Source organism: Sciurus vulgaris (genome assembly GCF_902686455.1).
Source record: "Sciurus vulgaris genome assembly, chromosome: 16".
Lineage (NCBI taxonomy): Eukaryota > Metazoa > Chordata > Mammalia > Rodentia > Sciuridae > Sciurus > Sciurus vulgaris.
The window spans coordinates 4,608,974-4,672,126 of record NC_136477.1 but is presented as its reverse complement, the minus strand read 5'-3'; the positions used below and the strand labels follow the sequence as shown (position 1 = coordinate 4,672,126).

Sequence of the window (63,153 nt, the reverse complement as noted above, 5' to 3'; positions counted from 1 at the left end):
TTTGATAAAGAGTTGTTTCTCATCAAAACCCCAGTCACTTGCAAGAGTGAGACTTGGCATGTGGACTGGCTGGGAATGTGGTACAGGTGTTCCGCCCTGCAGGTACAGAGTCGAAGAATCGAGCATAGTCCAGCATCGAGTCCTACAGAATGGCAGCCAGAATGGTCCTGTTTAGTGTATCTTCCAAATGTTCTTTCCTGCAGGCTCCTGGGTGGCAATGGAATCTTGCCTGTAGGTTAGATTGTCACCTGTGTTTCACACAGATCTCTCCTGCCAGGTGTGCTTGGTGTCTCGGGTGGTATTAAAACATGGCCACATGCTCTTTGACACTCCTCTCTGTAGCTGAAGTCTATGTCCCTTCTCCTTGAATCTGGGCTCTCTGACTCCTTGGCTAATAGGAAATGATGGAAGATACTCTAAGCAAACTTCCAACTTAAATCTTTCAGATCTTAAGACAGTAGTAGCTTCCACTTCTTCCTTTGGACCTTGTGGTTGGGAGGCAGCCACCATGTTGTGAGGAAGCCAGGCAGCCACATGGAAAGATCATGTGTGGGTGCTGTAGACAGAGGCACCCGCTGAGGCCTCAGCCATCACCAGAATCAACCCCCAGACATATGAACAGCAAACCCTCAGATAACTCCATTGCCCAGTGGCTGCTGTGTGGAGCAGGGACCAGGTGTGCCTGACAGACCAAGCCAACATTTCTGACCTGCTGAGTATAGCCACATCCTAAGAAATTGAGACAGAAAAAGGAAAAGATAAGGATTGGACAAACGTCAAGATAATTCAAGGTGTTGCATGAAGCATCTTTATTCAGTGCTCGCTATGTGCCTTGGCACTGTTCAGTGGACCTTGCATACTAACTCGTTTCACTCTTAACAATGTTAGAAACTCATTTTTCAGGTACAGGAACTGAGATACAGAGAGGTAAGGGGTTTCCCAAAGTCATCCAGCAAGCTGGAGTTAGGATGCAAAAGTGTTGGTCATTTCTTTTTTCCACTTTGTAGAAAACTCTCGGAAGGAGCTGGCAAACCTTGCTATATCTACCCTTTCACATCCCATTCTCTCCTCAAATTCACTCTGCTCAGGATTTAGCCTGCACCACTGCAAAGAAACTGTCCTCATCAAGGTCACTGTCAAGGTCAACACTGAAGGTCCACTTCCATTTGCCTTCTATGTATAAATTGTATGCCAATGGTTTTCTAATGCACTTCTCCCACCGTGGTCTCCTGAGCTACAAATGCACACACTTGTTTGTTTACTGGATATTTCCAAAAATAGGCATCTCCAGCTTCACTTTAACCAACTCTGGGTTGTCCTCCCCAAAGCTCCTCCCCCACCATGGTCTCCCACATGTCAGGATTATGTGAACCCCTTCCATGTCATGGGACCCTCTCAGGAGGCACGTCCTCCACCTAGATGAAGGTATCCACTCAACACTCAGCCTGAGTCTCTGACATCAGCACGTTTCAGGAAGAGAGTGACCCCCAGTGGTCAAGTGTGTAAGGTTGCTATGGGGCACGGGCGGGCGGAAGTGGAAATGGTGGCCCTTCTGCTGCTCTGGGTGTGTGCCCAAGGTGCTACAGTCCCTGGAGTGAAATGGCGTGGTGGGTGCCTGCACCCAGGCACGGGCTCCCTCCACCCAAGTCATCACAAGGAGCTGTTAATGCCTGATGAAGTGCTGTCTGAGTAGTTGCTGTGCTGCACTTATAGGCCTTTCAGGACCACCGTCGTATCCATGGCCAAACGTTATATACCCGTGACTGTAGAAGTGTTATTAACAAAATTGATGTAGAGTCACTGTTTTTTTGGAAACTTAAGCCAAAGGGCCCCATCTGGATGGCCTCGTGACTCATACCATTACCTCTAACAACAAAGGTGGCCACCCAGGAGGCAGAGTAGCAGAACCACGTCTCGTTGCCACACAGCAGATCCTCGTTCTCTTTCCTGGGTGTCCTCAGCCCACAAACATTACTAGCCCGATCAGTGACCTCCGTCTGCTGCAGGCAACAGAGCCACAGAGACCAGTCAGGCAAGGATCCCAGCGGGAGACACAATAAAGCAACACCTGAGGGCAATCTTCTAATCTGAAAATAGAAGATCCCTGACTTCAAGCAGGATCGGCGGAAATGTCAAGTCAGGAAGGCAACCGGAGGGCTCGGAGCTGATAACAGAAAGCTTTTCTGTGAGCCGGGGAAAGCTTTCTTTATGCAGTCAGCAGGTGATGGACACGCGGGTCACTTCCAGTTCTTGCTGTTGTGGACATGGAGATGTCCAATATTCTGGATGTGGGAGTGTAGGTGTCTCTTGGAGATCCCGATTTCAGTTCCTTAAGTAAACTCAAATTACCACGTTTCTAACAGCCTGCTGTTTGCACTTCGAGGAAGTTTCGGCAGCTTGTGCAGAGCTATAAATGTCTCTCTTTAATCAGTCACTGAGGGATGCACATCAGCTTCCTCTCCGGTGACCCTATTAGGAAGGTCTTCAAATTTTAACCCAATGATGCCCTTTGCAGTGTTGTTTATGGCTCTGAAAAATCGGACAGTGGTGAACTACATAGTGGTGTTTGGACTGATGACCCTGCAGCCATCCAAAAAGTAGCGTCCTCAAAGTCCTGAGGAGTTGAGAAGGTGTTCACAAGGTGTCAAGGGGGAAAGGGACTCCAGACCAACCCGGCCCAGCTGCTTGAGCCAACCACCACGACTGCTGCTCAGACACCAGGGATTCCCTCTGCCCGTCCTGCACATCCTTGCTCATGGGCAGGTGGACAGAAACTAGCAGCAGGTGGTGTTCAGTAAGAACGCCAAGAATGCTGTGTGTTTTCTGGAAAACAGACTGCAAATCTGCCTGGAAACATACTGTGGGGCAGAACAGGGCACCAGGGTCCTCAGCCACAAAGTTTAAGGGGCACCAAAAATAAATACTCAGAACAGATTCTCTGCCAAGGCAATATTCTAAAATACCAAAATCAATGCAGGAAAGTCTATCCAAATCCAAGACCTGACAGTGACCTTGCAGGTCACTACAGAACCTGAGGCAAAACCACTGCATTTCAACGTGTCTGTTTCTATTCTTTATACCTAAAATGTATATGATGATGGGTTTAAATTTATTTTAATCAATAGAAACATTAAAGTGCACATATTTATGGGGCACCCTGAGGTGGTCCAACACACGTCCACATCGTGTGGGGTGTTAATCCAGATGAACAACTATCTCCTCAAACATTTGTCTTTCTGGAGTCTTCCACTGCTGGTGCTCCTGACTCTGGGGGCCTGGAATACCGTGAATAAGGGAGTGTAGCAAATCTCAGTTCCTTTGGCTACATACGTGGTAGTGGGATTGCCAGATCAGGCAGTTGCTCCATTTTTAACTTTTTGAGGTCCCTCGAAAAATTAAAACTAGAACTTTATTTGGAGGGTCCTCAAAAAATAGAAAGTAGCGCTGTCCCGTGATGTTTGGATACGCCAGGCCAGACAGTCAGGAGAGCTGATGCAGCCGGCTTGCTCGTGGCTGTCTTGTGCGGTGCCTTTGGCAAACCCCTGAAATCCTCTCCCGGCGAATTTCCAGCCTGCACGATGGTGACCTGCAGTCCCCGAGCTGTGTGGGGAGGCTGGGCCCCTCACCCTGACTCCGCCCTCTGCCCTCTGACCACAGGCCCCCCCGGGGTTGGCCCCCACCCACTCTGCGGTCAGCTCTGCCCCTATTTCTGTGACCTCCACAAGGTTTGAGGTTCCACAGGCAGGTGAGCCCACTCAGCATTTGCCTCTCTGTGCAGCTTCTTTCACTCAGCAGAGCGTCCTCTAGGTTCGTCTGTGTTCCCGCAAATAGCAGGATTTCTTTCGTTTTTAAGGCTGCTTAGCATATTTTATTTGGGGGAACTGGGGCTGGAACCCAGCTAAGTGAGTGCTCTGCTGAACGGTATTTTTAACGGTTACTTTTTTCCTCCAGTTGATTTTCAGAATATTATTGGTGAGTTTAACTTCTATTAAAACCAGGAAAGTACAATTTTAATAATTCTGGTTTGGGGATTAATGAAATATTAATGCTTTGAGTCCTAAAACCCTATCTTTTCAATTTTTCGATACTTTCAGCTACTTTAATGTTCTGAGAGATAAAAGCACAGGGTAGACATTCAGCAAATATTTCTCCAGTGAATGGAACCTGTATTTGGCGGGATCTAAGTTTTAACAGCAGCTCTGTCCCATTGAATTTGGGAGGGGAGAAACCTTCCGTTCTGTTGTCTCTTCCCCCCTCTAGTGGCGACAATTGAGATCACAGGGGCGAAGGAAGCCACCAGTCTCTCACCCACCCACTACTGATGAGAACTGCTGACCCCAACCCAACGTGGTGCAGATACACAGTGGGGTGCCATTCAGCCATAAAGCAGGACAGAATCCCGCCATCTGCAGCAACACGGACGGAACTGGAGGACATCATGGTTAGTGAAATAAGCCAGACTCAGAAAGATAGACAGCATGTTCTCGCTTACACGTGGCTGTTAAGAAGAACCTGGGATTCACAGTGGTGAGTACCAGGGACTGAGCGGGGATGGAAGGTGGTCCTGGGTAGAAGAACGCAGTCAGCAGGGGTAAGTCCTGGAGTTCTGCGGCATGGGGTGTATATGCTTCCTGAATAACCGCACTAGGGGAGCTCAAAGACTCCAAGCACACAATCGTGGTGAGAAGATGAAAACACTGATTACCCTGATTTGGTCAGTACATATTGTACTCATGTACTGAAATATCAAAGCTCAAGAAATAAAACCTAGAATCAGTAAGTGGGACAACATCAAACCAAAAGCTTGCTGAGCAAGGAAACAAGGCGTGAAGAGAGCCTACAGAATGGGAGAAGATCTTTGCCAGCTGCTTCTCTGGCAGGGGATTAATATGCAGAATACATAAAGAACTCCAAAAACTTAGCACAAAACAACCCAATCAGTAAATGGGCAAATGAACTAAACAGATATTTCTCAACAGAAAAAAAAAAAAAAAAAGGCAACTTGCTAACAAATATATGAAAAAATTTTCAACATATTTAGCAATCAGAGAAGTGCAAATCAAAATAGACTGAGATTTCATCTCCCCTGGTTAGAATGGCAACCATCAAGAATGCAAATAATAAATTCTGGTGAGGATGTGGGGAAGAGGTTTACTCAGACATGGCTGGTGGGGCTGACTGCAAATTAGTGCAACCACTCTGAAAAGCAGTATGGAGAGTCCTCGAAAAACTAGGACTGGAATCACCATATGACCCAATATTGATCCCAATATTGATCAATCCTCTCCTCAATATTGATCCCAAATAACTAAAAATGAGAACACTACAGTGAGAGCTGCATTTCAATGTTTACAGCAGCACAATTCACAATAGCCAAGTTATGCAACCAGCCTCGGTGCCCATCAACAGATGAATGGATAAAGAAAATGTGGTATATGTACACAACAGAATATTACTCAGTCATAAGGAAGAATGAAAGTACAGCATTTGCCAGTCAATGGACGGAACTGGAGAACATCAGGCTAAGTGAAAAAAACCAGACCCAGAAAATCAAGGATCAAATTTTTCTCTCAAGTGCAGAAGCTAGAGAGAGAGAAGGAATTTTAAAACGGGGATCTCTTGAAAATAGGAGAACAGCCACAGGGAGGAAGTGGAAGGGGGAGCAGGCGAGGGGAGGAGCTTGGCACCGACTGACCACACTGCTCCCTGCATGTGTGAGTGTCACCACCAACCCTGCGTTAGGGTATAATAGTGATGCACTGATTTAAAAAGAAAGGCCCCATAAGCATGTACAATCATTACGTAACTTTCTAAAGGTTTCTTTAAAAATGTTTAAGGAAGAGGAAATGTTAGCCACCTGATTTGATACATTACCGTCTGATAATTGTACGAATTGATACGGCACCGTGTGATATCTCAATAGGCTGCATACGTGTATTGAAATATCGCGCTGTGCGGTATCAAGGTGCACAATCATCAGCCGGTAGTGAAATGTTACGTTTCATGAAGAGGAACATCCACTGCCCTGAGATGATCACTGCACACAGTGCGCACGTACGGAGTTGTCACTCGGTACCCCAGACATTTGTACTATTAAACTTTTTAAAACAAGATTTCTTGTGGTTGCGGTCACGGCTTGCCTTGGAAACCCACAGTTCCTGAAGGCGACAGCATTTTGGACCAACATGTGAAAGCGGAGAGGCGCCAGACCCTTGGTTAATGGAAGGACTGTCGCTCCTGCCGGTTCCCAGGAAACGAAGCCAGACCCCGCCTCTCAGTTCCAAGCGCCTCTGCCAAAGGCAGGACGCCGCAGTCGCAGTCGGTTGGCCGCCTGCTGTGTCCTTCGCAGTTGCTGCAAATACTGCCTCGCAGCGAACCACTGGAGGCTGAGCGTCCCCAAGAAGGACCCCGCGACTCGGTGGCCCCGCGGGGCTGCCAAGCTGCTGACTGCGCTGGGCTTGAGTAACCGGAATGCCCGGCTCTCCGGCGCGCCCACAGGTGAGCTTGGGCGCGCTCTCACCCCCAGGTGAGGATGCAGAGGGGACAAGGCGGCAGGGAAGCGCGCGCGGTGTGGAAACTTCTGCCTGAGCCACACTTGCTCACAGTCTGTTGGCCAAGGCCAGCCGCAGGTGCAAGCCCAGGCTCCAGGCAGGAGGAAGGGGTGTGGGCGGCAGAGACCACACTCGGAGCCCAGGACACGCTCGGCCTACCACCACTGGCCATGAGTGACTGCCATCAACTGCGCCCGTGTCCCTTATCTCTGTCACCTCTGCCTTGAGCGCTCTGAACACAAGCCAACATGGTTTGCAGGAAGCCCTGTTTATAAACAGCCATCAGACCAGACTCCCGCATGGTAACCACTGAGAATAGCAGAGGCTCCACCTGCTGAGTTTCCTGTGATCACACGGTCCAACATCCAATGTCACTCAGCACAATCTCCATCCTGCTGGTGACACATTTGAAGTTGGAAATGCCCAATAAAGGGAAAATTACAATATAGGGTGAGAAAACATGATGTTCAAAGGGGCATACAAAGACGATTCCTGCCTCAGCAGATGCAGAGAATTCTTCCTCGTAGAAGTGTGATTAAAGCAAGACTCAGGAGGTGGAAATTAGCAGTTTGAGGGGGTCAGTTTCCAAGGAAGAGAAGGCAGGTGCAAAGGCTCGAATTCAAGAAGGCTTTCCTCTGGCTTCCAGGATAAGCCCTGCTATCAGCATGAGCAGAGGAATGTCCTGGCCCACTTTACCCACGTCTCCTGTGCCGGAGTCCAGCCCTAGCAGGAGTCCATGGGCTCCACACTGGTAAACCGGGCGCGGGGAGACAGCGTCGGCGATGGATGGAGAATGAAAGACACAGACTCTAGTTCTGGTGCAATCAATCCCACTTTATTCTGGGGAAGGCTGGGTTTATATACATTTTTCATCAGGCTATGATGACAGGCTTATGATTAATAAAATCAAAGAAGTTTCCAAAGTATAGGCAGAAATTTTTTTACCGAAAGATTATGAGAAAACAGTAACCTTACAGATCATCCTTACCTAATCACAATTGTTTTAAGCATATCTAACTACGTCAATGAGCTAATACAATGTTTATTTCCTTAATATCTAAACTCTATGTGACCTAAGATTATTCTTATTACTTTTGTGGTAAAGTGATAAAATAATGTCATGTGACCATCTCTACTAGGTCCTTCTGGTTAATATCTAAATTGCTGAGTTAAGGGCTACAGGAGGGCAGCGGTCCCAATGGTTATTATGTACCAATGTTTATTATAGGGGTGACATATTCTTTGTAGGAAGGAAGGAATGTTGTGAAACCTTATTCATTTACCTTACCACCACACATAAACAAAACCATCATCTGGATTAAACCACCCTGTAGGAGACAGGGGGAGATCTATATCTACCTTCTCTAAGGGCTTGCCTTTAGGGGGGTACCAGGGCTTGCCATTGATAAAATAAGCTGGTCCATATCTAGTACCTACTGTGGGAGGTGCTTTGTGCTTAGAACTTGGGGAAATGTTGTTATCTATAAGTTTCTGTGCCCCAACAGGTTCTGGCTGTGCCAATAAATGCAGTGTTTGATTTTTAACATAATAAAAACATTCTCCTGTAGTGAGGTTAACATCACAGGGTTTCAACATGTGTTTTGTCTCCATGATGTTTTTCTGGAAATTTGTAGAATTATTTCCATCACCTCTAGCAAGATCCCCAGACGGAAGTGAGTAATATATCATTAGGAAAACTGCACAGAATAACATCCAAGCTAGGGAGGCATACAGCTGGCATGCAATGCTTTTAGGATGAGTCTCTGCAATCATCCTTCAGTGGAACTCTGTCAAGCACTGCAAGGAGAGCCAGGCGCCCCCCCCCCCCCCCCCCCCCCCGCACTCCTGGGATCGCATTGGCAGGTGATCCCAGGAGGCGTGGCTCTGAGCTAGTAGATCTGGGGTGGAGTCTGACGTGGGCCTTGATTTGCCAGCAAGCTCTCCAGTGCTGTGATGTTGCTGGTCTGTGGACCACACTTTCAGTAGGAGGGTTTCCCAGTGCCCATTGAAGGAAGGATGTCTACAATCTAAATTCTCACCCCCTTCTTCTCTCCCCTGAGCACCCAAGATTTGAAGAACAGGTGCTGGTAACTTTCTGAGCAGAGAATCCTACCCAAGCCCTAAGAAAGTTTCTGTAAAAAACAAGGGAACTGTCTGTTACCTGGACACCCTGGAAACCAGGGCACTTTACAAAGGGTGTTTTCAGCCAGTGCTTCTCTCCAGGAAGCCCTGGAACTCTGTTCCACCAACAGCTCCCACTTACCAGTTTAATCCTGTTAAGTGTCTGTGTGAAAGAAGCCTCTGCCTAAGCACGGTGGGGTTCCAGAGAACTGTCATTAGATTTTATTGATCATTTCTTTAAAAGCAGGAAGAACATTTGTCTTATGGTAACTCACTCACACAACCAGTCATTTCTTAAAAGCCGCTCTGTGCCAGGCACGTGACAGGGGCAGAGGGGCAGGCTGGGAGCCCTGCACCAACTGGCATAGGGAAAAACAAGGCAGCCACGTGTTCTCGGTCGTGCCTTGCACCGCGATCCGTTATCTTCAACAACTCTGGGGATACAGAGAGTTGCCAGTCGCAGAGGATGAGACAGTGATTTGGAGCAGAAACTCTTGATTCTCACCAGAGCATGAGACCCCAGCCCCCACCCCACCCAGAGAGTTCACAGCCGGTGAGATCCTGCATGTCTACAGGAGGCAGTGAAGGGCATGCAGCCCAGGCTCCTGCAGGCACTTGGAATCCTCAAAGCCTGTTCCGTGACGGTGTATTCGAAAGCAGGAAAGGACGTCAACCCTGGTAGAGAGAAAAGAAAACTTTCTCAGAGTTTGAAGGATGATTAATAAGAAAATGAGTACAAAGGTCATATCTACAGCCATGGGTCTTACCAAAATGCCCCCGAAGATAAATATAGTGGCAGAGACTACCAGGATAAACATTGGAATGTTGAGAAGTGATTGTCCTCAGTGTAGCAGGCACCCAAAGCTAGTAGTTTAGGCACTAGCTAACCCAAAAGCCATTCCCAGCCTCTCCGCCATAGCTTGCTCCCATTCTAGAAGCTACAAAACCAAATACTTGTTTTTTTTTTGTTTGTTTGTTTGGTTTTTTGTTGTTGTTTTTCAGATTCCTTTGCAAGTAGGAGTGGTCCCAACCAATTAGGTGAAGAAAACTCTTCTAAGAGTATTTTGGGAGAGCTTTTACTCCCTGCTAAAGAGAGAAGCATGAAAGGAGAGTTGCTTCTGCCCCATTCCTCTTCTTGCCTGAATGTAGTTGTGATGTCAGGCTATGGACATCAAAATGGCTATGATAGCCATTTTGCAACAAGGAAAATAGTATGATAAAAAGTCAGCATGATGATAGTTAAGCTGAAAACTATGGAGAGCCTACATCTCCCCTGTGCCCTGCATGGTACTGGATATAGAACCTCACACAGACAGAGCATTCGCTCTGTCCCTGAACTACCTCCCCAGTGCAGAGAGCCTAGATCTTTTACAGCATCACCAAAAAATAGCAGCAATACAGCAACACTCTTTTCTTCAAGAAAAATAATTCGTGTATAATTAAGCCACTGGATCTTGGTGACATCCTGCCAAAACTAACTGGCACCTCCTGTGGTGTGGTAAGAGGTAACTCCAGTTCTCTTTGTGGTATCGTTCTCACAACTGCTTTCTGGACATTTCTAACCCATTGTGCCTTCAGATCATTGCAGGTATTATGTTCTTGGCTTTTTTTTTTTTTTTTAGAGCAGTTATAACATCGACCTGGTCCCCTCGTTGATTAGTGAATAGAATAAAACCCTTCACATGTGCTCACCTTGCGTCTGTGTGAGGTGCAATTCCACCTCTCCCAGGTTGCTCAGACAGTGAGCGGCGGAGCCTGGCTCTGTACCCACACAGCCTGGCTCCCGCCCCGGCCTCCCACCCCAGCCTCCGGCCCCACGCTTCACTCAGCCCGCCAACAAGTGCGCAGGCTTAGCTCCCGGGGCTGCCTGGCCTCGGCACTCCTCTACCAGAGCCCAGGAGCACAGCCCTCACCATCTTGGACACAGAGGACAGCAGGATCCCTGAGGTCTGGGACTGGGAGCCGGGCTTGGTCCTCCCGGTGAGCCACCTCCTGTATTCTTCCCGTACCTACAGAGACACAGCACAGGAGGACGGGCGCGCTGGGGTGCAGCAAAGGATTCTGCTGCAGGCGGGCGGAGGTGGGTGGAGGTGTCGAGTGGAGGTGGAGTGGGGGTGGAGGTAGGGAGTCTGGTGGATGCACAGGGTGGAAGTGGGGATCTGGTGGGTAGAGGTGGTGGGGCGCAGGGGGCTTCCGTGGGTGGATGGGGTGGAGGTTGGGGCTGCAGCCACATACCTGGCGGCTAAGCAGACAGTGGATGAGGAAGATGAAGGCTCCCTGCAGGCTGTTGATGATGGTGAACAGGTACGCCATGATGCTTGCCACGGGTCCAAACTGGAAGATGCCCAACACCCAGGAGCAGCCCAGGATGAAGACCTGGGCAAAAGCTTTGAAGGTCAGCAACCTGGGGGGAGAGTTGCAGGAGTGGGGGTCAGAGCTGGCACTGTCCTTGGGCCGCACTCCCAGGGGCTGTCTGAGGCTGCCACTTGGTGGGGACAAAGGTGGCCTGGAATCCCCACGCTCAGATGTGGGGAAATCAAACCCTAGAGGCAGTTAAAAGGCAGCAGGCCTAAGACTCACCTGGTACACACTGCACACGTGCATAGTTAGCAAAGTCGTATTGCAGAATCAAAGACCTAAAGGACCCACATTGTAAATGGCACCTGTACAAGACACCATGAAGCATTTCTTCTCTTGAGGTAAAAGTCGTCTAGGATACGGTTCACCATTTTGGCTACTTAGGGCTTGCAATTTAGCGGCATTGGGTCCCTTGACAACTTCATGCACACGTCCCCACTGTATAGCTCCAGGCTGATTTTACCATCTCAAAAGGAAACTCTGTATCTAGTGAACAGTCATTCCCCATGCCCAGTGCCCCAGGAGGAAACAACCCCAATACTCATTAACCGATGAGTGGATTGAAAACTGTGGCACATCCATCCGTGGAGTAGTATTCCCCCAGGAAAAGGGAGGAGCTTTGACCCACGCTAGCAGGTGCGTGGGCCCTGCCAGGGAGAAGCGGACTCAGGAGCCCAGCCACTGTGCCAGTTCATTAATGCAAAATGTCTAGAATCGCAAACCGGTACAGACAGCCGATCATAAGGCCATTTTTTTTAAAAAAGACCCATGTAACTGGGTGATTGGGGTAAAGATCCAGGCTCTGGATCAGACGGCTGCGTTCCCGTTCCGACTGATCCCGAGTCATTGAACCTCACTGGCCTGGGATTCCTGGCTTTGATAAAGTGATAAAGTAAAAGCTGTGCACCGTGGTCTTGTTCTGGGGGCAGGAAGGTGCTTGGAACTGAGGCGGGCACAACATGCATATTTCGGTGGCTGCTGTTAGCACGCGTCTACCTGCCACAGCTGAGTGCCTGCCTCAAAGCCAGCTTCAGGGCAGGGGCCCCTCCCCTGCGGAGGGAGGACACTTGACGCTTCACGTGGGACAGGCCTGGAGGCACAGGGGCTCCCAAGGAAAGAAAGAAACGCTAGCCGGGAGGGAGCTGCCCGGGCGCCGCGGCTGTGAAAACACCTCGGAAGCAGGCGGTCGCCATGGGTGCCCAACCCAGAACATACCCAGGGCCACTTTCAAATGGTTGAAGTGGGGAATTTCATCTTGTGTGGAGGTAACTGTTTAAATTTTTGTTATCTGTATGTTCTACCTTTTCTATTGCCTTTTTGAAAACATTTGCCATAGGTAAGGAGTTAGACATTGACAAGGAGAGAGGCACAAACTATCCTAAGATTACTGACGATGAAATCTAGATAATGGGGGAAAAAAAGAAAAGAAAATCTAGATAATGTCGGGTTGTGGTCAGATCTGAAGATGAACCTAGCTGAGCAAAGAAGTCAAGGAACACAGATGATTTCAGGAAGGTGAAAACGTGAATAATAACGTGAGATGATAAATGGAACCCAAATAGCGAGATGGTGTGTTTCACCTAATGAGTCAGCAGAAACACAGAAATGACCATAAGTCCCAGGGCTGGCAATGCTGCGGTAAACGGGCTCTCTGGTATCTGGAAGAGAACTTCCTGGAAGCCGATCTGCAGCCTGTATTTAAAGCATTTCAATTCAACTTACTCTGATTCAGGTAGTTTCACACTTACTGCTGAAATTTAAAAACCACAATGTGCAAAGATTTACACTTAAGGGTATTCAGGTAGTATTATTTATAATAGCAAAAAATGCAGAAATAACTTGTGTCCATGAATAAGGAATAATTTAAATAAATTCTGCTTCTTCCTTACACCAAAATGCCAAGCAGAAAATATATGTATCGTAGAAGAATCTCTAGTTAAGTGGGAAAGTATTCATGACCTCATTAACAAAAAAATCTATATAAAAAATAAAATAATACAAATCTGTTTCTTATATGCACAAAGGAGTATTCCCAGAGATGTAGTAATTGTTGCGATCTATGAAACACTCACTGTTCCTAAAACTGTGGTTAATACTTTATAAGTCACATAAAGCCAGAAGGGTTAATATCCCCATTCTACAGACGAGGACAGTGGGCTTCCGAGAGGTCGTGGAACCGCACCTGGTGTCCTTGAGTGTGGAGACCTCAGCGTTGACACTGGAAAGTTTCTGCCTCAGGATGCACAGCGTCCAAGTTAGGAGGACGGAGTTGATCTACAGGGTCAAGCAGAGGGGTCAAGGGATGGGCACATAAATGGTCAGCAGCCAGCATCCTTGGAACCAGAACTCTGACCACAGCCTCTAGCAGGCAATAGAGGAAGCAGGTGACCCTTGGAACAGCCAACCCCAGGCCACCAGGGCTTAATAGCTGACAGCTTCCCTGCCTCCAATTCAGGAAAGGCAGAAAGTGCCCCTGTGCTGGCCTTCAGGAACCCTGTCCCCATCAGCCCGCCCCCAGCCTCCCGGGCCAGCCGCTGGCCAGGGGCGTCTTCCTGCCTTCTGGCCTTCGGCTGCAGCCCCTCCATGCCCCCGCCAGCCCCTCGGAAGGAATTCCTGCGAGGGTCTCCTGTGGACTCAGTTTACTTCCACGGGGTGCACCTCATAGAAAGGGTGAGCTAGAAAAAAATTCTGGAAAACAGAGGAAGCAAAGTGGTATTTTCTGTTGCCAGAGAGGGAAAATGGAAAAGAAGATAGGAGCAGAAGGAGGGAGGCAAGAGAGAGGAAGAGAAGGGCAGACAAAACTGGACTCCCATGAGTTAGTTCAAATTCGTACTGACATCTCCGCCCGGGAAGCCGAGAGGAGAGGTTTATTTAAAGGCGTCTCCCACGTTAGCACTCCCCTGTGGGTTGAATTATCACTCCTCCCAAAAAAAAAAAGACGTCGAAACCCTACCTCCCAGGACCTCAGAAGGAGGCCTTATTTGAAGGCAGGGCCATCACAGGAGGCCATTGGGGTAGGTCCCAATCTACATCGCCTGTGTCCTTATCCACTGGGGGAGATTTAGAGATGGAGACAAACACCAACAGAGAAAAGACAGTGTGGGAGACCCGGGGAGAAGATGGCCACCCACACCAAGGACGAGGCCACCAGAAGAGGAGAAAGAGCTGCTGTCAGGGGGTGTGGCCTCTGTTTCAAGTCTCCAAAACCATGAGACAATAAAGTCATGTTGCTCCGTGTTACAGCAGCCCTAGAAAACTAGGACATGTCCCCCCAAATCTACTGGACATCAGAGCGAAACCTCCCTGGAGGAATATCCTCAAGCATTCCCAAGATTTAGATCCTTCAAAACTGAGTTCACAATCAAAAATACATAGGACACAAGGAATCCAGCCACCACGAGGGACAACCAGAAGAAATGTCCTCTGGAAACACGGTGGAGGCTGGATGGAGGCAGAGACGGGGTTCAGCACCTCCGGCCTCCCCTTGCTTCTACCCACCATCTCTCAGCTCGGCTCACTCCCTGCCCCACCACGACACCACCACTGCCCTTAATGTCCTTCCTCCTTCCCCGTCGCTGTGTCTGTACCTCAGAGACCCTGATAGAGCCATTCCTCCTGAAGCACAGAGAATGGATAAGATTGTGGTTGCTCCAAAGGCTTTTGCATTTCAGCAACAAAGGAAAGCCATAAGTCAAAGAAGTTACTCTCTAACTTGGAAATCTCAAGACTCAAGGAAAACAAGAAAGCTTCTGGGAGCAGCAAGGAACTTGGCTTTGCACCTTCTGGCACTTCCTGAATGCCCGGGTCTCCTGGCTCTTCCTCCAAAGCATTCTTTCCCAAATAACTTGCTTACCATTATGATCACACACACTGGCCCCAGAAAACTCCAGATGAAGCCTGCCTCTGTGCTGAGCCAGCAGCTGTGGAGAGAAAGGGGAGGTGTGAGCACTTGCCTCAGAGTCTTGGCTGTCCAGCTATGCCTGTCCCTACTAATGCGTGGATGGAGGACGTTGGGAGGGAGGTTCAGGCAAAGACTCTCACGATGGGGCAGGTTGCATTGCGGTTTCCTCTGGATCCAGTGCATGCTTTGCAGACCTTCTTCTTGCACAAACGTTCCTGAAACGTTGACCCAGTGCTGGCCGCTAAGCTCATCCTCGGTTCAGAATATCCACAGCCCCTTTTCCCTCCAAGCACAGCTCCCCAGCCACACAACACACCATTCAAATCTCAGCTCAAATGTCCCTTCCATGCAGTAGCCACTCCTGACCCCTCTTAGCTAAGAATCCCCACCTAGACCCTCCCTATCTGCACCTCTGCACTGCCGAACAGCAGCTGTTGTATCAAAACTCGTCTTGTTCAGATGTTTGGGTCATTGCAAACTTTCTGCCCCTGCTCAGTGGTGAACCGCATGAGACTTCAGAACTTGAACGTTCTGTTCTTCTCTTTAATAAACCAGCACCCAGCAGAAAGCCCGGCATGGACCAGGGCACTCCATAATCTTTTCTTAATGGGAAGGAACAGCAGGAAGGAAGAAGGAAGCTGGAGGAGGTGGAACCTAGTTGAAGGGAGTGGGTCCTGGAGGACTATGTATTATCCCAGGGTGGTCCCCTCCTCTTTCTGTCTCTCTCCCTCATGCCATGAGGTTAGCATCCTCTCTCTACCATGCCCTCCTGCCATGATGTCTCCACCTCACTGCAGGCCTGAAAACAAAGGCGCCAGCTCATCACAGACTGAAACCAAAATAAACCTTTTCTCCCTTAAGTTGATTTTCTCAGGTATTTTGTCACAGCAACAGAAAGCTGGCTACACACACACACACACACACACACACACACACACACGTGCAAGAAGGAAAATAATCATGTTAGGCCAACTAACTGTCCTCTCCCTGGAATAGGACACTCAGGTAGCAGTGACTCCTGGATTTGTAAAATGCACAACCCGTACTACCATACACAACAGCTCTGACCTCAACAGTCCTCCTGCTGTAGTTATTGCTCTTCTTGCTCACATAATTATCATCTTGAACCATGGCAGTAGAATCTTCAGGAGGAGAGATCTCGCCACTTACCGATTATGCATCCCATAGCCCCGTGGGTACACACTGGCAGAGACGGCCACCACCAGCCCTGGGAGCCCATAGCCAAAAGCACAGAGGTGCAGCGTGTTGATGCTGTGGGAGCTGAAGTAATTCACCACCTTCAGGTTCCTGACCATCAGGAAGAGCATTGCAGCCTCCACCAACATCCAGGAGAAGCAGGCCAGGAAGAGGTAGTGCAGACACCCAGCGATGATGGCACAGCCCACCTGCAGAGGAAGCAGGCGCGTCGGGCTCCTCCTTGGGGAGGCTAAGGAGGCAGGGAGGGGAGGCCCTGAGAGCCCATCTGGGGCAGGAAGCTCAGCACCCCACAGAGACAGACTGCACTCCTCCAGAGTGCAGCACCTACTGTGCATGGGAGGGGGGCCTGGCATTGGCACCCTGGGGCTCTCTGTCCAGTGAGAGAGGTGGACCCAAGGAATGAGCCGGGAAGGAAGCAGCCCAGCGTGACACAGGAGGACCAATCCTCAGCCACCATGCTATTCATCTGTGCGACACTGTTGTCGCCTTTCTCTTGGGGAAAAAGGGGCTGTCCCATGCCATGCAAGACCTTGTGTACTACCTAGAATTACCTCCTCCCGGGATGACAGTCAGAAACATCCCTGGACATCACCGGGTCTCCTGAGGGGCAAAACCCCACAGGTGAAGACCACTGGCCAAGAAAGGAATGGGAGGGACCACCTCCCAACATGGTGGGGGAAGTGACCTTAAGCTGACTTCTAGCACAGGAAGCCATCAGCTAGACCAGCAGCTGGGGAGCAGGTGCACAGGCACGTGCAAAGGCCCTGAGGGAGGGAGCTAGGAAGGGCTGAGCAGAGGCAGACAGGGAGCGGATGGGGCTGAAAGGGGACACAGCCCAGGGGTTTGACCTGGTTGTCGGTCTTGTCTATACCAGTGAGGAAGAGAATCTTGGCCAGGAAGAGACACACGCAGAGGTGCAGGTGGAGGAAGGTGTTGCGGCTGCGAATGGTGCGGCACAGCAGGAAGGTGGCGATGGCCAAGGCGAGGCACACCAGGGAGATGCTCAGGCCCACGTGGCTAATGATGTACAGGGAGAACTCCATCTGTCAGAAAGGAGAGCCGCCGCTGGCCTCAGCATGGAATCAGGCCGGAAAGAAGAACCATCCAGCTCTCTGGATCGGGAGAGAGGGCTCAGGTCTTTCCTCCCTCGACACTCAGGACGACTAGATGCTGTCCACTTTGAACTCTGCCATCCTCCAGCGACCCTCAGCGTCACTGCTCTCCTGGCCTGGGCTCACCCTGTGCGTGACTGGGCTGGATGGCCACAAACTACATTTCCCAGAATCCCACAGGGCTGAGGTCCTGGACCAAACTTAGGTCCCCCAGTGAGATGCACTCATAAAGTTCTGGAAGGCAAAAAGGAGGGAGAGGCCAGCTTTCTGAAGATAGGAGTGAGCTGTGGCTAGACACCACATTTCAACTTTCCAGTCCCCAAATGCACGGGGACAGAACAGACATGAGGACAGCAACTTCTGACCTGTGGAATAAGCTGTGGGGGAGGGGTGACCTTGAAGCTAAAGTCCAGGTATCGGCCTCCTGACTTCAACTCCTCCTGCGCTGTGATCCTGTGGGCATTCTACACCCTGTGTTAAACCCCTTTCTGCTTGAAATGCCTAAAGGGGTTTCTGCTGCCTTCGCTGACCCCCGACAGACCCACAGACACTCGAGGATGCCGCGACCACAGGGAGTGGAAATGACAAGCCACGTCCTCCTCTGCTATCTGTTCATGACTCATTTTAACGTTAGTCATAAGTCCATGACTTTCTCTGGGTTGAAGATAGGCCAGGCACTCTCTCATGAGCTCTTTGGTATGAGATTGTCACACAGTGGCTAAGAAAACTGACCACAATTCTGCTGGTTTCTCATTGTATAAGTTTTCACAAAACACCTAAATCCTCTATGCCTCTGTTTACTCCTGTGTAAAAAGGAGGATATCAATAGGAACTGCTTGTAGGGCTGTTTGGGGAGGGTTAAAAGAAAGCTTATAAATGTGCCAGTGACATTTTATACTTCAGGTAAGTGTTAGTTATTACTTTTTTCTCATTCTCCGTCTTGAGAGGAGAAAGCTGGATTCAGCTTGGAGGTTGACTTGTCCAAGCAAACGCAGCTCTGAAGTGGCAGAGTTGGGACTTGACAGGAGGCCAGTCTCGCTCTGGACCAGTTCCCTTCAGTCCCAAGCCACACGATCCTCCACACGGAGCTTCGGGCCTCGCTGGCAGGGAATTGACCCTCAGCTCTAGCAGGATTGGCAGGGACACCCCAACACAGTGGGCGGCTCTTTCCTCTACCCCATGTCCACATTCACCACAGCGCCCTCATACCTCGCCTCCTCCCGCACCCGTCACCGGCTCCCACCGAAAGGCCTCTCAAATCCTGAAGCCCAGCCTCTGCTCCATGTGTAGAGTTAGTAGTGAAAGGAGAAGTCTGGAGCCAGACTTCCTCCCCCCACCCCATTCAGATCCCAACTCTGTCAGTAACTAGCCTCATGGGTAGGCAGGCTAGTGAGCCTCAACCTCCAAGCCTGTGAAATGGGTCTAAGAATGAATAACCAAAGACTAAAAGTCAACCCATGACAGAGGCCCACTAAACAAGACCTGTGGTTACCACGGAACCTGACCTGTGTGGGTCACTATTTCTGATTCCACAGTTGAGCAACATGTTTCCCAGCCAGATCACGAACTCCCAGATCACGGCGCACGGCACTCACCTTTCTGTCCCCCCGGCTACCTCCCACTACACCCAACACCACAGGGGAACCCCCAGAAGACATTCAGTCAATGTTTTCCCATTGGATTTGAAACCAGATACTCAGGGAGCCAGAGAACAAATCATCAGCACTGACCGTGAGCTCCCCAGAAGCCATGATGATGGCCAAGTTCGCCAGCTGGTTACAGCTGCAGACCGTGTGCATCTCCGAAGCTTCCAGGACCTCACAGCCGGATGGCGTCCATCCCCCATTCCCCACATCTGTGCTCCAGGAAACACAGATGGGCCTCTCCGACTTGTGCTTTGGCTGAAAAAGCAAAGGGCTGGTCACCTGAGAGATCCTCTCTACAGGCCTCAGTGCGACCGACTTCAAGAGTCATTTGGGGTCCCAGGTGCTGGGTGTGTTCCCTAGGGAGTGGAGGAAGATGAGAGGGATGACTCCAGAGCAGAGTTAGGGCTGCTGTAAACACTGCCCGCACATGCTTCCTACCCATGCTCCTTACTGCGCCAAAACCCTGCCTGCTGCAGAATGGAAGAAAGCCACCTATAGAGAAGAGGTGGTTTCTCCAACAGTGGTGTTGGGGCATTGATTTGCGTTGCAAGAAACTGGGGGTGTTTGTTGCCCTGCCGTATCCCACTAAAAATGAGGTAAGTCTGCAACAATTTACTACATGTCTCAAAATAACAGAAGAGTCCAACGTCTTCCAACACTTAGCAATGATAGATGGGAGAGATGTAGATGCTAATTATGGGCACCCTGATTTGATCATTACACATCGTACACACGTCAAATTATCACACTTGTGGAAGCTAGAGAGGGAACAGGACAAGGAAGGTCAAGGGGCAGAGGTTCACCTGAAAAGCAAAGGGAAATGAGAGGACGGGATGGGGAGGAGCCGCTGGGGGGACAGTGGTCAAGTGATATGGTATATTGTGTGCATGTAAAATAAGTGACAATGAATCCCACCATTATGCACAACTATAATGCAACAATTAAAAGTGTGAAGGAAAAATTTATCAAACCGTATCCCATAAATATAGGTAATATTATATGTCAATTAAAATTTTAAAACCTGATTCAAACATTACAGAATGTTTACTTGTATTGAAACATCGGGTGGTACCCCATTATTTTATACAATTATGTTTTAATGTATCAATTAAAGATTAAGTTTTTAAAGGCCCTCAAGGGAAGATCAATGTGCCAACGGACACTACGGCATCTCGTCTGTATCAATGCCGATATCCTGGCCTGATACTGTGATCTGGTTTTCAAGATGTCACCACAGAGGGAACTCAGCAAAGGGTGCATGGGAATCCTCTGTACTATTTCTTACAACTGAATCTACAATTTCTTCAAAATAAAAAGTTGGAGTCTAAAAACTGAGAGCTAAGGTATCTGGGGAAACAGGAAGTCCTCAGTGGATAGACAGAGGTCTCAGGAAAGAACCTCTTCACAACCTGAAGATTCTCCAGGATGTAGATGACTGGATCTGAGAGGTTGTCCTTCTTCTTCCCAGTCATAATGCCCCCAACAACACGAGAATTCATCTTCAGCCTCTGCTTGGAGTGGATCCAGGGCCTCTGAGGGTCCTGGAAGAAGCGCTCATCTAAGACAGACTCCATGTTTGCGAAGGAGACAAAAGCCACCCCAGCAGACCCTGCAGGTTCCCCCAAAAGAGAAAGAAAAAAACATTTGCTAGTTAGTTGTTAAAGCTGGTCCAACACACGTGCACACACACACTCTGATGTTCCATGCCCCTCACTGAAGTGTGAATGAACTTCCAGATCAGTGTCCCTCACCAGAACCACATTAACAACAGAAAGATCCTGAGGGACTGTGACCTGGAGAAATCTTGCCTACATTTATGCCTAAACCTGAATTTGTGTTTTTAAGGGACAGTGCTTTCACGTCTTTGATGGGAAATAAGTTCTCCTCCCACCTTTACAGTCTCTTTGGTGGGCTCCTGTCTGAATATGGGTGGTCTCCAGAGATGCTATTCTAGGGTGGCTCCCTGTCCTGACCTGGATGCACAATCACTGAAACTTCATCTGCCACCTCTGAGCTGCAGGAGGGATTCAGTTGTGCTCCCAGACATCATAACCTGCTTCTTCTCTTCCATCTTCATCCCCTGCCCTCAATGAGTGACGTCACCAGACCTGGAACTTGGGAGTCCTCCCTAATTTCTTCTCTGTCCAAAACAGATTCCTCCTTTTCGTGTGTGGTGACCTCCTCCTCTGTGCTCCTCACAGTGAAACCTTGACCCAGCCTGACATGTCCCTCCCAGACGACTGGCTTTCTCATGAACGTCCTTGCCTGCCCAGCCTTTCCCTCTACAAAGGTCCCTGTACTGCACAGAGGATTGCTTTGCATACCAACTTCCACCTGGAAGACACAGTCTGTCATCCTCCTGCTGCAAGCAGAACCTTCCAGGCTTTCTCCCCCCTTGGGAGGAGGTCTACCTGGATGGGGACGGAACTCCCTCTATCCACTTCCCACCCCCTCATTCCCTCATTATGCTTTGAATTTTGTGAACAGTTCAAGCTCGTTCTCCATGTGGAGCTGTGACATCCTCTTCTGCTTTCTCTGTTAACCCCCAGGACTTAGTTTAAGCCTCTCTTCCACATTTCACCCTGTGCTTCTACCCTGAAGCATCCATCCCAACATTGACTATTCAGACCAAGGGTCAACCCCCCTAGCCTACATGCCAATCCATCTATTGCTTGGTTTTTGTAAGGTTTGCTGCAACACATCCAAGCCCACTGTTATGGTTTGTATATGAGTTATCTCCCAAGCCTCCTCTATTAATGCAGAATTGTCCAGAGGGGAAATGATTGGACTGCAAGAGCTGTAATCTAATCAGCCCATCCGCAATCTAATCAGCCCATCCGAGTTGGAAAGGACTAACTGGGTGGTAACTGTGTGCAGGTGGGGTGTGGCTGGGGGAGGTGGGTCACTGGGGGCATGCCCTGCAAGGGTGCAGCTTTCCTGTGCCCCTTCCTCTTTCTCTGCTTCCTGACTCAACCATGAATGGAGCAGTTCCTCTGTACCACACTCTTCCACCATGATGTTCTGCCTCATCTCAGGCCCACAGCAATGGAGTCAGCTGACCATGGACTAAACCTCTGGAACCATGAGCCCCAAATAAACTTCCCCTCCTCTAATCTGCTCTTGTCAAGTACTTGGTCACAGCATGGAAAGGAGACTAACAGGCCTACTCACATACATGTCATCAATACATGCACTATGATGATAGAGATAAGTAGTTGTGGCAGAGACTGTTGCTCACAATGCTGAAAATACTTAACAACAACCCGTATGGAAAGGCCTGCCAACCCCAACACAGACTAGTACTGCACAACAGAAATGTAGCCACATAGGTGACTTTAAATTTTCTAGTATCCACAATTTTAAAAGTAAAAATCAGGGAAAATTAATTGCAATAATATATAAACTCAAATTCAGCAAAAATATGACCATGTCTACATGTAATTTGAAATTTTTAAAAGTAAAAATATATTTTAGACTGGTCATGGGCACCTCTAAGCCTGCTACTCAGGAGATGGAGGCAGGAGGATCATGAGTCTGAGATCAGCCTGGACAACATAATGAGATCTTGCTCAAAAAATATATATATTTTAATGTATGTTCTCCTTTTTATGGCTGAATCATCTTTCACTGTGTATCTACCACATTTCCAAACTCCTGTCATTTGCAGCAACAGGGACAAGCCTGGAAGACACTGTGTTGACTGAAATGAGCCAGGCATGAAATGACAAAGAGCACATGAGCTCCTATTTAGACTCTCATCTGTAGACTCTAAGAAACGTTGACCTCACGTAGAAAGTAGAATGTGATAGCAGTTGTCAGGGGCTGGGGGTGCAGGGGGTGCTGGTACAGAGTACAATGTTCAAGTCAGACAGGAAGGATGAGTCCAAGAGCTCTGTCCTGCAGCATGGTGACTACCACTAGTGACAAGGTAGAGTATTCTAGAAATACGTCAAGAGTGGGTGTGGGGAAAAGTGTCTTCACCAACAAATCGGTGACTCTGTGAGGGTGCACCATGAATCAGCAAGAGTGTGACTTCCTCAAGGCACATGTGCTGCAAAAACATCAGGCCACGTGCAACAAATGCTCACCACTCTCTGTCCATTTTTAAATAAAAGGTTGAAAATACATAAGGATTACACTTTATTTTTAAAGTCCATAGGAAAGCTTACAAGTGAAATATTTTGCATCCTTATTTTTTCTTCCAAGTCTTTGAAATACAGTCTGTAGCTTCCACTTAGAGCATATTTCAGTTCAGCCCTGTCACCTTTCAGGTGCCCAGTAGCCAAAGGTGGCCAGTGGCTACCATATGGGGCAGAGAAGGTCTCAACACCCCAATATTGTGAGATTATCTTTTTAATATTCAACTTTCCTAGCAGACGGAAAACTCTGACAGCACAGGTCACTCTGCCTAACTGCTATTGATTTTTGATAGTCATTGAAATGACACCTGGGAGGTGATTCACACGTATTTGTAGATTGAATGTGCTGTGGTTTGAATCTGGAATACCCCCAGAGGCTCATATGTTGAAAGTGTGGTCGCCAATGCAGCAAGGTCCAGAGGTGGAACTTTAGGCAATGACTGAAACGTAAGTCAGTGGATGAATTCACTTCTACTTAATTGATAGCAGATTGGACTACTGGGAGGTAGAACCTAGTCAGAGAAAATGAGCTTCTGTGGGTCTGCCCTGGAAGGGCTCATCTTGTCCCCAGCTCCTCTTGCACACTGCCCACTGATTCCCAACTGCCATGAGCTGAACCATCACCCCCTTCCACTACGTTTCTGCCTTGGAGTCAGCTGACGATAGACTGAACCTCTGAAACCAAGAGCCAAGATAAACCTCTCCTCTTCTAAGTTGTTCTCATCAGGTCTTTTGGTCACAGTGCCATAAAGTTCACTCACACAGAATGCAGCACCACCTGGATTCTCAGGAGTGGGTCTGTACCTGTGGATTCTGATTCCTCGATTACAGAACACCTGATCTTCATCTCATCTCCTTTGGCTTTCAAGTGAAAGGACACATTCTCCACAAGACATTCTTCAGTGATAACTTTGCTTTCAATATCTAAAAAGAGAAAGGGAGGGAGCACAAATGGTCACCCAGAAAGTGGGTCAGATTTTGGTTTCTGACCAAGAAAGGTACACATTCAGAGTTGTGTGCAAATGAAAGAACAGAAAGGCCAGTTCATTGTGGGAAGGGTCTTGAGCCCCTTGATAAATGATAGAGGACAGTAGCACCAAAGAAATGAGTCATCTAAGTGGAGTCTTTGAAGTAAGAATTTACATCTTGGGGATGCATCAGAGAGATTGTCGGCAGCTAAGTTTGCTCCTGTAAGGTCCTGCAGGGGGCCATGTGTGGAAGGCTTGGCCCCAGCCAGAGGTGCTATTGGGTAAAACCTTTAGGGGGTGGGACTCAGTGGGAAGGTCATTAGGGCTGCCCTGGAGGGAGATATTGGGATCCCATCCCTGGGGCTTCCCTCTCACTTTGCTTCCCAGCTGCCATGAGCTGAGCAGCTTATTACATGGCACGTCCTACCATGATGTGCTGCCTCACCACAGACCCAAAAGCCAGGGGGCCACCTGACCCTGGGCTGAAACCACCAAGACTACAGGACAAAAGAAGCCTTCCTCTTTAGAAGCTGGTGTATCTCAGCTAATTGTTACACCGGTGATAAGCTGACTAACACGGCAACCCTGGTGGAAGGCATCAGAGGGTGATCTTCTGGCTACTCCAAGTTTAGACAAGTTCTCCAAAGCCAAGGGAGACCAGACAGGACTGGGCCAACCCAGCATGCTATGTGGGTTTTGGCTCGGTATTTGGATGGCAACAACTGCTGGAGTCCCGCTCAGTGGCACAGCACTTGCCAGGGGCACGGGAGGCCCTGGGTTCCATCCCCAGCACAACAGACAAAAAGAAGATGGAGGTAACTGGAGGTGCCCCTCTGCCACTTGCTGGCTGTGCAAACTTGAGCAATAGTCTCACTGCCTGGGCCTCCAGCTGCAGGGTGTATCCCACTGGCTCGTTATGAAAATAAGAAAATGAAATCAGAGTATCTTTTTAAAACATAAACCAGATAACGCCATGACCACTCCCAAATTCTCCAATGCCTGTCCTAACATCTACTTCAAATAAAATCCTTAAGTTCCTACATTTATCTACAAAAGCTGCCTCCCCCTTTCTTTCTGGCCTCTTTCCCCACAGATCCACCCTCTTCTAGGCAATGTTGCCTTTTCATTGTTCCTTGGAATCACCAGACACTTGTTCTTCCTCCAGACCTTTACATTATTCCTTTCCCCAAGGTCCCTGACCCAAGAAGACTTCCCCTCTCCACACTACATGAACAGCAACTCTTTCTAACCCTCTTGAACTTCCTCAGCCTGCTGTATTTTTTCAATAATGCCATGCCTGGTTGGTATACCAGATGTCTCTTTGCTTATCATCTCTCTCATCTCACCAAAATAGAAGACTCAGGAAGCTGGTCCTTTCCACTACTGGTGGAGATCTCTACTTCCACTCATGGCCTTCTGGGGATCCATCAGTATGATATTCTTGGGTTTAAGTGACTGACACAGAAACTATGACCAGAAGTGGGGACAGCTGCAAAAGATCTACAGCACTGTGTTCCAGAGTGATCCCCAGCAAGCATGTGTCAGTCAGAAAAGGATCAGTCCTGCAGCAGTAACAAACAGTCCCAAGTCTTTGTGGTTAAAAATAATAGTTATTTGTCATTAATGCTTTGTGTCCGCTGAAAATGGACTTGAGGCCCCAGGTTTTTCATTATCCTATCTCTGGGACCCACACTGTTGGAGAAGCTGTGAGAGGAAACACTTTCCAGTCATTAAGGCAGAGGAAAAGAACATTCTGGAAGGTCTCACACCAGCAACCATGGCCTGAATTAGTCACAAAATTCCACCTAACCCCATGTCAGGAAGCACAGTCCTATGGTGGGCCCCACGGGAAAAACGGCAAAAATTTACACACAGCAAATGACTGTTGTTCCATAAACCCATACGTAGTAGGCAGTCACAATTGTTTGCTGAATGAGTTAATGGCCCCTGAGTTGTTCACCCTGGCACAGTGCCTGGCCCTTGCAAACACTCAGCACATGGGAAGGTCACCTATACAATTAGGCTTGCTTTGCTGTGAGTTCAGGAATTTGGGTCAGTTGAGGAAATGGTGGGTGGGAGACCTATGGGTGACCCATTGCCACAGTCACCCCTCAAAATCAGCACCAGCACCACTTGCCAGGAGGGGTATGTACCTAAGTGCTCCGTCTGGACCGTCTGACTGGCATTCTCTGAGGGCTTCAGAAGAGCCGCCAGCGTGGTGCTCTCCACGCTCTCCAGCAGCACTGTGGCCAGGGCTGATGTCTCTTCCCGGCTGAACTTGGTCCAGGTGGACTTCTGCTCCAGCACAGAGGTGAAGCTCTCAGCTGTTCTCTGCCAGGGAAGATGCTCTTGTTCATTCTGGTGCTTTCCTTCCTCCCTCCTCCTCCCTTCCCTCTTCCCCTTCCTCCCCTCCCTCTTCCTCTTGCTCCCCCTCATTTCTCACTAATAAGTTTTCTTGGCTAGAACGGTGGTTTCCAGAAATTGGAAGGGCAGAGTCAGGGGAAGGATGAGGAAATATTGGTCGTGGGGACTGAGTTACAGTTAGACAGGATTGAGGAGCTGGGCTTACAGTTTCCAGGCGCTCATGTATCAGTTAACATACATTTTAAAGGCTAACATCACTCTCTGTCATTAAGAGAGGTAAGTGGACAGCACCGCGGAGTCAAAGAACCCGGCCGCTTCCGGGCCCGCCTGCGTCGCCCTCACAGGACGCGGCGGGTCAGCACCTGGGACAGCGCCCGCCAAGCCCGCTCTGCGCAGGCACCTTTCCTTCCAGGAATCGACCTCTCCAGAGGTTCTTTAAAACTGTGCCAGGATCTTGTCCAATGACGTTCAATTCTAGCGGATTTGTAGAAATCTTAAATGCCCAACAGGCTATTGAATAATAAAGATGAGGTCCTGTCCCGTGACAGCATGCAGCTGCTAAAAAAGAACGTGGCAGTGCATCTGCGCACGTGACAAGCATGGCACGTGTCTGCCACCGCATGTGCTTCAAAAGCAACCACTGCCATTGAAAACTTTGTGCTCTTGGTATTCATGCTTCTGACACATGCAAATAAAAATGACACACTTGTCACGATTCAGGTGTTATTTTAAGTAATATAATTATGATATAGCCTATATACACAATTATAGTGTAAAATTATAATATATTAATATAAGTGATGTATTTTAAGTGGCCCAAGCCAAAAAAGTATGGAATTTGTACTTTAATAAATGCAGGGGCAGGAGAAATTAATCTAATCCAGTAAGATGGTGAGGAAAATTCAACAGAAATCTGACTACAGACTCTGTGACTGTGGACACAAATTACAGGCTAAAAATGACGTAAAGAATTTCAGCTCCAACTGGGCATGGGTGGGACTTGAGAAGCAGGGTCCTCAAGCCCCACCACTCACCCTGCCCTGTCCCACCACACGGCAGGACAGCCTGCACCAGAGGCCTAAGCTCCCAATTTCTTGGCTGATGAGAGCCCACAAGCCCCACCAAAACGTTAGACCTGCTGTTCTTAGCTGTGGCGGTTATTTTATACACTCAGGAAAGAAAACAGATTTAGGCAAACTACAAATCCTCAGGGGGAATTCTTGTGTGTTAAATTCAGAAGATTTCCAGTTCTTCAGCAAAATCTGAAAACTATGGTTATGTCAAGGGTTTGGAAGAAGTTGTCATGTTAGAGAAGCTAACCAACTAGCCATGTGATTTCACAGCAAAACATAACTTGGGGTTTTAATATGAGCAACTTCAGAGAACAGGCTGGTTGGGAGAATCTGAATTTTCATAGATTCCATTGATTGTTTCCTGAGTCATGAAAGGGTCCTAGTGACCTTGCCTGTCCAATTTCTAAATCTCCCCGGTAGGTACTTGAAATGGGGAGATAAGATTATCTGTAAATGCTTGAGGGAATCTAACTAAGTTAGTAAATAAGGTTAATTGTTTGTGGAAATTCAATCTGAAAACTCTATGAATGAATATTCACTTAATGAATAAAATATGCTAAATTAATTTTCAGTGAATCAAATTACAAATGAAAATGTCATTCTCATTTGCATACAAAAATCGCCAGATTTATAAATAAAATAACAACACCCCCAGTCCGGCTTGGAGGTGAAGAAAAATGAGGTTTTGATACCCACACCTGTGGTGGTCTAGGCCTCACCCCTGAAGGAAGGAAAATCCACAGTGTCTACAGCAGTTCTACCCACAGTCCCCAGAAGACAGAAACAGCCCAGATGTCTTCCAAATGTGAGTGGACGAGCAAAGTGTGGTTCCTTCATGTAGAGGGACCTCAGTCAGCAGAGCGGAGGGAGGAAGAGCTGGCACCCATGCCACATGGGCGCACTCGAGGACACGGAGCTCAGAGAGACGGGCCAGATGCAGGACACACTGCAGGGTCCACTCTCAGGAGGTCCCTGAGCACGGACGGATCTGAAGTGCATAATGCTTAGTGGGGGAAAGTCAGTGTCCAAGTGTCCTTACTGCACAATACAATTTATACAATGTCCCTGAGAAGACAAAGCCACCGAGAGAGAGAACAGATGGGGATCACAGGGGTTCACCAAGGAGGAAGTACCTAGCTAGAAAAGGAAGACAGAAGGGGACTTCTGGAGGAAATGAAGCTGGGCTACACCCGTTTAGTGGCTAAACTCACAGGCGCGTACACCTAAAAAAATAAAGAGGTAAGTTGGCTATGTTCTACTTTTCAAATGCCCGTATGTTACTCTTTAACAAAATCTTAACTCACAATCCAGTAAGGAGGAGGAGGCCCTTCTCCAGGCAAAGCATCCCCCAGATACTGGAAACTCAGGCACCGTTACAAAGACCCCATTGTTACCTGCAGGGACACAGCCGCGGTTTTGTTCTCGCAGACCTTGTCCAGCACTTGGAAGGTGGCATTCATCATTGCACAAAAGGGGACCTGTGTCCACAGAAGGACAAGTTCGTGTGAGCGTTCCAGCCCCTCCTCAGATCAGAGGAACCAGCTGGGGTTCTGCAGCTCCATGGGGGGCCATGGCCCCCAACAGCCTGTTCGAGGTTATGAGCAGCATGAAGAGACAGACAAGCCTCCACACACAAGTGACCAGGAGAGGGAAATCGAAATTGCCCCAATTTGATCTGTGCACACCCTGAGCCTGCATTGAAATATCCCACAGTACCCCATTAACAGGCCCAATAATCCCCTACTGACAAAAAGTTAAATTAAATTCACAAGTTTCATGGGCACTTTGATGGTATCCTCCCTCCCTATGGACCCCCTCTTAAGCCCCCTTTCTTAATTTCCTTCCCCTTCCCTAGCAGTCACGAGGCATGCTCTTAAGGGAAGTACTTCACCTTTCACTTCCCCTTTTCCCTTATCATCTGGAAGCACACGTGATGGCAAGAGCCAGAACAGCCATCTTGGGCCACAAAGTGAGACTCGTGTGATGGTGACAGAGCATGGTGGACATTGTATCAGCTCTCCACAGCTGACGCTCACATCGTCACAGAGGAGAAAAAGGAACTGCTACTGGCTTTAGGCCACTTGAATTTGCGCCTCTGTTACGCTGCTAAAACAACATCCTACCTGAGAGGCTTCTTGAGAACATCAAGAGCTAGAACTTCAGCAACACTTACATACCCAGCTCCCCGGCTGCCCTGCGTGGCACTGCTGGAGCCGCTCTTGTGGGGTATCAGTCTTCCTTACACTTGAAGGGAATCCCTGGGATGAAAACAAGAGCAACCGAGTCAAACTGCGACCACAGCAAGACAGGAGTAGAAGCAGGTCCGATCTCACTACCTCCCTCTTTAAAATCTACCGCGGGACACATGGCAGGAGAATGAGCAGAGGGCAGCCACTCTGCAGCACAAGGACTCCCGGATGCTTGAAGCGAGGCACAGAGGACGGCGCGGAGTGTGGCACCGTTTTCACAAAACTCCAAACCAGGCAAAGCGGAGGAAGATCTTGGTGGGTGGTAGACGCCCAGAGGGGGAGAAATTGACTCAGAATTCCAAGGGGTCCGAGGAGGAGATGGAAAGACAGTGCGGGGCAGGAGCCCTACAGGGACACGGTGGAATCAATGAGATTCCCTTTCTTACCCTGGAGGGGCTCGGCCCTGTTGCTTGGTTACTGTGCTTCACTGCAGACTTTCAAGTTCATGTATTCAGGGCTGGGGCGAAGCGCAGCGGCAGCACTAACTGGCATGCTTGCAGCCCAGGTTCAGCCCCAAGCACCACACACACCAAAGGGTATGGATGCTGTTAATGTCTCCAAATATCCATCCTTTCCTAATTCCCTATTGTTCTTCGGGGTGGAAAGTCTCCAGACTGTTTTGCAAAGCCCACAAGAATCAGGCTTCTGCCCACCTTGTCAGGTGCACCAATGCCACCCCTGCCCACTCTCAGTCTGCCTGAGCCTAGGAGGTATGCCCCAGCCCCTGCCTGAAACACAGGGGCCTCCACTCCTCCTCTGGACGTCTCTGCTCCTCCTCCAGGTTGCTGTTAGGTCCCCTGGCTCACAGCACACTAAGGATGCCCTCAGTCACTTCCAAGCCCACTACGTTACTCAGTTGCATTTGTCATCGTTACCATTAGTCCCTAGCTGTGTGACCCCTGGACCCTTCTCTAGACTATAAACCACAAAAGATCAGGGATCAGCCCAGCATATGCAGGATCAAACGCTCAGCACCTAGCGCAGAGTCCTGGTAAGTTCTTTAAATAGTAGTTCATCCAAAAATAATGTATGAATAGCGAACTCATGACTGAGTGAATGAATTAATACAAAGAAAAGAACAAAGGCTGACAGTGGAGGAAGGGTCTCCAGGTTGGGCAGAGTGAGGATTTTACAACCAAGCAACAACAAACACAGATGCATCGCCATCACACACAAGGAAGTTCATTACGTTTGCAGCTGAAGTGCCATAGCTGAGAAGCTTCTGGAAGGGGACGAAAGCCCGCAGTGCAGCTGCAGCTGTAGGAGCCTGGGGTGTTGGTGCAGAATGAATTGGGGCCACATGCCGATGGGTCCTGGAAGCATTCGTCAACATCTGCAAGAGTTCAGGGCTATCAGGAACCTTCGAGAAACAAGGAGGAAGTCGACTCCTAGGCTGTCAAGTGAGCCCTCTGCTGAACCCTCCACTCCAACTCCTCCACCTCTGAAATTGGTTCACCATTGCTTGTGCAAAGCCAGGGAGGCAGTGGCAAATATAGCTCCTGGGAGTGTTGGTGCAGTTGCAATTGAAGGGACACATGTCAACACACTCTTTAAGGGAGAGCAGGGGTGAATCAGAGGTGAGCAAGGATCCAACAAAGAACAGTGGGTCACCTAGTAATGGGGACACATCCCCACACAGGCATCACTAGGTGGCTTTGTCCTGTGTGGAAATCACAGAATGTACCGGCCACTTGGTGTGGCTTCTTCACACAATCAAGAGACACAGGAAGCACAAGACGTGTGAGGCCAACACGCCTTGCTATCTTACAATCAACTTTTTTAATAAGTAGGAGTACCCTCCAAAATAAAGATAAAAGGTATCACAAGGTGAATACACCAACCAGCTACACTGTCGTTCATTATCATTATTGAGTATTCCATACTGTGCACAACCATGTGAGCTACGCTAGTGTTGATGGACTGCACAGGTGTGGCACGCCAACGTCACCACACACAGGTGTCACACTAATGTGTTGAACTGTGACAACTACAACACTGCCAGGCAGGAAGAATTTGGGGACCTCTTTACAATCTCAGGAACCTCCATCATGTATACAATCCACTCTTGACAAAACATCCTACAGTCCACAGGGTTGTATAGAGTGTTCCTGGACAGTGGCAACCCAGGCAGGAACTACATTTCCCAAAAGGCCCAGGGTGAAGCCATGTGACTAGTCCTCACTCCTGGAATGTGAGAGAGGACTCACATGCCACTTCTGAGACACGGTACTTAAGAAGTGAGTGTAAATGCTGCTCTCTGTCCTTCATGGGTTGGAACCCCAATGGCCTAAGGATAGAAAGACCAAAAGTGGAGGAGACCGACCCTTTATCATCACGTGACAGAGAGCTGCCTGCTAGCTAGGTGTACCCATATTGGCCTTTGAAGGTGAGTGTGGGAAGCCATCCTTATTTAGCAGAATCAGACTAGGTTCAGCCATTGCACACAGAGGCCTGGCTTCTAGGAACTTCCGGGAATCATGTGGGGCACATGGGAGTGGTTCTCTGTCTCCTTCTGGATTTTTCCCCCTAAGAAAATGGCTTCGCACACTCCTCCCTATCCTGTCCATCACAGAAAAAGCTCCTCCTGGTCATGGCCCCCTTTACTTGTCTATATATAAAGGAGAGCTGAGCGAGTTGCTGTAAGAGGCCAAAGCAGGTATGGCCAGACCCTTCACGCCCCCTCTCACAGAAAAAGAGTACTGGCTTTTGTGTGTTTATTGAGTAGATAAGTTTTTTGGGTAATAGATAGAAAAGCCGTCAACATCCTCCCCCAGCAGTAACCCTTTTGTGCTCCAGGCAGAATGTGGCAGAGAGGACCTCCAGAGGTGAGAAATTTCTACTAAGTTTAGCCACTGCTACCCAATGGAACCAATGGCCCCTTACTCAGGGAATGCTGGGCAAAGGCTGGAGACATCTGTGGCCTGTGGTGACAGGAGGGTGGGAGAGTGCTACTGGAATCCAGCAAGTAGAAGCCAAAGATGCTGGCAAATACCCAACCATGCATGAGTCAACCCCCACAACAACAAAATATCCACCCAAAGGGGCAGCAGTGCTGGGGTGGCCACACACACACCTGAACACACTGAGGTGGAAACTAGCCAGAACAGCCCAACCTAAACTGCCAGCCCAGAATAGCTCAAGAACCAAATGAAGGGTCATCTCTGGTGGTCACCAACTAAAGGGAAATTTGTTACACAGCTATAACTAACTGCCACAGAGGGACTATGAAGGCAGATGTGCTGCCAACACCTCCTAAACTAAGCCGGGGTTCTGCTGCAGGCTGCTTGGTGCCACGGACACATGGAAACAGCAGCGTCGCCCTACACACTGGAAGGTACAGCCATTATCTCCTGGTGAGGACACTCCAGCAGGAAGGTGGATTCCAGCGGAAAAACTGGAGAGACGGGGAGAATCACCGGGAGGCTGCTGCAGCGATGAGGAAGCCTGATCCAGGGCAGAGGGGCAGAACCCCAGGTGCACGCACCAGGCGGATTCCCCGAGCTGTGTGACCGGCAGCGTGGAGGCAAAGGGAGGACAAGCGTGACCCGAGGCCTGACCTCCAGTGCCTCTGGGGAAAGCTCTGCAGTTCAGGTCTGAGCGCTCCCTGGGGAGGGCCTCTTTGGGCCCTGGCACCCTTGATGGTGGGACTGCTCTGTGCATGGCAGGATGCATGGCAGCTCCTCTGTCCCCTACCTGTGAGACGCTGCCAATAACACACACCTCCACTGTCAATCCAGCGTGCCTCTGAATTTCCCAGCATCTCCTTTGGGGAAACAGTCACTCTAGTGACAAGAGCTCCTCCCTAACATCAAGCATGACCCACTCATGGCTTGATCCATGTTGGCCCTCGACACGAGTTCAGATCCCAGCTCATCCACCTCGAGGCTGTGCACCCTTAGAAAAGTCGCTCCACCTGTCTGAGCCCCAGGGCTCTCACCCCCGTGATGAGGGCCATCACACCATCCTCGTGTGGTCTTCCAGTGAGGCCACCCCTCCTTAATCAGGTAGGCAAATGATGCAGACCAGGTCGTCTATACCTTCACAAGTGGAGCCCTTGGACACGAATCCAGCTTGGCAGCTGCAACTGTAGCTCCCCACAGAGTTGGCACAGTTGGAATGCTCAGGGCAGAGCCCGCCAAGGAGGCACTCGTCGATGTCTGAAAGGCAGAGGGGACGGGCACGGGGCCAGAGAGTCGCCTTGTGAGTCTAGAGATGCACACACTCACCCCAGTGCTAGACGCCCACCCTGGGCCCGTGCCAAAGGGCCCAGAGGACTTACCTGTGCAGGAGAAGGTGCCTGGCTTCCCCGGGACCCAGTCTCCAGTGGGAGAGGAGAAGCCAGGAAGACAGCTGCACTGGTACCTCCCAAGCAGGTTCTTGCAGGCTGAGTTAGGGCCACAGGGCGGGGGGCTCTCAGAACATTCATCAACATCTGGACAGAGAAAGAACCAGTGTGACAAATTTGCCCATCCAACCCGGCATAATGGCACATGCCCGTAATTCCAGCAGCTTGGGAGGCTGAGGCAGAAGGATTGCAAGTTCAAATCCACCCTCAGCAAAAAGTGAGGCACTAAGCACTGAGACCCTATCTCTAAATAAAATACAAAATAGGGTAGGGATGTGGCTCAGTGTTTAAGTGACCCTGGGTTCAATTCCCGGTACACATACACCAAAAAAAAATTGAAAACTGCCCAATCCTGAATAGTAGATGCCATTTTCCAAGATGGCTGAATGAAACCTCCTTCCCACATGCTCCTCCTTCACTGTGATGTGACATCCTTCAAGGAAGGGTGTGAATGTGTTCCCTCCCACACTTGTCATGAGGTGGCAGAGCTGCCAGGTCACAACAATGTGAAGCTAGGTCCTAGGAACACCAAGCACTTCCACCTTCTTCCTGAGGTGGAATGTGCCACCATGCTGTGAGGAAGCCCAACCAGCCCTCACACCCAAAGTGATCAGGTCAGAACAAGAGAGAGCAGGGAAGGGAGGGGTGAAGAGGGGACGAGGGAGGGAGGGAAATGGGAAGGAGGGAGGGGGAGAGGGAGGGAGGAAGTCCTCTTGCATCTTTGATGAGCGAAGTCCTTGTGTCCACTGTCCAGCACCTTCTGAGAGATTTTCCTACCAGATCCTGGAGGGTTTGTGGGTGTGAACTCACCTTTGCATTGCACTTCTGGGTCCGTGAATTGACTTTGTCCATTGCTGGACAGGAAGCCTCGTTTGCAAGTGCAGTAGTAGCTCCCCAAGGTGTTGGTGCAGGTTGCATAAGCTGGGCACACGGTGGTGTCCGCACACTCATTCACGTCTGGGCAGCATGGAGGGAAGGGTTTGAAAAAGATTAGAGTGCAGGGTGGAACCACCAGGGACCCCAGCACAAAAGGGGGATTGACCGTTGTGGGTTCAACGAGTCTTGAAGAGGTGCACGAAGCCCTGAACCCTGGTGCCTGTGAACGTGATCTTACTTAAAGGGATCTTCCTGGATGCAATTGGAAATATAAATGAAGATGCAGTCGCAGTGAGTGGGGCAGATCTTCAATCCAGCCTAAGTGGTGCCTTCTAAGGAGGGAAGAGACTCCAAGACAGGCTCAGGGAGAACACACGGGACAATGGAGGCAGACTGGGGAAACGTGTCTAGAAGCCAAGGAGCACCAAGGACTGCCAGCAACCTCAGAAGCTAAGACAAAGGAGCAGCGCAGACTCCACATGACAGAGAACAGCCCCCACACACCGGGGCTCCAGCCTCAGCCCCAGAAATGCAAGAGAAAAAAATGTTGCTGCTTTAAGTCCCCCAGCTTGTGCCCTACGCACCTGAGATAGCAACCTACAATGCTAACTCGAGTACCTTCAAGACCCAAAGACCTACCTACTCAATATGCGGTCCATGGGACAGCAGCATGAGCATCATCTTGAATTTCTACGGAAATGCTAAGACCTCAAGTCATGAGCCAGGTCTACCAAATCAGAATCTGCATTTGAACACAGTCTTCAGTGGTCTGTGTGCACAGGGAACTTTGAGAAGGCCTGATATGGACTTCGGGTACTCCAAGTGTGGTCCACAGACAAGTAGGATCTACCTCACCTTCAACTCAGGGGACATCTTGGAAAATCAGATTCCAACTCAGTGGGTCTGAAGAAGGGGACCTGAGACTCTGCATTATACCAAGCTCCTTGAGGATGCTGACATTGTTGGCCACGTACCACACTATGAACCCAAGGACTGAGCAGATAGGAAGACTCTGGCTCCTTCTCTAAAACATTAACCACATAAGATCAGGGATCAAGTCCAGAATATCCAGGATCAAACACTCAGCACCCAGCGCAGAGTACTGGTAAGTTCTTTAAATAGTACTTGATTCAAAAATAACATATTGAATAAGTGAACCAATGAATGAGTGAATGAATTAATACAAAGGAAAAGAACACAGGGAGCTGAAGATATAGCTCCTGTTGGAGAGCACTCACCTAGCATGCGCAAAGGCCATGGTTTGAATCCCTGGCCCTCAAGGGGAAAGAAAAAAAAATCTCTTGGAGCTGAATAAAAGAGCACAGGGTGAAAGCGAAAGGAGGGTCTCTAGGTTGGGCAGAGTGAGGATTTTACAACCAAATTGACAACACAGATCCATTGCCATCACACATGAGGTCAATACCTTTGCAGTGGAAGATGCCATGTGTCTGGGAAGCTTTGGGACGAAAGCCCACAGTGCACCTGCAGCTGTAGGAGCCTGGGGTGTTGGTGCAGAATGAATTGGGGCCACATGCCGATGGGTCCTGGAAGCATTCGTCAACATCTGCAAGAGTTCAGGGCTATCAGGAACCTTCGAGAAACAAGGAGGAAATCGACTCCTAGGCTGTCAAGTGAGCCCTCTGCTGAACCCTGCACTCCACTCCTCCACCTCTGAAATTTGGTTCACCATTGCTTGGTGCAAAGCCAGGGAGGCAGGTGCAAATATAGCTCCTGGGAGTGTTGGTGCAGTTGCAATTGAAGGGACACATGTCAACACACTCCTTTAAGGGAGAGCAGGGGTGAATCAGAGGTGAGCAAGGATCCAACAAAGCACAGTGGGTCACCTAGTAATGGGGACACATCCCCACACAGGCATCACTAGGTGGCTTTGTCCTGTGTGGAAATCACAGAATGTACTGGCCACTTGGTTTGGCTTCTCCACACAATCAAGAGACACAGGAAGCACAAGACGTGTGAGGCCAACACGCCTTGCTATCTTACAATCAACTTTTTTTAATAAGTAGGAGTACCCTCCAAAATAAAGATAAAAGGTATCACAAGGTGAATACACCAACCAGCTACACTGTCGTTCTTTATCATTATTGAGTATTTCATACTGTGCACAACCATGTGAGCTACGCTAGTGTTGATGGACTGCACAGGTGTGGCATGCCAACGTCACCACACACAGGTGTCACACTAATGTGTTGAACTGTGACAACTACAACACTGCCAGGCAGGAAGAATTTGGGGACCTCTTTACAATCTCAGGAACCTCCATCATGTATACAATCCACTCTTGACAAAAACATCCCTACAGTCCACGGGGTTGTATAGAGTGTTCCTGAACAGTGGCGACCCAGGCAGGAACTACATTTCCCAAAAGGCCCAGAGTGAAGCCATGTGACTAGTCCTCACTCTTGGAATGTGAGAGGGGACTCACATGCCACTTCTGAGACACGGTACTTAAGAAGTGAGTGTAAATTCTGCTCTCTGTCCTTCATGGGTTGGAACCCCAAGGGCCTAAGGATAGAAAGACCAAAAGATGGAAGAGACCGACCCTTTATCATCACGTGACAGAAAGCTGCCCGCCACCTAGGCGTACCCGTATTGGCTGTTGAGGGTGAGTGTGGGAAGTCATCCTTATTTAGCAGAATCAGACTAGGTTCAACCATGGGATGCAGAGGCCTGGCTTCTAGGAAATGCCGGGAAGCATGTGGCGCTGTGTGAGAGTGGTTCTCTGTCTCCTTCTGGAATTTTCCCCCTAAGAGAATGGCTTCCCACACTCCTCCCTATCCTGTCCATCACAGAAGAAGCTCCTCCCAGTCCTTGCCCCCTTTAGCTCTATGTTATAAATAGAGGAGAGTTGGGGAACTCCATTAAGAGGCCAGAGCTGGCATGGTCAGACCTGTCACGCCCCTCTCAGAGAAAAAGAGTATTGGCTTTTGTGTGTTCATTGAGTAGATAAATTTTGGGGGTAATAGATAGAAAAACTGCCAACATCCTCCTCCAGCAGTTAACTCTTTTTTACTCCACGTGGGACGTGTCAGAGAGGACCCCAACATTTGGCACCTGATCCGGAACTGTTCAAGAGGACTTTAGAAGAAAGAATAAAGGTATGGATGTCTGTCCCTTTCCGGTGAGAGACACGTGTGTATGAATAAGTTTAGTAGTAAGGTAGGAAAGGGAATTAATTGTGCGACCCTAAGCCTGGGAATTCGCTCTCTACAGAGAGAGAAATCAAAATAAATTCATTCAGTTATATTCAGTACTTAGAGTGAAAATTCAGTGGAAAGATTGCAACTCCTACGGTCCTTGAAATGTAAATGGAGACCTGGTCACTTTGAATACTGCAGACTCAATCAGGCAGGTCTGCCTGCATCTCTGTGACTGTATGAGACTGAGATCTACCTTGTCTGAGATAAATGCAAAAGTCTAGAATCCTGGGAAGAAAACATCCTAATCAGGAATTCGGAGAATATTTCTAAGTTAGAAGGGGAAATTCCTCAGTGAGTCTCCCAGTTTAAATATGTCTGTTCCCACCTTGACTTCCAGCCCTCCAGACACAGCATGGTTTCTGCTCCCTGGGGGAAGGATAGGAGACTGCAGATCATGGCTGCTCTCTGCTCAGCAGAGTCCCTCAGGGCCACGCTTCTTGCTGAGAGGAGAAATAGCATGGGAATTGAAAGTGTAATGACAGGCTATGGGAGTTTAGTTTGAACTGTAATAGAAACTTGCTTTTATTTGGACCAAGATGTTGATTTGTGGACTTGGGGAGATTTAATCCCTGTCTGAAATGCTGTGAAGAGCTTTAGATCTAAGAGTCAGAAATATTCATCCTCCAGGAACTCTGTCTCCTGGGGAACTGTTGGTCGATAGAAAAGAAAAAGATTGAGAAACTAGCCCCAAACATGAAGGACACCTGAGAGTGAGGGCAAAGTTTCTATTCAGAGGACTGGAAGGCCTTCAGATGCAGAGGAGGACTTAGAATGGGACCTCTGTAATTTACATTTGAATGGTCCTGCTTCAGTGCTTCGCCTTGCCTCTAGAGAAATCAGGAGACCAAAAATTCCTACCACCGTTAATATGGCAGAGAAGAAATTAACGAAATTCAGGTTATACCCTATTTTTGAGCAGAATGATTCTCAAACTTCTAAAGGGACAAAGACAACTCATGTGCCTATTCCTTTTACAACATTAAGGAAATTAAAATCTGTATGCTCTGTGTATGGTGTGAACATGCCATTCATACTAAGTGTCTTACAATTCATATGTAATGAGGATTTGCCACCTAAGGATTGGCTCTTATTAGCTAGCTCCTGCCTTCTGGAAGGCAAGTATTTAATATGGAAATGCAATTGGATATTGTTCAGATCAGGCGGAAATTAATAAATTGAATGGAGTTCAGATTACCTTGAATATGCTTACCAGATCAAGACAATTTGCTGATTTGAGACAACTGACCTATGATTTACAAACTTATGCTCCAATAAGTACAAAGAGCATGGAGAGAATTACCTGCCCAGAGGGGGCGGTTGGAACTCTAGACCCCAGCCAAATTCAGCAGGAGCCAGAGGAAAATTTTCCAGACTTTGTAACAACTAACCTGGACAGTGTTGCCTCAAGAATTTGGAGAAAGCCCTCACCTGTTCAGACAAACCCTAGCTGAAGACTTAAACAAAATCCAGAGATAAAATATTTGTAATTGTTCTCCAATGTGTAAATGACATCCTTTATGTGCTACCACACCAGAAATATCAAGGCATTACAGAGGCTTCCTACGGATAACTGGGTACTGCAGGCCTTGGATTCCTGGGTATGGGGAATTAGCTAAGCCTCTTTACAGCCTCCAGGAAAAAAACAAAAAAAACTCTACACCAAGAAACATAGTAGCTTCATTCTCAAAAGTAACAGAAAATAAGGTCTCATAATTTTTTTTTGACATCCAAACCTGTTCTAAAAATAAGAAATCGTTAAAATACCCTCACATTTTTTGCTGGAACCACTAATCTTTCTTTTAGTTCCTTACAGGTCTTAGTGATAGTTTATATTGAAATGTAAATGGAGAAGCCTGCATGCTGACTAGGAAACCATTCGGACCAAGGGAAAAAAAATAAAAGGGAAAGAAAAGATTTTCTGAATTTGATAAAAGATGTTCTGATTGTGCTTTCTGTTGGATTAATCTTTTGCTTTTTAGGGATGGTTTTGAATAACAATCATCAGGACAAAAGCCAACAACCTGAAATATTTTGGAGTTTTTCTTTTTATATCCTAAATTCTCAAGCAAATTAAATCAATGTTTGATGCATGCTTGTTCATTGCTATGTATCTTCACTTACAATAGATTATAAAAATTTCCTTTTTTTAACTGATCTATAAATATTACAAATTTACTTACAATTCAACGAGCATGCTCACATTTTAAAATTAAAATAAAAATGGATCCATATAATTTTAAGTTATGTGAATTAATGAGACTTAATTTATATTGGGTAAACAACTAAAAATAAAAAAGGCTTCTTTATACTTATTAACTCACATTTTTCCAGGTAAAAAGGCTTCTTAATTAATTCACAATTTTCCAGGTGGTCAAATAAATAATAAAATTACTAAATTCCATAATATTTAAGATCTATATTCCTTGTTTCTAATAATTTTTAAACAGGAAAGAAATCATTAAAGTTATTATTTACGTTTGATGTCTTGAATTTTGCATTTAAGAATAAATAAATTTAATATGAGGTAAATAAAATTAATTATCTAAGCTTTTGTTACAGGAGATACTTAATTGGTTTACAAGGATGGGATGCTAAGAGATCATCAACTGGAGCATCATATGCTACATATGAAAACATCAGATACTCTTAACTAAAATATATTTAAACATTAGACATATTTGTAATTTGGTTAATATAAAGAAGGTCTAAAATTCCTTTACTCTCTGTTCTCATTGAGAATCAAGATACTAGCACTTAAACTATCAGGTGTGATATGTAAATGTCTAAAAACATTTTTTCACCTGATAAGATAGAAGACTATAATGGTAAGGAATTCCAGCTTCCCCCACCACCTGTCAATCTGCGTTAGCCCGCCTCTCACGTTACAGGAATTTCCGGCTTAAGTTGCTGTAATCTTCCTGCCTCCAGCATTACGTCCTAATATGTCATTGGTCCGTCTGTCAGTCAGTCCCTAAGAATTCTCCGTGATTGGTTCCTCTCAGCCCGGGAAATTGCTATGTCTGAGAGGAACCGTGCGCCATCTTTCTTTTTTTCTTTTCCCCCTTCTCCCGTGCAGATGTGAATTCGTCTGCGCAAAATAAAGGGTTCCTTGTATGAGACCTGTATCTGTGGAGCGTTTCTGGGAGCTAGCGACGAACCATGACTGTGCCTCTTTTTTACAACCTAACAATAACATGTTGAGTAAATTAAAACAAAATTTGTATAAAATCATTTTCAAAGGCTTTACATATAATTAAATAGGCTATATATAATTGACTATATATAATCAAATTGGTTATATATAATCAACACAATAAGCTAAGGTTATTGAAAGTTTTTTATTCTTTAAATTCTATTGTTTCTATCATAAAGGCTGTTTGCAAATATAGATGAGACCTTTTCACAAACACTTATTAATTGAACCTTCTAACTAAAGGACAGAAAAAAAAAATATACTTAAGACATTAATTTCTCATTCTAATAAAATAATTTCTTATGCTTGTTGAATTTCTATTATTATTTTTAAAAAGCTAATTTCAAAGACATTATGGCTTATACATGTGGTTTAATAACTTATCTTAAAATACCACCTTGTATTCCAAATTTCAAATTTCTCTTTAAAAACCAAATTTGATTAATATAAAAACATCAATGGCTATATTTTAATTAACCATGGTAATTAGTACTGACTTATTATGTTAATTATATTCTTGTTTTCCAGTTAAAGAAGTCTTTAAAATATTAGATTTAAAGAAACATTTTATTAAGCTGATGTTCCCCAAAATAAAGTTTTTTCAATAATGGTCTCTTGCAAACTTATGTAATAATAACAAATTCATTAAAAATTTAATTATATCATTTAATATTTTTAAATTAAATAAGTGTTATACACTTTTTATATCACAGGCTACATTAAGAAGTAAACTTAGCTATATTTTTAGAAGACATTCAGGAAATACTGGCTTAAAGTCTGACAATATGGGATCTGGAAGTATCTGACACCTTCTCTTGGCTTGCCTGTTTCAAGTTTCAGATGTGATATTAGATTATGCTACTTAATCTATATTAACCCAAAGAATTTTAGATGGAAGTTCTATAAAATGATATTCAGATAAACAGGTTAAAGATGGTTTCAGGATTAAGATTCCTTCCCCAGATTTTGTCAAGAGACTCACTTAGGAAAAATTAAGTAGGCATTAAAAGTTTTTTTCTTTTGAGGTTCTGACAACTATTATAAGCATTTACTAAATCTTCTGAACTGCTTTCCGTACATAAGCTCAGAGATATACATATTTTGTACATACAGAATTATATTGTTCATTTTAAAGTTTATAACACTGTTTTAGATTGCACATAATTATTATTCTTTTACAACATTACTTTTCATGCCAGATTTTTGTCATTTAGTTCATTTATCCAAAACCCTATGTTGGGCATTTGGATTCTTTTTACTACTTTAAAAACAAGATTACTAAAGATATTCATATAACTGTATCTTTATACATAAAGATTATCTTTCCATAGATTCCTTAAAATACAATTGCTAGATCAATAATAACATAAATTCTAAGATTTGTAAATGATTTATTGAATCACTATCTTGACAGATACTACCAAGTCTAATGTAATAGCTTATGTTAATTTAGAATAATAAGGCCATTACCTATAAAACACACACGTCATGGACTAATTTTCAATGTCTGTACTGACTGCATTTTATAGCTTTGTAACTCAGTACACTATTAGAGGCAAAATCAAATCCTATATTTGGTGAACACTGGGCCATCTTTTATTGTAATACCCTTTTCAACGCAACAACACTGACTTTAATAATAGGTAACTTTTATTAATCTTCCTGGCCCAATAGAAATATTTCTTAAGTCACTTCTTAGGGTTTAAATATTTGTACAATGCTAGGTCATTGTCTACAATTCAAGGCTAATAATGCTCCAGTTTATAGCAATCTTTTTCTACAATTTAAAATAAATAAAAAGGGGAAAACAGATCCCTATGTAAATCTACTTAATTTAAAAAACTATTGTCTGAACATTACGATATTGGGAGTTTCACCACTGCTAAGTGACACGTGGGGCAATAGAATGCACCAGGTTCTACAATAAGGTCTTAAATCTCCAGCCACAATATCTATATGCAGCTCTTTGAGTTCTCTGGTAAGTGAAATATATGGGAACTCTGTTGGGCCCATTTTCCAGATCCACCTTCAATACATCCAACGATTTGGACTGGAGAATCAAACGCAGAATTTACTGATGATATTCATATGATGGAGGTTTTGCAGATGCTCACATTACGCCCATCCATGTGACTGGATTTGACTATACTGGCTGCAATGGAGACTTATCTGTATGCTGCTCCCATGATAGACTCTGGCTGTCTAGATGTAACCTTAAGAAAAAGACAGCATGAGGAATACCTAGGCCAGCTAATTGGCCCTTGAACCTTAGAATTGTATGTTCAAACACTTTTTAGAATGGGACTTTCTCATATAAACTCTATGAAATATCCACCAATATCTTATTGCTTTAATTGTTCTGTGATAGAATCTGGCGCCTTTCCGAAATGAATAAAATATACAATGTCTTACCGATACATATCTCTAAAGGTGGTGGATATGTTTTTGGAAGGACCTTAAAAAAGTTGATGAAAGGCAGGTATATCAAAATATTTTCCTCTAGAAGATTGAAGATTCAAAGTCTAACGTGGCAACATCGCCACTAAATGTTTTAATTTCCTTCTTAAAAAGAATTTACAAGCAACCATGTTTAATCTAAATCTTTAATGCTATGAAAGATCTAAGGGGAAAAAAAAGAAACATCTAAGGAACTAGGCAAATAATTGCATTGTTCAAAAATATTTTCAGTGTACAAAATAAAATTAAATATACAATCATTCTGATTTTTGAAATTCCATGTAATTGGGACTATTCCCTATTATTTGAAGGTTACTTTACACTGCTAGTAACCAAGTAATAAAGATCAAATTAGAATCTAACAAACAAATTGATATTACACTAGAAAGATGAATAACTCACATTGATATTCTAACAGTGATTTCCTTGATGATAATTTGGTTCCTATATATTTTAATGTATTCTTTTAGGTTTCTATCTATTCCCACATTCATTATATCTAGGGCCGTGGTTCCTTCTGTTAAGATGGTACGGCCCCTGAAAGTCAAGTATTAATAGAATGATTGAGTTCAAATTAAATGCTTTAACAGCTACTATTTCAAATATCAATAATGAGTCTTTTGCTCTCAAATTTAAACAAAGGCTTAAATAACATAATGATTGTAAGCATGTATGTTGTTACAACTCAATATCATATTTCCCAATGAAACTAAGAGATAATTAAGAATCACCTAATGGACATTTGACACAGCAGTAATAATAGCCTGGATCTTGTGAAATTGCATCACTATATCCAGGATATTCAAAAGATAGAATTTATCTCCTGAATTCTACATTCCTGGTGATCAGATATTTCCTAAATCAAATGGTATTGGAATATGTTTGCTACTAATTCTTTCTGTACTGTGACAATAGCTTACCATACACTCAGAACCAAGAGCCAGGACTTTGGAGTAGCACTCCAACAAGCAGCCGGTACCTCGGAATGCTCTCAGAACGAAGATCCGGAGCCTCAATGTAACTGCCTATTATTTGTACTTGAAACTATTAAAAGCAGGGAGATGTGGGAAGCCATCCTTATTTAGCAGAAGCAGACTAGGTTGAGCCCTGGGACTCAGAGGCCTGGCATCTAGGAACTGCTGGGAATCATGAGATGCTGCATGGAAGTGGTTCCCTGTCTTATGGAATTTTCCCCCTAAAGAATGACTTCTCTGACTCCTCCCTATCCTGTCCATCACAGAAGGAGCTCCTCCCACTCCTGGCCCCCATGACCCGTCTGTCTATAAATAAGGAGAGCAGGGTGAGTTGCTGTAAAAGGCCACAGCTGTTGTGGCCAGACCCGTCACACCCTTCTCACAGTAAAAGAGTATTGGCTTTTGTGTGTTTATTAAGAAGATGAGTTCTTTGGGTAATAGATAGAAAAACCATCAACATCCTCCTCTGGCAGTTAACCATTTTCTCCTCCATGTGAGATATGGCAGAGAAGACCCCAAGAGGTGAGAAATTTCTACTAAATTTAGCCACTGCTACCCAATGGAACCAATGGCCCCTTACTCAGGGAATGCTGGGCAAAGGCTGGAGACATCTGTGGCCTGTGGTGACAGGAGGGTGGGAGAGTGCTACTGGAATCCAGCAAGTAGAAGCCAAAGATGCTGGCAAATACCCAACCATGCATGAGTCAACCCCCACAACAACAAAATATCCACCCAAAGGGGCAGCAGTGCTGGGGTGGCCACACACACACCTGAACACACTGAGGTGGAAACTAGCCAGAACAGCCCAACCTAAACTGCCAGCCCAGAATAGGTCAAGAACCAAATGAAGGGTCATCCCTGGTGGTCACTAACTTTAGGGCAATGTGTTATTTAGCTATCACTAACTGCCACAGAGGGACTATGAAGGCAGATGTGCTGCCAACACCTCCTAAACTAAGCCGGGGTTCTGCTGCAGGCTGCTTGGTGCCACGGACATATGGAAACAGCGGTATCGCCCTACACACTGGAAGGTACAGCCATTATCTCCTGGTGAGGACACTCCAGCAGGAAGGTGGATTCCAGCGGAAAAACTGGAGAGACGGGGAGAATCACCGGGAGGCTGCTGCAGCGATGAGGAAGCCTGATCCAGGGCAGAGGGGCAGAACCCCAGGTGCACGCACCAGGCGGATTCCGCGAGCTGTGTGACCGGCAGCGTGGAGGCAAAGGGAGGACAAGCGTGACCCGAGGCCTGTCCTCCAGTGCCTCTGGGGAAAGCTCTGCAGTTCAGGTCTGAGCGCTCCCTGGGGAGGGCCTCTTTGGGCCCTGGCACCCTTGATGGTGGGACTGCTCTGTGCATGGCAGGATGCATGGCAGCTCCTCTGTCCCCTACCTGTGAGACGCTGCCAATAACACACACCTCCACCTGTCAATCCAGCGTGCCTCTGAATTTCCCAGCATCTCCTTTGGGGAAAACAGTCACTCTAGTGACAAGAGCTCCTCCCTAACATCAAGCATGACCCACTCATGGCTTGATCCATGTTGGCCCTCGACACGAGTTCAGATCCCAGCTCATCCACCTCGAGGCTGTGCACCCTTAGAAAAGTCGCTCCACCTGTCTGAGCCCCAGGGCTCTCATCCCCGTGATGAGGGCCATCACACCATCCTCGTGTGGTCTTCCAGTGAGGCCACCCCTCCTTAATCAGGCAGGCAAATGATGCAGACCAGGTCGTCTATACCTTCACAAGTGGAGCCCTTGGACACGAATCCAGCTTGGCAGCTGCAACTGTAGCTCCCCACAGAGTTGGCACAGTTGGAATGCTCAGGGCAGAGCCCGCCAAGGAGGCACTCGTCGATGTCTGAAAGGCAGAGGGGACGGGCACGGGGGCCAGAGAGTCGCCTTGTGAGTCTAGAGATGCACACACTCACCCCAGTGCTAGACGCCCACCCTGGGCCCGTGCCAAAGGGCCCAGAGGACTTACCTGTGCAGGAGAAGGTGCCTGGCTTCCCCGGGACCCAGTCTCCAGTGGGAGAGGAGAAGCCAGGAAGACAGCTGCACTGGTACCTCCCAAGCAGGTTCTTGCAGGCTGAGTTAGGGCCACAGGGCGGGGGGCTCTCAGAACATTCATCAACATCTGGACAGAGAAAGAACCAGTGTGACAAATTTGCCCATCCAACCCGGCATAATGGCACATGCCCGTAATTCCAGCAGCTTGGGAGGCTGAGGCAGAAGGATTGCAAGTTCAAATCCACCCTCAGCAAAAAATGAGGCACTAAGCACTGAGACCCTATCTCTAAATAAAATACAAAATAGGGTAGGGATGTGGCTCAGTGTTTAAGTGACCCTGGGTTCAATCCCCGGTACACATACACCAAAAAAAAAAAATTGAAAACTGCCCAATCCTGAATAGTAGATGCCATTTTCCAAGATGGCTGAATGAAACCTCCTTCCCACATGCTCCTCCTTCACTGTGATGTGACATCCTTCAAGGAAGGGTGTGAATGTGTTCCCTCCCACACTTGTCATGAGGTGGCAGAGCTGCCAGGTCACAACAATGTGAAGCTAGGTCCTAGGAACACCAAGCACTTCCACCTTCTTCCTGAGGTGGAATGTGCCGCCATGCTGTGAGGAAGCCCAACCAGCCCTCACACCCAAAGTGATCAGGTCAGAACAAGAGAGAGCAGGGAAGGGAGGGGTGAAGAGGGGATGAGGGAGGGAGGGAAATGGGAAGGAGGGAGGGGGAGAGGGAGGGAGGAAGTCCTCTTGCATCTTTGATGAGCGAAGTCCTTGTGTCCACTGTCCAGCACCTTCTGAGAGATTTTCCTACCAGATCCTGGAGGGTTTGTGGGTGTGAACTCACCTTTGCATTGCACTTCTGGGTCCGTGAATTGACTTTGTCCATTGCTGGACAGGAAGCCTCGTTTGCAAGTGCAGTAGTAGCTCCCCAAGGTGTTGGTGCAGGTTGCATAAGCTGGGCACACGGTGGTGTCCGCACACTCATTCACGTCTGGGCAGCATGGAGGGAAGGGTTTGGAAAAGATTAGAGTGCAGGGTGGAACCACTAGGGACCCCAGCACAAAAGGGGGATTGACCGTTGTGGGTTCAACGAGTCTTGAAGAGGTGAACGAAGCCCTGAACCCTGGTGCCTGTGAACGTGATCTTACTTAAAGGGGATCTTCCTGGATGCAATTGGAAATGTAAATGAAGTTGCAGTCGCAGTGAGTGGGGCAGACCTTCAATCCAGCCTAAGTGGTGCCTTCTAAGGAGGGAAGAGACTCCAAGACAGGCTCAGGGAGAACGCGCGGGACAATGGAGGCAGACTGGGGAAACATGTCTAGAAGCCAAGGAGCACCAAGGACTGCCAGCAACCTCAGAAGCTAAGACAAAGGAGCAGTGCAGACTCCACATGACAGAGAACAGCCCACACACACCGGGGCTCCAGCCTCAGCCCCAGAAATGCAAGAGAAAAAATTGTTGCTGCTTTAAGCCCCCCAGCTTGTGCCCTACGCACCTGAGATAGTTACCAAGAATGCTGAGTCGAGTACCTTCAAGAACCAAAGACCTACCTACTCAATATGTGGTCCATGGGACAGCAGCATGAGCATCCTCTTGGAGACAATGTCAGAGGGTCCTTACACGCCGCTTCTGAGCCACAATAGTTAAGTAGTGTGACTTCTGCTCTCTCTGCCCTTTGTGGGCTAGGACCCCAAGGTCCAAGGACAGGAAGACCAAAAAATGGAAGGGGACTGTCCCTTTATCATCATGTGACAGAAAGCTGCCTGCTAGCCAGGCATACCCATATTGGCTTTTGAAGGTGAGAAGTTTCTACTAAGTTCAGCCAGTGCTACGCCACTGGGACCAACTGCCCCTACTTGGAATGCTGGGCAAAGGCTGGAGACATGTTTGGCCTGTGGTGACAGGAGGGTGGGAGAGTGCTACTGGAATCCAGCAAGTAGAAGCCAAAGATGCTGGCAAATACCCAACCATGCATGAGTCAACCCCCACAACAACAAAATATCCACCCAAAGGGGCAGCAGTGCTGGGGTGGCCACACACACACCTGAACACACTGAGGTGGAAACTAGCCAGAACAGCCCAACCTAAACCGCCAGCCCAGAATAGGTCAAGAAACAAATGAAAGGTCATCCCTGGTGGTCACCAAGTAAAGGGCGATTTGTTACACAGCTATCACTAACGGCTACAGAAGGACTATGAAGCAGATGTGCTGGCAACACCTCCTAAACTAAGCTGGGGTTCTGCTGCAGGCTGCATGGTGCCACGGCCTGCTCCACAGAATCATGGAAACCCTGAAGGAACTACAAAGCTATTTGAGGTCAAAGGAACCATGAGTGCCAAGGTCCTGGGGCAGACCACTCCTGTGATTTTGTAGAAGAACCCAAAGGCCAGTGGGAAGAGGAGCAGAAAGTTGGGGAGAGTGGGAGGAGGTGAGGACAGCGAGGAGACAAGTTCAGCTCCCCCACAACGCACTGGAACACTGTCAGTCTGTGACTGTCAGTGGGGCCATGGGAGGGTTTTGAGTGGAGGAGGATCACAGCCTGACTTAGTTTTAACATGATGCTTCTGGCCACTGATTGGAAGATGAACCAGAGGCACCAAAGCAAAGTGATCAGGGAGGAGGTGACTGTCCTTGTCCAGGCGAACGATGCTGATGGGTACACCCCAGGTGGGGCAGTGAGAAGCTGGGCATCCTGGGGGTGACGACGGTGGTGCTAAGGAGGCTGGTCCCTGGACGGAGAGGGCTCAAGCGCCCACAGGCGCCCACCTCCGCGGCTGGGCAACTCTGCCAGGAGCCCTCAGGCTGAGGCACAGGGCCTTTCTGCCGTGACCCCACCCTCCTGGATTATCACACAGGCCTGGAGAGCTCAGCCCACGCCCTGCCCTGTTTACTCCGCTCCCAGAAGGCGCCTCAGATGATATCTCTCTTCTCCTTTCCAGCTTCCTCTTTCATCTGCAACCACGCTTCTCGCCGCAGACTTCCGGCAAGTTCCCACTGGTGCTCGCTGGAGCCTGAGCTTCCCTCTTCCTCTGGCTCCATCTCTCCCAACCCAGATCTCCGGAAAGCAGAAGGACAGCCTGGTCCTGGGTCGCTGGGCCCCTGCCCACCTGCCCAGCTCATCCGCAGCCCATCCCCACGGCCTTGCTCATCTTCACTCAGTCCCCCAACTCTGGCCAGCTCAGACCTCTGCCCCGCCTCCGGCTGCCAGGAGGTCCCGTCCTCCCCACCTCCTTGCCTGGGCGGCTCCAATGCACCCACCCATGCGAGAGCCAAGGTCCTGGGGCAGACCACTCCGGTGATTTTGTAGAATAACCCAAAGGCCAGTGGAAAGAGGAGCAGAAAGTCGGGGAAAGTGGGAGGAGGTGAGGACAGTGAGGAGACACAGAGACAAAGTCACTCCCTTAGGAAAGCTTCCCAACCACCTCAGGGGACCCCTTTAAAAAAAATCATACAAGAAACAACTCACTCCTTTTTAAAAAATTAAAGCATAAATAACTTTGATTAGAAAAATGAGTTTGGATAAGTCTGAAATTTATCCTGAGAAAGAAGAACAGGAGCTCTTGGTTCCAATGCAAGTTCCAGAGGGCAAAGGAACAAAGGTGCACATCAGGATGTTGTTTAAATGGCCCAACTCTTTTCTGCACCTTGCTTTACTGTAAGGCATGCGTTCGCTCTTCCTGCCAGATGAAAAGAGCATAGGGATTTTTCTCATAAAAAACGCAGGTTTTCAGATCCCTGCCCTGTTTAGGTTGGTCTTATTCCCACATCCACAACCTACCTTAAAGACCCTAAAGAGGTTGTTTAACTCATTTTCTCTCTCTTGCATTAAACACAAGCCACATGAGGGCACAGAGGGCTCAGGAAGGTCGACCTGGCCCAAAACCCTGCACCTCAGCTGGGCACACAGGAGCCACACAGCAAATGCTTTGAAGTGAATCAATCGAAAGATCTCCCAGCCCAACACAGGTACACACACACACACACACACACACGCACACACACACAACTACTTTAAGGCACTTGCCACATTGAGACTGGACACAAAGGGACCCAGGTTTCCAGTGCACAGATCCCCAAGACCTTCCTCCTGCTGGGGACAAATTGCTCCCCCACCATGCATCTGAAACCCACTGTCCAGTGTCCAGTCTGTGCCCAGCATTTGAAAGGCCTGGGGAAGACCAACAGTACCCAGGGATCCAGTTTCTGCTCAGAGCTTAGGTTAAGCAGGCAGGGCTGCTGAGGTGTTCCCAGCTACTCCCTCCTCCTTGGAAGGGACAGTGAGGTCCCTCTTCCCAGAGCCACTGAGATGCCTTCACAGGGGCTGGGCCTCAAGTGAGGGTGCAAAGCCTGGCCACTGGTCCTCACGGAGCTGCAGCCCCAGGAACCGAACACCTGGTCCCCACTCCATGCAGCGATGCACGCTGAGCAAGGAACAGGCCACTCAGACTCCTGTGAGCCCAGTGACGGTTCCGTGTGTCAGCATGGCCAGGCCACGGGTGCCCAGACGCTTGGTCCACGTTGCCCCCATGAGCCGGCTGCACGGGTGCCTTTGGATGAGGCCAACACTGGCCTGTGCTGCAGACGGGAAAGCACAGGCCTGGCCCCTCAGCCCGAGGTCACAGAGACTCTAAAACGGGCTTTCCCTGAGGACACAGGGCTCTTCCTGTGCAGCCATTTCCAGGCTGGGACTTGGGCTCTTTTCCTGCCCTCACTCTGGAATCAAAGAGTCAGCTCTCCCGGGCCTCGGGACACCACTAGACCAAGCTCGCCCTGGCCCTCCTGGACCTCAGGCCTCCACCAGACCAAGCTCGCACTGGCCCTCCTGGGCCTCAGGCCTCCACCAGACCAAGCTCTCCCTGGCCCTCCTGAGCCTCAGGACGCCACTAGAACAAGCTCGCCCTGGCCCTCCTGGGCCTCAGGACTCCACCAGACCAAGCTCGCCCTGTACCTCCTGGGCCTCAGGCCTCCACTAGAACCGAGCTCACCCTGACCCTCCTGGGCCTTGGGCCTCCAGTAGACCTGAGCTCACCCTGACCCTCCTGGGCCTTGGGCCTCCAGCTAGATTGATCATATGCTCTCCATGGTCACCAGCCTGCCCACCCACTCTGACCACTTGGGGACCAGCCAGCCTCCATGATCCTATGACTCATCTCCTTATGAGTCACACACACACCCCACATGCACATACAACACATACACACACCATACCACACACAACACATAACACCTACACGTATCACACACACCACACATCACACAACATATACATACAACACAACACACAAAACACATAACGTGCACAACATGTACAACACAGCACCCAGCACAGCACGTAGCGGGCACACATCTGCGCGTGCCAGAGCCTCCCATCTCCCTGGGGAGCCCTCGTTCACAGCTTCTCACATGCCAGGCACTAGTCTAGATGCTGCGGACTCTGCAGCAAAACAAGACACAGCAAACCCGCCTCACAGAGTAGATGGGGGCTGGGCAGCATTAAAAGCATGGTGGCCACTGACAAGGTACCAAATGGACAGAAACCGAAAGAAAATGAGAGGGCGCCAGGGAGGCGCTGGGCAAGAGCATTCCAAGCCCAGGAAATGACCTCTGCAGAGGTCCAGGGCAGGGCCGGCCAGGAGGGCTGGAGGCACAGCCAGGAGGAGCCCATGTGACTGGAGCAGAGGGGAGGGCAGAGAGGAAGCAGGGGGAGAGGGAGGACGGAGGAAGAGGGGAGGGTGGGAGGAGGGAGAGAGGAGGAGGAGGGAGAGGAGGAAGAGGAGGAGGAGGAGGAGGGAGGCAGGAACCTTTAGAGGTGGAGCCTGGTGAGAGGTCTTCAGGTCATTGGGCTGTGCCCTTGAAGGGGACTGTGAGACCCCAGTCTTTTCCTCTTTCTTTTTCTCCTTTACCTCCAACCTTGTGGTGAGCAATTTCTGGACTCCCTCCCTGAGTTGCCACACCCATCCAGAGCAAGGGCCAACCAATCATGTGAGAGTGAGAGCTCTTAGCCTTTCCCCTTTATCAGTTGATTATCTCAGGTATTCTTCCTAGTGGAGGTGGACTAATACGGAGAGCAAAACAGTAATGCAAACTTAATTACCAAGTCACAGTCCCAGATAGGTGATAGCCTAGAAAGCAAAGACTGTGAAAAGAAAAAGACGTCATCAGGTCCCCACTAATATTTCAAGAGCCAGGATTGGAGGGCTGAGAGCTTTTGTGAAGCCGTGGTCTAGAGAGAACCTGGGTTCCGAGGTCAAGGAAGTACTGCCACAGGAAGAGCAGCTTCACAACGTCCCGTGGGACGGGACACACCATCATCTGTGCTTGAGACACTGAGAGGTAATACGACTTTCCTGAGGTCACACAGCAGTTTCACGGCATGAAAGAGCCTGGAGCAGGAATCTGGAGATCCGCATATCAGCCCTTCGAATGCCCCTGACTCACTCCCAGAAAGTGTCCAGATGAGGCTCAGCCTCTGGGGACAAAGAGACCTCCTCCCCAGGAAAAGGCCTCCAATCACATCCGGCATATGGATTCTCTCCAGCCAACTTACCCCATGTTTTTAGCTGCGGCGTGGCCATCTCCCAGTTGCACATAACACAACACCCTGTGGAGAGGGGAAAAAACCATGAACCCCAAAACCTGCAAAATTGCTCCTGGATCAGCCTCACAGAAACAGGTCTGGCAAAACAGGATGGAAACCCCACTGAGGGACAAGGACACGCTTCACGTCATCCTCGACCACTTCTGACTTGGTGTGCTTTTTTCTTGTTTGGGTTTTTCGGTTCTATTTTGTTTTCATTGACACGCGATCACTGCATGTATCTGTGGACCGCAGGGTGGCGTCCCGATGCATCTGCACACTGCGTCCTGATCAGACCAGGGCCTTCGTCAGAACATTTCAAATCCTCTCTTTTGTTGTTTTGAAATACACAAAATAATATAACAGGCCAGCATTTTGTCATTGGAGGATTCTGGATTGGCCTATGGATCTGCCTCTACCAGGGAACCTCGTACAGTTACGTGTCCTGGTGAGATTACCCGCTGTCCTTTCGCTCCTGGTTACAGCACTGCCTTAAGGTGGGTCTGGTGGTGACAAATCCCCTCAGCCTTTGCTTGTTGAGGGCAATTTATTTCTCCTGCATTTCTGAAGGACAGCTTTACTGAATTGGATGCTCTGAGCTGATAGCTTTTTCCTTTCAATGCTTTGAATATATCTACCCCACCCCCCATTCTCCCTGAACCTGCAGGATTTCTGCTGGGAAATCTGCTGATAGTCTAACAGAGATTTCCTTTTAAAAGACTTAATGCTTCCCCCATACTGCTTTTAGAATTCTCTTTGGCTTTGACATTTGACAGTTTGAGCATGGCACACTTTGGAAAAGACCTTTGTAGGCTGAATCTATTTGGGGACTTTTGAGCCTTTTAGACCTGGATGTCCATACATTTTACAAGAACTGGGACTTTTCAGCTATTATTTCATTAAATAAATTTCCTGTGACTTTTCCCATCACTTTTCCTTCTGGAGTTCCCCAAATCCAAATGCCTGCTCACTTTATGATGTCCCTTAAGCCCCATTGAATTTTTTTTTTTTTTTTTGGTCTGACAGAGTTATTTCAAAAGGCCTATCTTCAAGTTCAGAAAATTTTTCTTGCTTGCACACTGGACCTGAGAACCAGCCACCTTACGGCCCAATCCCCAGCAAAGCTACACCACTGTCTCTAAACACCCACCAGCTAGGCCACTAAGGCTCTCGGGCACCACTGACACTGACCACAGCCGAAGACCCTAATGGCACTACACCACTTCACCCACCCTGAACCAAAGTCAAAGAACTGTACCCGACTGACACCCTAGAGCCCATCTAATGTGAAGAGTCCTGAAGACTGACTTTAGTCCACAAAATGTTTCATAGGGTGCACAGATATCAACCAAGGGACAGAAGAAACATGAAAAAGCTTGGAATCATGACACCTCCCAAAGGAGGTGTTCCTAAGTAGTAGACCCCTAAGAAAAGGGACTCCATGAAAGGCCTAAAAATCAATTCAGAACATCAATCTCCAGGGAACCGAGGGAGATGCAATTTTTGTTTCTATTTACTGACAAAAATGGTTTCAGCAGATTTTTAGAAACCTACAATAAACATCCACTCCAAAAAGGGGTGATATAAGGCAGGTGTGGTGGTGATGCCCGTCATCCTGGAGACTTAGATCACAAGTGTGAGGCCAACCTCAGCAGCAACTCAGTGAGGCCCTAGGCAACTTAGCAAGACCCCGTCTCAAAATAAAAAGTTAGAAGAACTGGGGATGTGGCTCAGTTGCTCAATCCCCAGTACCAAAACTGAGTTGGGGGGGATATCCCTTCATGGGGAATTAAAGTCATTCCTAAAAAACAGATTTAGAAAACCTTACTCTTTCATGTTTAAGACACATACTGATGTACATATAGACATACAGACACAGATACTCATGTAGTCTCTGTGGTGTTAAATTTACCTGAAAGGATAGTGTGATTAACTTTAAAAGGCATTCAGAAGGCAGTGCAGCCCTGCAGCAGTTAGACCCCCTCCCTCATCACCAACCCCACCATCTCCATCACCATCACCACCATCTCCATCACCAACCCCACCATCTCCATCACCATCACCACCATCTCTATCACCAGCACCACCATCTCCATCACCAACCCCACCATCTCCATCACCATCACCACCATCTCCATCACCAGCACCACCATCTCCATCACCAGCACCACCATCTCCATCACCAGCACCACCATCTCTATCACCACCACCACCATCTCATCACCAGCACCACCATCTCCATCACCAGCACCACCATCTCTACCACTAGCACCACCATCTCCATCACCAACCCCACCATTTCCATCATCACCACCATCTCCATCACCAACCCCACCATCTCATCACCAGCACCACCATCTCCATCACCAACACCACCATCTCCATCACCAACCCCACCATCTCCATCACCATCACCACCATCTCCATCACCAGCACCACCATCTCCATCACCAGCACCACCATCTCCATCACCACCACCACCATCTCATCACCAGCACCACCATCTCCATCACCAGCACCACCATCTCTACCACTAGCACCACCATCTCCATCACCAACCCCACCATTTCCATCATCACCACCATCTCCATCACCAACCCCACCATCTCATCACCAGCACCACCATCTCCATCACCAACACCACCATCTCCATCACCAACCCCACCATCTCCATCACCATCACCACCATCTCCATCACCAGCACCACCATCTCCATCACCAGCACCACCATCTCCATCACCAGCACCACCATCTCTATCACCACCACCACCATCTCATCACCAGCACCACCATCTCCATCACCAGCACCACCATCTCTACCACTAGCACCACCATCTCCATCACCAACCCCACCATTTCCATCATCACCACCATCTCCATCACCAACCCCACCATCTCATCACCAGCACCACCATCTCCATCACCAACACCACCATCTCCATCACCAACCCCACCATCTCCATCACCATCACCACCATCTCCATCACCAACCCCACCATCTCCATCACCATCACCACCATCTCCATCACCAACACCACCATCTCCATCACCAACCCCACCATCTCCATCACCAAACCCCACCATCTCCATCACCATCACCACCATCTCCATCACCAACCCCACCATCTCCATCACCATCACCACCATCTCCATCACCAACACCACCATCTCCATCACCAACCCCACCATCTCCATCACCAGCACCACCATCTCATCACCAGCACCACCATCTCCATCACCAACCCCACCATCTCCATCACCAGCACCACCATCTCCATCACCAACCCCACCATCTCCATCACCAACCCCACCATCTCCATCACCAAACCCCACCATCTCCATCACCAACACCACCATCTCCATCACCAACCCCACCATCTCCATCACCAACACCACCATCTCCATCACCAGCACCACCATCTCATCACCAGCACCACCATCTCCATCACCAACCCCACCATCTCCATCACCAACACCACCATCTCCATCACCAAACCCCACCATCTCCATCACCAACACCACCATCTCCATCACCAACCCCACCATCTCCATCACCACTGACATTTTCATCATCATCACTACCATCACCACTATCATCAACATCAAAATATCATTACTCAAGTCTCTACAAATGAACTTCAGAAATAAGGGGTGCTGATGACAGATACCAGTACTGACTCCCCAGATGACAGCTCTGCGTTCCCACATTTGGGTTTCTCAAGCCACTTGCTCCTTCTGAAGAAGCTTTCCAACTGACAAGCCCCACAGATTCGAACTCCCAACATTGCCATCCATTGTTCTAATGGAAATTCTCATGATCACTAATTATCTTGGAGGCATCAGAGCATAGTGTTTAGACCTGCAAACTCGGGAGGTGAAGTACTTGGGTTTTGAATTTTGGCTTCACCAACAGCCAACTGCGTGGGCTTGGGAAAGTTATTTAATCTCTCCCTGCCTCAGTTTTCTCCTCTGTAAAATAGGAGGACAGGACCACTGGGCACCAGCAGAGGACACCCACACTGCTGTTTGAAAATGTCCCCCATTCTTCAATTTGAAAAAAAAATCTTGCAAGACATACAAAGAGAACCAGCTACACAGAAGAAGAGCAAGAGCAAGACAGACCAACACCTGAAGACAGAAGCAGGAGTCCAGTGGGACTTTACCTAACCTCGGCACAAATGTCAGCCCTGGAACATGCCTTCCTGACTTCCTCCACAGCACAATCCCGGCCACCGTCCCATGACAACTCCTTTACTGGTGCTTACCACTACTTTCACTGACTTATTCTTTGGAGCAAATCTACCACCAGATTGCCTGTCCCGGCACCCTGGCAAGTCACTGATCTTGGGCAGACTATCCTGCTCCTTTGCCTCAGTTTCCCACTTTGTAACGTGGGGCTGACTGGCCCAATAATGTGGGGGTTTGGTAAAGGCTGTGTCCTATGTTTAGAGAACTGGGAACCATTGTTGTCACAGTTGGTGACTCTCTGTCCATGCCCAGCAGTGCTTCAGGCCTGGGAGCACAGCCTGCTGCTGTGTGCTTGGTGCCTACAACAGCACCTGGTTGTGTAGTAACTGCTCAGGAAACTCACATCACACAAGCAACCCTGAGGTCAGAACTCCCTGGTCCGGGCATTTTTGTCAAAGGTCCCAGTGAAGGTGTTTGCAGTATCCATCCTAGAATCGCCATGACCTGGCCAGGCCGACCATGGCCCTCCCATTGCCCTGCCACCCTTTCCCAGCCCTCACCTCCACCACCTCTCCCCCATGAGCCTCACACTCACCCCAGAAGAGGAGCACCCCGGAGCTCCACATGGTGCTACGGTTCTGTCCTTCAAGGAGGGGAACCTTTTCTTTAAACTCTTCTTGGTGGGAAAGGGAAAGGGCGGGGCCAGGGTTGCTCAACGCTGCCAGCCCCACACATCACAGCTGTTTTGCTGAGTTGCTGCCAGCAAAGACGACAGTATGGCAAGTCCCTAATCTTTCCCTTTAACTGAGCTACGGTGCGCTTACCCCCCTCCGCCCTCTCCTCCTCCTTTTCCTCTGTCTCTCTCCCTCCCCCACTTCCTCTCCCTCCCTTTCTCTTTCTCTTTTTTCCCACCAATCTCTCTCCCATCCCTCACCACCTCCCTTAGTTGCAGCCAATACAGAAGCCTTCACCTCCTGCCCCCTACAAAGCAAGCCCAAACCTCAGGCTCCCTTCCCACCCTTAATCATAGCGCACAGGCCCTGTTCTGGGCACATTGCAACAGAGGTTAATTTTAACATCTTGCTGGCCTGGTAAAGTTGGGACTCCCCTCGCCCTACACAAGGGAACTGAGGTTGCGGAGGAGATGCGACTTTTCCAAGGCCACCCAGACCCAAGATTTGAACCCAAGACCCCTAGACTCCAGGGTCCAGAGCTCTGGTCATTTCTTCTTCCATCCGCTCCCCAGCCTCTGGTCACAACTTAGCAACAGCCCCCCACAACTCCCACTCCAAGCCCAACACACGCACCATCTTATAAATACAGGGCTAGTTGTATATTGTCAGGGACCCCCAGATGCAGGCCTTGAGAAAGGGGTTCTAGTGAAAGTAGCTTAGCAGAGAGGAGACCCCCCAAAAATCACCGGCTGGAGAGCAAGGAGCGAGATAAGGAGGGGAGAGAAAAGAGTGGCCTGTTATCAGACATGCTGCAGCCGGGCCAGCGGGGCTTGGGGGGCAGCACAGCCTGTGGTCCCCTCACTCATCCCAATGGAGGGAGGTGTCTGGGGGCAGCTTGGTGGTGGAGCACTTGCCTGGCATGCAAGATCCACGGGTTTGACCTCTGGCACTGTGTTACGCTTTGGATGTGAGGTGTCCCCCCAGAAGCTCACATGTGAGACAATGCAGGAAGGTTCAGAGGAGAAATGGCTGGGTTATATGTAAGAGTCTTAACCCAATCAGGGGATGGATCCCTGATGGGATTATTGAAGTGGCGGGTGTGGCTGGAGGAGACTGGAGTTGGGGCGAGGCTACGGGGTATACATTTTGCATCTGGAGAGTGGACTCTCTCTCTCTGCTTCCTGATGACGTGAGCTGCTTCCCTCCTGCCACACTCTTCCACCATGATATCCTGCCTCACCTGGAGCCCCAAGGAATGGAACTGGCCTAAGACCTCTGAAACCAGCAGCCCTCAAATAAACCTGTCCTCCTCTATAATTGTGCTACTCGGATCATTCAGTCACAGTGGCAAAATAGCGACAAAAATGCACTGCAAGGAAAAGAGAGAGAAAGAGGGAGAGGGAAGCCAGGGGCCCTGGGCTGCACCCTGCCCGCTTTTGGCACCAAGTTCGCTCCCGGCAGGTAGCAGCTTCAGACACCTGGCCCCGGTGCCACAATCCCCTTTAGTAACAACATGTGGTGACGGTGAGATGTCCTGTGAGAGGGAACTGACCTGTCAAGGGTCCTGGCGTGCTCGACATCTGCTGCAAGCTACAGAAGAGGCATGAGGACCGTGGCGTGAACCTCAGAGGAGTTGATCTGATGATGCGACTGGGCACAAGGGAATGCTCCCCACCCGGCCACACCTGAGCTGGAGTCAGACTGGAATCAAATCACGGCTCTGCAAGGTATTCCCAGGGTGACTTCGCAAGACGACTCCCCTCTCAGAGCCTCGGCGCCTTCTCTGGAGAGTAGGGATAAAGGTCAGCCTTGCCCCAGAGGGTCCGAGTGCAGGACACACTGTGACATGCTGGACTGGTGGCCTGGTGGGCTGCTGCATAGTACATGCTCAATAAACAGTGTGGCGCTGGTCTGGGGGCATGCATGGTCACACTGCTGACACCCAGGGCTTGGGACAGGCAGGTTTGGTCTCCACATTGGATGGTGCAGAACCAGAGCTGGGGAGTCCAGTCTGACCCAGGCTGGGATCAAGGGCACCACCCCCCAGGGGAGCTGATGCCCAAGCTGAAGCCTGGGGAATGAGCAAAAGTCCGTCAAGCTCAGCAGAAAAGATGGTGTGGGAGAAAAGCGCATGTGCAGAAGCAAGGGAAGCTGCCCGCGGAGAAGGGCAAGGCCACAGCTCCAGGAATCTTTCTCTGCCACAACCCTCCCGTCTCGGAGCTGTGGATGTTCGTTAAAGAGACCCCAGATGCGGGACAATGGGGGGTAAAGAAAAGACAAACAGACACACGTAGGGAGAAAAAACTGGGGCCAGGTGGGTAGCCACGCCCTAGTGAGGCTTGACGCCTCAGATCTAGCTCGGCAAGTCTATCATCCAGGGTTCGTCCTCGAGCGGCTAACTGTGGGGAAGTCTCAGCAAAGCAGGCAAGCTGAAGGATGCAGGACTGGCAAGACATTAGACTGTCTTATTTTGCTCAGAACTCACCAGCCCTGGGAGCAGGTGCTGAACTCAAGACCTTGACTGACAGGGCCACGTGCCTTCCCATGTAGATGCCCCTGGCTGGCATTACCATAGCAGCTGGGGCATCTCGACCTGCACCTTGGCACAGGCAGCTCCCAGCAGGAACGCAGCCATGAAAGTCAGACGGGCCATGAGTTAGATCACCCCACCCACACTGTTGCTCTCCTCTGGGGAGATCTGCTCTGGCCTGGCGGGTCCTCAGCCCAGGTCCAGCTGGACTTTTCCCTTCCTGTAACTAAGATGAGAGATCTCTTTGTTAATATTTCTTTTTTAATTGCCAAATAAAAATTGTGTATATTCATGGTGAACGACATGATGTTTTTAAATGCGTATGTTTTAGAGTAGCTAAGTTGAGCTGAGTAACGTGTCCATCGACCCACTCGTGTGCTACGTTGCGGGGTGAGGATCCTCTGGAGCTTCCTGCTGAGCAGTCTTCAAGTGCACCATGCATTGCTACCAAGTTCAGCCTTGTTGACTACAGACCCTGGAGCTTATCCCTCCTGTCTGACACCCCCTGCGTGCTTCCACCAACATCTCCCTGACGTCTCCTCTGCCCTCCAACCCTGGGTCTTTTCAAGATGCTTTTGATAGTCAGAGGCTGAGCAAGGGGGTAGGTCCTAGATGTCCACATCAGAGAAATGCCCCAGATAATCAACAGCTCAGCAGAAACCACAGAGGCAGCTGCTCCTCCCGTCTCCCCTCCCCTGCCATTACAACCCCACTCTCTCCTCCCTTAGTCCTTGTGGGGTGATGCTGCCAGCTTGGAGAGTCTGCCAGGCCCCGTGCTTCCTCCTCCAAGTCTGCTTAAATGCTTTCACGGTGTGGACCCTGAGGCAGATAGATCCATGTGACGGTTTAACAATGTCCACAAATTCTTCGATACTTCTCCTTTCAAGCATTTGAACCAATTCTTCACTCAAGCTGACTCACTTCTAATAAACAGAAAAAGGAGGATGTGACATTGTGTGGCCACTGAGCCTAGGTCAAAAGAGACATGTGGTTTACTCCTTGCTCACTTCTTGCAGAAGGAAAATCCAGCACCATGTTGAAAGAATGGTCAAGCTGAGCTATGGAGAGACCCATGTGTTGCCATTTTGTGTTGCTGCAATAAACTAGCTGAGACTGGAGACTTTATAAAGAAAAGAGGTTTAGTTAGCTCACAGCTCTGAGGTGCAAGAGCTGGTACTTGTCGGAAGCTGCAAATGAACTGTGGGCATGTCTAAGCCATCTCTAAGCAGAGGTGTGGCCCTCGGAGAACTGTCGGTGTAATCTCACCATCTGAGACTGCTTCATTGCCTTGGCAAACATCCTGCTGAAAGAGAATTCTGGATACTGTGGAACTGATTGGCTCAGACAGCAACTCCCCGGAGGGAGAGAGAGATACCAGTGCCCCAATTAGTCTTGAGGTGCCAGCTGCCTGGAGGAGGAAGAAGGACTCCGTAAGTGACAAGGCTCCCCCCAGGCCAACTTTCACACAGTCCCCCGCTTCTGATCTACCTTGAAGAACACTCTGTGCAATAAATTCCTGTGATGTGTTTCACTATAAATAAAGCATTCATAGACTTTTCCCCTTTCTTAAGATCAGACCCATCAGGTTTTTTCCACCTGTAAAGCCCCCGCTTTAAAAAATATTTTCCGTGTCTTTTGCTGTATTTCTTGATACTAGTTTTTCAGACTTTTATTTCCAGCCGGCCCACACCTCTGAGGGTGACTTATTCCCTCCCCGCGCAGGCAGCAGCTGGGAAGCACTGGTGTCTGTTCGGTACGGCCTCACGATGCTGATCTGGGGCAATTCTCTGATGTGGACATCTGGGACCACCACAGTGTTGGGAATGTGTGCCGAAGAGGTCAGATAACAAGACAGGGAGCAGGAGACCAAGAGGGGCCAGGCTCGCTCTTTCTATAAAAACTATGATTCTCACGAGGACCAACTTGTTCCCGGAAGTCCTACATTAACCCCTCCTCGGGCGCAGCTCCCAAGACCTAATCACCTTCTGAGACAGAGGAGAGGGCCCAACGTCCTGCAGGAGGTACTTCTTACCCCACTGCCCCCCCAGGTGGAGAGCAAGCAGTCACGCCAGGTCCACCTGGGACCTCACCGTGTGCTGCCCCAGGCGAATCCTTGTTCAGATGCATTTCATGGCCTATTCGGGACTTCTGCCTCCACTAGAGCTGGCAGAGCTGGCCGTCCCGAGAGGTGGTAAAGCCAAGGCTGCTGCAGCAGTATGGTGGGGGTCCATGGAGAGCTACAGGGCTCGTAGCGTCCACTCTGGGAGAGTTCCAGGGGGCTGAGGGCACTGGCGTTCAAGGCTCAGGGCTGCTGTCACTCAGGGAGCTGCATTTTGGCGATTCATGATTTTTATTCTGATTAAGGAAAAAAAAAAATACTCAGCTGATTAATAAGTTTCCACCACA

At 48.5% G+C, this 63,153-nt stretch overlaps 1 protein-coding gene across 1 annotated transcript; it reads right to left on the bottom strand.

The window, feature by feature from the left end:
- Nucleotides 1–8,871: 8,871 nt before the first annotated feature.
- Nucleotides 8,872–58,334, bottom strand: ADGRE1 (adhesion G protein-coupled receptor E1). The gene is made up of 22 exons (XM_079115080.1): nucleotides 58,139–58,334; nucleotides 53,326–53,379; nucleotides 47,622–47,768; nucleotides 46,743–46,895; nucleotides 46,500–46,619; nucleotides 36,345–36,485; nucleotides 34,856–35,002; nucleotides 33,980–34,132; nucleotides 33,738–33,857; nucleotides 30,873–31,033; nucleotides 28,846–28,929; nucleotides 26,168–26,345; nucleotides 23,851–23,970; nucleotides 20,317–20,516; nucleotides 18,992–19,162; nucleotides 16,998–17,192; nucleotides 16,102–16,337; nucleotides 14,884–14,950; nucleotides 13,213–13,304; nucleotides 10,908–11,076; nucleotides 10,577–10,681; nucleotides 8,872–9,347 (listed from the first exon to the last, which is right to left on the bottom strand). The coding sequence occupies exons 1-22, from the start codon at nucleotides 58,167–58,169 to the stop codon at nucleotides 9,342–9,344; spliced, it is 2,850 nt and encodes a 949-aa protein (XP_078971206.1). The 5' UTR covers nucleotides 58,170–58,334; the 3' UTR covers nucleotides 8,872–9,341.
- Between the last annotated feature and the right edge of the window lie 4,819 nt (nucleotides 58,335–63,153).

Excerpts from the sequence above, each read along its gene's own strand:
- ADGRE1 (XM_079115080.1), bottom strand. The coding sequence starts at position 58,169 with ATGTGGAGCTCCGGGGTGCTCCTCTTCTGGG. Across the intron at positions 53,380-58,138 it reads CGGGGTGCTCCTCTTCTGGG|GGTGTTGTGTTATGTGCAAC; the intron begins GTGAGTGTGAGG and ends CCCTCTCCACAG. Across the intron at positions 35,003-36,344 it reads TGGCATCTTCCACTGCAAAG|ACGTGAATGAGTGTGCGGAC; the intron begins GTATTGACCTCA and ends CATGCTGCCCAG.